Source organism: Corylus avellana, chromosome ca7, assembly GCF_901000735.1.
Source record: "Corylus avellana chromosome ca7, CavTom2PMs-1.0".
NCBI lineage: Eukaryota > Viridiplantae > Streptophyta > Magnoliopsida > Fagales > Betulaceae > Corylus > Corylus avellana.
Genome location: NC_081547.1, coordinates 10,235,355 through 10,292,141, shown reverse-complemented (window position 1 = coordinate 10,292,141; position 56,787 = coordinate 10,235,355). Strand labels below are relative to the sequence as shown.

Sequence of the window (56,787 nt, the reverse complement as noted above, 5' to 3'; positions counted from 1 at the left end):
AGAAGCTGAGTGCACGACTGATAACTTTCTGTCAAACTTTTGAATTGTCTTTTGTTTAAGGCAGAGCTGATAACACAATGCATGCAATAAAAACCAATTTCACAGTCTATGGGACAAGTGCCAAACAAAAGATCAGCACAAAGCAACCAGAAGCCAACAAAGCACACTAAACCAAATAAAACAATCACAATAGACAAGTTAAAACCATTTCAAGTTGAACTTAGTTTAGAAATTAGCAGTTCTAAGCAATCACCAACAAATTCCTCACATTTTACCACAACCCACCAAAGTCCCAAGTCCAAAAATATACTCCATAGTCCAACATCCTCAGCCCATAAATTACTTTACTTCATAAATGTGGACCAAGGTAAAATATCAAAATCCAAAAAACCCCTACAAACACAAGAATAACCAACCAATAGGCCAAGACACAACAAAAACCCCTACATACGCATGTCGGCCAAAAATATCATAATTCGAACTAAAGAGCGTAATACACAAAAACAACAACCCCTCAAGAGACTAAAACCCAACTTCCAAGCTCAGTTATTTTTATGTTAATTCACCACTTATCCCAAAAGCTTAAGCTTATAGGAAGAGGTAAATTTAATGATTTAATGAACACTTTAACCCTCCCCCTCGACTCAAGTATGGGAGCAAACTCTATTTTCCTAGGTGAGGCCAACACGTAGAATATTTAATTTAAATGAGGGGTGAATTGACGAATTTAAGGTTCCCTTTGGCTATGATACCATGTTAAATCAACATTTGTCCTAAAGGCTTAAACTTTTGGGATAAGTGGTTATTTAAGACAGTAAAACAACAAATTCCATTAACCAATACCCGGCAAAAAGCAGAAAACGAAATTGAACAGCCTAAACAAACAAAGTTAAAACCAATGTGAGCCAATAACACATTTAAACACTAAAGAAATCTAAAAATACAAAAGCTTAACCAAGTTGCAAGCGGAAAATCAGTGAATCAACAAAAACCCATTAACCAAAACAAAGCAGAAAAGCACAAAATCAAAACAAACAAAGCGAAAGCCAGTGTGAAGCCCCCACCTTGGTTGAGCAATTTCTGTGCGGTTTCGTTAGGATCCATGTCAGTTTCCTTTAGGGCCGCATAGATATCCGATTCAGAGTGATTGCCCACAATTTCCTTGATGGATTGGATGGTCCTGCGCACGCGCGCCGAGAGTATCTGAGTCTCACCGCCCTCGACAAGCGAGCCACCAGAGACCATCTCAAACTCTCACCGAAAAGAACCCCAAAGCCCGACAACAAAAATCCAAAAATATATGTATTTACGTACTATATATATGTATAGGCAGCAATCAAAACCCTAATGTCGTTGGGAGAGAAGCTAGGGTTAGGGTCTTGGCTGAAGTATCACAGAACGGCTTTGAAAGAGAAAAGAAAGAGAGAGAGGGGAGTTTCTTGGGAGCGAGGGTTTTGAAAACGTTTTCTTGAAGGACTATGGAGAAAAAATCCCTCGTGCGTAGTGGGCTGCTCATAATTTGCCCTCCGTTTTCCGCTTAATTGCGTGATTGGCCTTCCTCTTGTATTGGGGCCAGTCCTAATTTCTCTGTTGTAAGTGGGCGCTAAGCAAGTGATGAGTTGGGGGGGTTTTAATAGCAGGATTTGGAAGGGACACGTGGCGTGGGGCCCTACAATCCAATTTGAATTGTAAACCCCTCCTGGCTCCAACCTCTTTCTTTGAAAATTAAAATTAAAATTAATTGACATTATTACTCTATCATTTGCATCACCATCATCATTGCATAAACAATGTTCATAAAAATTGAGACTGGCTTACGTTTGCCAATGGCCCTGTTTGCCAATGGCCCTAGGCCGATACTATTTCAGGGTTAGCCTCAATCCTAAAGATAAAAAAAAAATTTCACCTTAACATCAATTTCAACATTTCTACTTTTTATACTACATTAATCTTTTTTTATTATTATTATTCAAATAAAAAAATCACTACAAAATAAATTTTTTTTTCCATATAAAATATATTTTTTCACTGAAACACCATCTAAAGGAATCGAAGGACTCCTCAAACACCATCTACCTAAGAAAAAGGCTCACCACCTAATGTTAAAATTGGGTAAAGTCCACATACCTCCTTAAACTACCACTCAATTGACAATGTCCTCCAAAATTTTAAATTATGACAATGTCCCTCCTAAACTATCAAACCATTTTTAATGTTTCCCCCAATGACAAAACTACCCTTAGTAAAATAAAAACAAAAATACTAAAACTTCTAGAAAAGAAAAAACTTATATAAAAAAAAAAAATCCAACCGGTGGCCAAATATAAATTTTTGAGAAAAAAAAAATCCTTTTTATAAGAAAAATTAAAATTTTAGATTTTTTTTTAATATAAAAATTGAAGATTTTCGTTTTTTTTTTAATTTATGTTTTATAATTTTTTTAAATAAAAATTTCGTTTAAAAAAATTTAAATTTTCGTTTCCTAAAACAAAATTTTTTAAAAAAATCATTTTTTAAATAAAAATTTATGTTTTTTAAAAAAAAATATTCGTTTAAAAAAAATTGTTTTTTTAATTAAAACTTTCGTTTTTTTTTTTTTTTTCAAATTTATATGAGTATTTTTGTCTTATTGAGAAATACATATGGGCATTTTTATCTTTTTACAAACCTTGTAGAGGATATTAACAATGTTTTAGTAGTTTGAGGGTACATTGTCAATTGAGTGGTAATTTGAGGAGGTATGTAAACTTTACTCTTCTTTTTTATTTTATGAGTAAAGACCAATTTTATTAAACTCAAAACAAAAATCATATATCAAACACACCAAAACATCGTGGTTTTGTATATTATTATTATTATTATTATATAATAGTAGGCAGTTAGTTTTTTCCTCTTTTTTATTTTCTTTTCTTTTCTTTTCTTTTTTTTTTTTTTTGAATTGAGATTCCATTATCAAAAGAAACCAGATCAAAGGTCAATGGATACAATATGATGAATACACTCAGGGACATTGTCCACCCAAACCCTATCCTCGCTTATCGTTAATCCATATTTCGCGAGAGTATGGGCTGCTATGTTTGCAATTCTATTAATATGACAAACCTACCATTCATGCATACCATTAAGGAGAGGTTTAGCATCATTTATCACGGATCCATACCTACTGCAGCAAATTGCTTCCTTCTTCAGTGCATTTACTACCTCCATGGAGTCTCCTTCCAAAATCAATGTCGAAAGCCCTATGCCTAATTCCACTGACTTACACGCTGCAATTGCTTTTGTTGTAGTAGGTTCCGTGATATTGGGTCTCGATGCTGCCATAGTAGCCACTACACCACCTGTATGATCACGTGCAATGCAACTGATCCCCATTCTCCTCCCCTCCCTGTCAATTGCGGTATCCCAGTTTAACTTGATGACTTTGGCTTGTGATTTACTCCATTTCGCACCCATCGAGACTGGTCGAGGGACTATGGTAGTCCTTCTCCCTTGCTCTGCTTTTATGAAATTATCTACCTGTGACTGAGCTGTATTCATAATGCTATCTGGTGATGAAAACTCTCCCCCAAACACCTTGCTATTGCGCCTTAACCATAAAAGCTTTGCCACAATAATCAATTTTTTCCAGCTCATCCACTTCCAGTTTCTCCACCAAACTAAGAAAAATATTCACAAAGCCAACCTCCATACTAGGACACTTCTGAACTTTATTACTGCACACAGCCCATACATCGCAAGCAGCTTCACAATTCCACAAGGCATGCTCCACTGTCTTCTCCTCCTAATTACAAATGGGGCAAAGAGGGTCCTCCGTTATTCCTTTCTTGTAGAGATTGAGCTTAGTTGGAAGGATATTGTTACAAGCCATAGAAACACCTTTGTGACATGAGGCATCCTTAGATTCCAAACCGTCTTCCATAGCTTGTTAACCGCCCCTCCGTTAATACTCCCAACTGATTTAAAGATACCTCCCACGCTGCTACCCAAATCAGAACCTTCCATATTCGCTCCCCTTTCCCCAGCTGTGTGATGCGAATCCCCTTCCTCATAATGAGCAACCGTTATATTTCCTTTCTCAAACAGATCCCCATTAATGCCAATATTTCTTTTCGCATTGGCCTGCATTGAATTCCCATGATTTCCGCTAATATTGTCGTCTGCCATTCCATGCCCCTGTCCCGATGGTGTGCCCTCCTTCGTTTGTCGGCGACCATGGAAATCCCCCCCAGCGCTGTTCCCCGAACAATGAGGAGCAAACTTGGTCTGGTGCCCATCTTCCTCCTAAGAACGATTCGGGAAAGACACTCTCAACCACGGACCATACTCTTTCTTCAGTTTTTCCCCCTGATCATTTGGATAGTGTCGTTTGGGACATCCCAACGCCTCATGACAGATGATACCGCAGTAAAAACAGAACCGTGGTATTTTTTCATATTGAAAAGCTACCCAACGAGTTCTGTCCTTTACTTTGAGCATTTTGCCGCTGAGAAGGGGCTTGTGCAGGTTCAGTTTGATTCGCACCAGGAGGAATTTTCCCCAGCCAACTCCTTCCTCGTCTGTGTCCACCTCCTCTACCTCTCCAATATGAGACCCCAATCTTTCACCTGTAGCTCTTCCCATACATGCCAATGGAAGGTTAAACATCCTTACCCAAAACGAAGCAAAATTGAATGTAGGGGTGGCAAAATGGGTACCTGACACGACCCGCGAGTACCCGTTACACAATTAGCCTATACCCAGATACGACCCGTTTAGCTAAACGGGTAATCGGGTTTGACACGATTATGATACGAAAATAGCCGGGCAACCCGACATGACCCGTTTTGCCCGTTTAAAATAACCGGGTCTAATCGGGTCGACACGACCCGATTACCCTAAACTATAAAATTAAAAAAATAAAATAAAATAAAATTCAAAATTGTAATAATAATACTAATACATCTATATAGTCAATGCAAAAAATTGAGTTCCAAGAGATTAAAGGCTTTAATAAATGATAAGAAAAAAAAAAAATTGGAAAGTGACCGTAATTGACAAATTCAAATTGTACTCCAAAAGAAATTACTAAACTCATAATTTCACCTAAACTTAAAAGTTAAAAGTTAAAACAAGTAAGTTTATTTATTAAAATAGTCCACTTATTATTTAGTATGTAATACAACCAAGGATAGCCAACTTTAAGCAAAAGCATGAATCTATATAACTATAGACATGGTAAATCTACAACTAAGTATGTAATACAGTAATAGTAGCTCAAAATGAGAATTAGTTTAAAACCTTTTTTATATGAGAATCAATCATTGATGTCTGACAATTCTTAACAAGAATTTATTATTCCTCAATTTATTATCAACTTCTCTATATTTCTTATTTTCTTTACATCCTTCTTCCTGTAAGAAACTTGAAATCTGGTATTAAGGAATAGCAATAAGCATTAAGACCGGAGACTGTGTTCATCCAGAATACTTGACAAGAGCCTACAAAAATATGTTACACCTTTAGGAAATTGGTTCAATTTTAGGAACGAGACATATTCAAATCTAAACCAATAGGCGAAATGGCCATAATAGCCAATTCTTGCCAAAAAATATAGGAAAAATATTGATTATTGAAGAGGTCCCTAAGATTTAACCTTTTTATCAAAACAATTCCTAATGTTTAAAATTAAACAAATCACTCTTTAAGACAGGATCTGCTATCAAATTGCTTCCTTCATACATCTATAGTCATCAATACCTCATAAAGCATAAAGTCTAAGTAAGGACAAAACTAAAATTTCTATTTGAAAATAATCAAAATATGAATGAGATTGAGGGGTAAAATAAAATGTGTCAACATTTCCATCATAGCAATAAAGAAAAAGATAATAAAAAAAAAAAAAAAAGCTAACAAAAACAAAATAATAAATAAATAAATAAGCAAAACTCAAAACTACATCAACATTAGATTCATAATTCCTTGCAAAATACAAATTAGGTTCCCATGGGCCAATGTCTATTATGCCACTCTACTTGAAGTCTTGAAAGATCCATGAAGGCATCCATGATTCACCCATATAATCAAAGTCCAAAGATATAAATTATAAAACACTACAAATATGATCAGTTTAAGAAATATTAATAGATTGTGCTCCAGATGAATCAGGAATGTCACAGGAAATTGTCAAAACATCATCTTCTTTGCCATCCAAGTCCAACTTCATTTGTGTGAGTTCTATATCAAAAAATAAGAAGAATTAGTATTATTTTATTATAGTGTAATAAAAAAATAATACACACACGTAAACGAAGAAATTAAATATGGAAATAACTAATATTACCTTCATCTCCATATAACCAATCTTTAGTGCAAACTAATGCCTCAGCAATATCAGGCTTGAGTGAGCTCCTATATCGATCAATCACATGTCCACCAATGCTAAAAGTGGATTCCGAAGCAACAGTAAAAACAGGAATATTCAAAACATCACGAGCCATAGCAGCTACTTCAGGATAGCAAAATTGATTTCCTTTCCAAAATGAAAGGATATCAAATGTATCATTCAAATCCACAGACCTAGGCTCCTTCAAATAAATGTCCAATTGATTCTTTTGAAAATTAATATCATCTCCAGCAAATGCTAAATAGTCCTACATGAAACAAAGAGAATATAAGCATAAATAATTGAGTATATATATATATACTAAGTTACTAACAAGATAAGAAATTAATGATATTATTCACCTTTTGCCAAAATAGTTTTGCTCTAGGTACTTGGGAGCGCCGAGCAGTTATGGAGCTTGAACTTGAAGTATTAGAAGAAGCACTATACTCTATAAAAAGGTTCTTAATTTTCTCACGAACATTCTCGAATTGTATAGAATCCATAACTCCATAGATCTTTGTATAGTAATAATTTACAAGATGAAGCTTGTAACGAGGATCTAATATAACTGCTATGGCCAACACTGCACTGAATTCTAACCAATATTTCTCAAATTTAGAGATCATTTGAGTTGCCATTAATCTTTTATGCTCATCTTCACTCACAAGGTCTTCCTTCAAGGATAAATAAATCATGGCAACTACGGGAGAGTATAAGTTGGCAGTAGGATACTTAGTACCAAAAAAAACACATGTAACTTCGTAAAAGTAAGCTAAGAAACTACTAATATCACCCATCTTTTCCCACTCAAATGCACTAGGACAATGCGGCTTATAGTTTGAATCAGTCATCGCCAAATAACTAAAAGCACTACGATAATGAATAGCACTCTCAAGCATAAGATAAGTAGAATTCCATTTAGTTGGCACATCTTGTTTTAACCCCTTATGACTATCCAATGACATTTGATTTACCGCATGAAGAAATTTTTGTTTTCGTCCTTGTGATCCCTTAACATACTTTACGCTATCTCGAACCTTTTCGATAGCATCATCAATTTCTTTTAATCCATCTTGCACAATCAAGTTAAGAATGTGGGCACAACAACGCATATGAAAGAACTCACCTTCACAAAGAAGGGCTTTCTTAATGTTCAGTGTTTGCCTTAAAAAGTCAACACAACAATCATTAGCAGAAGCATTGTCCAATGTTATAGTAAAAATCTTGTTCTCAATCCCCCACTCTTGTAGCAAATCATATATCTTTTCTTTCAAAGAAACACCATCATGTGGTAGGGGCATAAAAGAAAAGTTTAACACCCTTTTAGTTAATACCCAATCTTTGTTAATAAAATGTGCAGTAAGGCACATATATCCATCGGTTGTCAAAGACGTCCACATATCAAATGTTAAACAAATCCTCCCAGGACAAGCATGCAACACAGATTTAATCTTTTCTTTCTCCCTCATATGCATCTTAACCAAATCTTCCTTAGCAGTATTTCTAGATATAGAGGGTACATCACCACGCAAGTACTGATGTAATTGTCTTAAACCATCATATTCAACAAATGAAAATGGCAAATCATGCTTAATAATCAAAGCAACCAACAATTCTCTATATATTTTGGGATCAAATTTAGAGCCACTTACTGACAGAGATCCTACTTTCCCAGCTAAGAGCATCTGTCCAACATCACGAGTGTTTGCCTCCCCGCAAACTTGAATGTGCTTTCTCAAATTCCCAGTTCCATATGAACTCCGAGCCTTGTATTTATTACCACATGTCTTGCATTTTGCCCATACCTCCGGGTCATTTGGATCAGCATTAGGAACGACATCATAATATTGCCAAACAGTTGAGGTCCTCCTCCGCTTCTTTCCCTTTTTGTTACTCCCAGTCCCCACAGAAAACAGAGTCACCTTCTAGTGACGGTAATTCGACCACATCGTCATCAATGTCGAATGCATCTTCAACAACTTCTTCAATATTCATCTACACACATAAATTACATAATCATTAGTTAAACTGTTAAAGTATATGACTAATGACTATATGCTATATAACTATAAATTGAATATTTAAGAATAAATTAAAAGCTATATAGCTAAGTGAAATAAAATAATCCAACCCAAATCTTGCAATAAGCAACTATGTGATATTATACCTTAATTACAAAATAGAGTCTAGAATATATATCAAAAATTCAAACAATCAAAATCAGAGTCTAGAATATATATCAAATGGAGACTTTTTACTATTGCGTCTGTCTGCTACAAAGCACTCACGCCGCGGGCATTATCCAACTACACCCATTCTATTTTGTTGTCATTTTACTGTAGGTTAATCTAAATATCTTTTTTATTTTCCTCTCTCTCTCTCTCTTTATGAAGTTCCATTATACTTTTAATCCCCCAATTTTATTTTCAGTTTTAAGTTTTTAAAATCTTTATTTTTAATTTAAAAAAATCATTGCTTTGGCCATATTTGCCATAAATTGTTCAACAACGCAAATTCAATCAATGATTTAGCAAAATTATGTACACTAATATATAGTAAAAAAATGTAATTAAGCCATTAAGGTATAAACCGTATAATATCACATATTTGCCTGAAAGACAAATATACATCAAAAATTCAAACAATCAAATTCTAGAATATATATCAAAAATTCAAACAATCAAAATCAGAGTCTAGACTTACAAAAAAAAAAAAAAAAAATTCAGAGTCTAGAGATACAGAGTCAGAGACTAGAGAGAGTAAGAGACATACCGCCATACCAGAGACAGAGAGGTGCGGCTGACGGCGAGGAGACGTGGCTGACGGCGACGGTGACTCGGTGAGGACGGCGAGTCGGCGACGGTGAGGTCCGTGAGGATGCCTTGGCGGCTTGGCTCTTGCTAACGCCTAAGTTCCTAATGGCGAGGAGGCCCACGAGGAGGAGGGAGAGTGGAGGCCCGAGAGAGAGAGGGAGAATCGGGAGAGTGGCCGAGTGGGAGACAGTGACGGAGGGAGAGTGAGAGACCGAGTGAGAGGGAGTCAGGGACTAGAGGCAGAGGGTTAGGTTACAGAGAGTTTTTGTTCAAAAATCAAAATGGTAAAGTAACTGTAAAGTGTAAACGTGAGTGAGTCGTCTGACTCTCCTCACACGAGGCAGAAGCAAAAAAAAAAAAAAACCGGGTCTGGCGGGTCGACCCGCCAACCCGCCAGACACGAAATTTCCTGGTCTTAATCAGGTAGACCCGATTACGACCCGAACCCGATTAGCCCAAACCCAATACCTGTTTTTTCGTGTCGGGTTCGCGGGTCGTGTCAAAATTGCCGGCCCTAATTGAATGGTAGTTCAGAGGGAGGGGAATTCCCATCAAACTCCAAAACTGAGAACAAGCTCCCCTCGAAAGACCAAGGCCTTCCTTCCAAAACCCTCGAAACATCCCAAGAGTTTGCGAACTCAATGAGAAAAATATTTCTCCCCAACACCTTGAAGGTCATTGAACCAGTCGGCATCCATCTCCTTATCATCTTTGCTCTTAAGGTTTCCTTGCCGACACTTCGCTCCGCCATTAATCGCCCAACCAGGCAAGTTCGCCCCTTGTTCCCAAAATCCATGAGTTCCTCCTCAGGGACCTCATCAACAGCCCCCTCTTCTTCCGTCAAAGTAAAGTTTCCCCACAACGCAGTCAGATCTTTAACCATCATCTTCCGCGTTGATTCCACAATCTTTGAAAACCTTAGTAAAAAGACTAACCCCTCACAATCCCAGACGGAATCTGAGGAAAATATTGTCCTCCTCCTAGTTTCCGGCACAAACCTAGAGAGGAAGTAAGTAGGAAAAATAACTTATTCATAGGTTCAATTAATGTGTGTACAATTAATTAAGATCTAAGAGGACAGTATAAGTATATAACTAACATTGTATAGAGTATAGATTATGTTATTATTTATCGGTTTAATATCCAATGTCTAATTCATAAGTTAATAATAATAATAACAATAACAATAATCATATTCATAGGTTAAATTAATGTGTGTACAATTAATTATTAAGATCAAGGGTATAGTATAATTATATAACTAACATTGTATAGAGTATAGACAATGTTATTATTTATAGGTTTAATGTCCAATGTCCAATTAATTAGTCAATAATAATAATAATAATAATAATAATAATAATAATAATAATAATAATCATATTCATAGGTTCAATTAATGTGTGTACAATTAATTGATTAAGATCAAAGGTATAGTATAAGTATTAAGTATATAACTAAGTTAGTGTAGAGTATAGACTATGTTATTATTTTTAGGTTTAATGTCCAATGTCCAATTCATAAGTTAAAAATAATAATAATAATAATAATAATAACAATAACAATAATCATATTCATAGGTTAAATAAAACCCTAGCAGAGCTTAAGGAAGTGCCGCACAGCTAAGGGGGAGGGGGAGAAACCCTTTCTTTCCTCCTCTCTTTCCTTGATCTGTTCTCCCTCCCTTCCCCATTTTCCTTCCCCCCCTCTCTTCCCCGATCTGTGTTTCTTTTCTTTTTTGCGTTCGTTTTTGGATTTTGCTTCCTTTTCCATGTTGTTGTTCTCTGTTTGCTTGTTTATTTTTTCTTGCTAGATGTTTGTTTGGCCACACTTTGTGGGTGCCACTCATGGGGGATTCACTCAAACTTCCCCCCAATTTCTTTGAGTGCGCCGCCGACTCCTCCGTGCCAGCTTTGCCGTTTACTGTCTTCTACTGGGTCTTTTCACGCGTCCCCACCGCGATGTGCTTCCAACGCCATCTACGCATCGGTTTCCGGCAAGCACGCGATCGACTTTTCTTCCGGCTGCTGTCATCCGCCTAGTATGCTCATATTTTTAAATTTTTAGTTGTATTGCTTTGATTTTCCCTGTATTTTTCTTGTTGCTTGTCATAAGGTCATGTCCTCTTTCTTGATCTCCTCGCTTGTTATTTTGGTCCAGACCCTTGGGGTTGTAGATGTGAACGATATCCTGGCTTTCAGGTTCAGGAGGATGTGTGTCGGCATGGGGTCATTTTGATCCAGGGTCGAGGAATAAGAGCTACCTATGCATTAGTTTGTGTCTGCCTAGCGCAGATCTGTTATTCCAACTGAAGATTAGTTATAGGTTAGCGGATGTTTGGCGTCTTTGATGTGTAATCTTTTAATTACGACTTTGATCTTTTAGCTTCGGTTAGGATCTTTCAGAACGTTATGTTATGTGATTGTAAGAGTTTTAATGCTCTTGATTCTTCTATTAATGAGATAAGAATGATTTTCCTTCAAATATATATATATATATATATATATATGTATATATATATATATATATAGGTTAAATTAATGTGTGTACAATTAATTAATTAAGATCAAGGGTATAGTATAATTATATAACTAACATTGTATAGAGTATAGACTATGTTATTATTTATAAGCTTAATGTCCAATGTCCAATTAATTAGTCAATAATAATAATAATAATAATCATATTAATGTGTGTACATAGGTTCAATTAAGATCATGGGTATATTATAATAATAATAATCATATGAATAATAATCAATTAATCATAATAATAATAATAATAATAATAATAATCTCAACTCTCAAGAATCTCAACCGTTTAGTAAATTAGTATTAATAATAATAATAGTAATTAATTAATTATTATTAAAAGAATAATAATTACTACTATATATTATTATATAATAAGAATATATAATAATTATTATCATATTCATAATAATAACTATGTAGTACTACACTACTATACACACACGGTTTCTTTAGTACTTTAGTTAATTACACAGCTAAGATTTAATTGATACAAATTTGTATTTAATTTTAACGGTTTAGATAATTTATTGGATAACTAAAGAGGCGAGCTCACCTAAAATTACCCATACTAGATTATTCTGATAATTTGAATTTTTGAAATTTTAGACATTTAATCATAGCCGTCCGATTTAATTTGATTTAATCTGAGCCGTTGGATTTAGTATATGGAATACAGCTGTAATCCATTACGACGGTGAGAGTTATATGGCGTTGCACATGACACTATGAGCCCACTAATCTAACGTCTTTGATTGAATGATAAAATAAAGATTAAAATAAATGGTCAAGATTATTTATTGGATAACGTATGGAACCGGTTTCACCAACACACACACGCGGACGATACACTTAGTCTCAGAAATCTACCCCACGCACGCACTGTCTACGAGTCTGACAACGCGTCAAGACTCTTGGTTTGCACGCAATGGGCGACAGCCGTCCAATTTTTTTTGGTTTCATGTCAGTCGTTGGATGCATGTAGTGGACGTCAGCTGTTGACCATTTTCTCGCTTAGGATTTATTTGGTGCATCCAAATTTTCGTAAGCTTCCCCTGGTTGAGATGATCGAACGACTTAAAACCCCCCATCGCACTCGGAGGAATTCATCAACGGCTGTAAGCTCACACGATCGCACTATCATCGAGACAGATAGTGTAACAGTCGTCTCGGTATGACCACAAGCTATCTCAGCCCTCCAAATTTATTGATGAAATATTGGCCGTTGGATGAGTTTAATGGAAGCCAGCTGTAATCAATTAAGTCGCGTGGCAGTTATATGGTGTATCGCAAACTCCATAAACATGTCATGAGTGACTCGATCTAACGACTAAAATTAAATCTTGATAATATTTATAGAATCGACGGACTCTATTAAATAAGCACACCAGATTCAATTACAAACGGCCGCATGTGAATAATGTTTTGGTAAACTAAAGGTTTCGACACGTGGCACGCCCAAATCGATGTAACTAATTCTCTCTCCAAATCCAGTCGTTCATTTATTAAATTTTTTTATATTTTCGCAAATCTAACGGCTGGGATTCTGGGATTGAAACCAAACATTTGTAAATTGTAAACCAAACCAGAAACCACTAACCAGTAACCAGTCAAAGTTCAAAGTTCAAACCATCACCCTCGTCACTCTCACTGACTCACCCTCGTCATTCTCTATCTCTCTCTTCATTCCAGTCTTTCCAGTTACCACTACGGCAATACTAGAGAGTTGTTTGACGAACTGGTTTGAGGGCTAGATTACTAGGGTGATGGCGAGAGAGAGATGATCCATTGAATGCAACCTGCTGTAAGCATTCAATGCATCTCCCATCATCGTTGGGGAGTTGAATGCACGCATTCAATCCTTCTCAACCCCCTCCCAACAACCCGTTCCTTTCAGATTCTCAATCAAGTCGTTGATGGATCATCTGATATTGATCTAATGGCGTTCTAAGTAGTCGTACTAGTTTTGTGAGAGAAACTCTCTTCAGATATCGCGTGACTCGAACCAGAAGAGGATACTAATTTTTCTCCTATACCGTCCAATCTCGCCGCCAAATCTCCATTTTTTTGTGTTCTTTCAATTTTTTATTTCTGTAAGTCTGTTCATTCTACTGTTTGGTGACATTTTGGTTGTTGGCATGTTGTGAGTTGTCTTCTAGCAGGTTATCTTCTCCAAGCCCTAGCTCATACTGACAGCAGAGACAAACATGATGGCTCTTGATCTAACTGTGACAGAAATCGCAATTGAGTATTGGGCTTTCTGTCATCATAGGTTTATTTTTTAATTCATTCCCAACCCCCCACACCATGCGCTTTTATACCGGAATATGAACCTATGATGTATGCAGGTCACTCTGGTTGTTCAGTTGAATAAGTTTGAACTTGTTTGCTCTGTCTTCTTGCTAACAAGAGAAAAAGTTCTGACTTCTGAGAATCTGAAAAGCCTCTCTTAGTCTCTTCTACATTTAAGTAATGTTTTTCTCCTAAACCCTAGTTCCTAACTATTTCAATTTTGGCAAGTCTTTTTTATTTATTCCATTTATTATGTTTTGGCTGTTTGAAAATTTGGTAAACTAATGTTTCTAATTTCTTAATTTTAGGGAGGAAGGTCTATCGAATTTGCAAGCTACAATCCCAATTGGCTTTAGGAAATTGCTTGAGCCTTGAGGTTTTTAAAAAAACTTGCTATGTTAAATTGTTATGTTACTATTTTACTAATGTTAGAACTATGAATTATTTTTTTGTTTAGTGTTAGAACTATGATCTATACTCTGTTTAGGGTTAGAACGTGAATTGCTCTGTTAAATTGTGATGTTAATACTTAATATATTACTATTTTACTAATGTTAGAACTATGAATTATTTTTTTGTTTAGTGTTAGAAATATGAATTATTTTTCTGTTTAGTGTTAGAACTATAATCTATATTCTGTTTAGGGTTAGAACATGAATTGCTCTGTTAAATTGTGATGTTAATACTTAATATATTACTATTTTACTAATGTTAGAACTATGAATTATTTTTCTGTTTAGGGTTAGCACTATGATCTATATTCTGTTTAGTGATCAATTTCTCTGTTAATCTATGATTCTCATTCTCTGATTCTCTGTTAAACATAGAACTCATGATTCTCTGTTTAGGGTTAGAACTATGATCTATATGAATTATTTTGCTATCTATCTATGATTCTCATTCTCTGTTAAACTTAGAACTCATGATTCTCTACCTCTTTGTGCTATGTTTATCTAATTATCTATGATTCTATTACAACAATTATTTATGTTAGTTAAAAATTTGCCATGTTTGAAATTTGAAAATAGAAAGCTAGAAGTTTCTCATCAATTAAATTTTTTAATTAACAGTTATGGAGATTACGAGTAAGTATATGGAATTGGAAGGTATTGAAGTTGATGTACATGATGATACACTTATTGTGATCCCTACACCTGGATCTGTTGAGTCTGGTAGCACTGAAAATAACCCAAACCAACATGTTAACACTGTTTGTCCTGCTGTTGGTGGGGATGGGGCTGGTGATGGGGCTGGGTCTAGGGATGGGGGCCAAGAGGCTGGGGATGGGGATGGAAGTGGCCTGAGTGAGAATGGACAATATCAAAAGAAGGAAAGGCAAAAGACTTACAAAGTCTGGAATGACTTTGTTTCAGTTACAATAGGGGGTTAAAAAATCACAATGCAATTGGTGTAAGAGACTGTTTGTTGTTGGAAAATCTAGTACTACTTCAACCCTAAATAGGCATTTGACTTCATGTGTTAGATATGTGGAGTTTAGTAGTGCTAAAAAGCAAAATACTTTGTCATTTGAGCCTAACAATGACCATGATGGTGTGGGAAGTTTGGCAACTTTTAGTTACAAGGAGAGTAGGGTTAGGGAACTTGCTGCCCATATGGTGCTACTTCACGAGTACCCTTTTAATATGATGGAGCATGAACTTTTTAATAAGTTCATGAGGTCCTGCACACTCCACTGGAAAAAAATAAGTTGTGCAACTATTTGGAATGACTGCATTACCACTTACCAAAATGAAAAAAGGAAGCTAAGAACACTTTTAAAATTGGTTAACAAGGTGAACATCACCACCGATATGTGGACCTCTTGTCAAAGAATGTCATATATAGTGGTGACTTGCTACTTTGTGGATTCAACTTGGTGCCTCCAAAAAAGAATTTTAAATTTTTGCAATGTACCTCCTCCACATTCTGGTGTTGTGATTGCTGATGCATTAAGGAATTGTTTTTCTGATTGGGGAATTGAGGATAAAATTCATACCATTACTGTTGATAATGCTTCAGCTAATGCTTCTGCAATTAGAATTATAAAAGACGACTTTTAGTTGAAGAATGCTTTGCTGGTTGGGGGTAGGTTGTTTCATGTTAGGTGTTGTGCACACATTACAAACTTGTTGGTGCAATCGGGGCTTGCTGAAATTAGGAGTATCATAGATGATGTTAGGCAGGGCATAAAATATATTGTGGCTTCTGAAAGTATGTTGAATGTCTTTAGTGAGATTGCAAAGAGATTGCATTTACCTTGTAAGAAGCTGATTTTAGATGTCCCCACACGTTGGAACAGCACCTATTTGATGTTGGACACTGCAATTAAGTTTCAAGAAGTGTTCCCTAGGTACCATAGAGTTGAGTAAGCATTTCAGTGAGTTGTAACTCCAGAACAATGGAAAATGGTGGATAATGTGAACCAGGTTTTGTCAGTTTTCAATGATGTAACCAATGTTGTATATGGTAGTGAGTACCCTACTGCAAATCTGTATTTACCTGAGGTTTGGAGGATGAAAGAAGTTTTAATGATCAAGTGTGATGATAGGAATGAGTACATGAGGTCAATGGCAATTAGGATGATTGACAAATTTGATAAGTATTGGGGTGATAGCAATTTGTTGATGTCCATAGCTGCTGTCTTTGATCCTAGATACAAGATGAAGTTGATAAATTTCTATTTCCCTATCATTTATCCTTTGACCGAAGCTTCTAATCACATTAACGATGTGTTGGCAGTTATGAAAGAGTTATTTGAGTCGTATGTTTTTGCCCATACGGCTTGTATATTACAAGAAACTGCCCAAGTAAATGTTCCTTCTTGTTCTTCCTCAAGTGCAATTGTTAGAGATGTGGTGCCCAAAATTTCCAAAGGTCAATCAAGGTTTGCTGACCATATAAAAAGTAGTGACATCATCCGGCCCATTAAAACAGATTTGGATGTTTATCTTGAAGATGATGTCTACATTTGTGGTAAGAATGAGAATGGAGTACATATGGAAACAGATTTTGATGCTTTGGCGTGGTGGAGATGCAATGCCTTGAAGTATCACATCTTGTCTAGAATGGCAAAGGATATCTTGGCTGTTCCCATAAGTACAGTTGCTTCTGAATCCTCATTCAGTGCTGGTGGTAGGGTTATTGAACCCCATAGAGCATCATTATTCCCTGACATTGTTCAGATGCTCTTATGTGGTTCAAATTGGGTGAGAGAACTTCATGGCATCAAGAGAAAATCGGCTGGTTAAGTAAGTTTTGTTTATAATTTATGTATTTAGACTATTTAGAGTTTTACTAAATTTTATTTATGTATAAACTGGCCATATTAAATTTGTTTTTGTAGAAATTGGTTGAAGTGGAGTTGCCTACAACTACAACTACAACTACTTGAATGTGATGTGATGCAGAATTTCAGACAGGGAGTGTATTACTATTACAATCTATTTCAGTCATTTCCTTGTTTAAGTCTGTAATTTGAATACTTCATTTTTGGATTCAGTCTCTCTTTGCTTATTAAGTCTATATTTTGAATTTGATAACTATGTTTTATTTTGAAATGTTTGGATTCAGTCTCCCTTTGCTTATTAAGTCTGTATTTTGATAATTATGTTTTATTTTGAAATGTTTAAGTGCTATATTGTACTTTTGTTGGAAACTCTCTTGATCATTTGAGCTTGTTGAGGTAATATCTTTCTTCCTTGTTCATTTAATTGTTTTCATTTTGCAGCAAAAATTTGATTATTTGAAAATTTGATTATTTGAACCTCCCTTGACTCGTTTATTGAAGGTCAAAGACTTTTTGTGTCTTTGACTAACTAAATGCAAGGGAGTAAAAATTTGCTAACAATATTTTTGGTTTGTTTGGGTTTGCAGTACATATTCATTCCTTGAGTCCTTGTCTCTGCTTTTAAGAAACTTCATTAAAAGCAGCCACATATTTTCATATGCTAGTTACTAGTTTGGTATTTTTAGGTTGTTGCATTTTATATACCTGAAAATCTCTAAAAAATATGCTTATAAATATCATATTTATTTCTTTATGCTACTGATTTTAGATTAGTTGGGATACATAGCATACACTGGTTTATGCAATTATGCAATTATGCTTATGCTTCTGTGGTTGCTATCTGTTGAGATTAGTTGTGATACACTGGTTTATGCTACTGCTTCTGCTATATGTTTGTGGCTTGTGACTCAATTTCTAATTTGTTTTATGTTGCTGCTATCTGTTGAGATTACTTGTTTCTTTTTTCTTGCCAACTGTTATTCTTTATACTTATAGGTTGTATATAATTAGTAGCTTTGGTTCATTAACATGATTCTATTACTTTGAGTTTTGCACATTTGACTATTTGAGTACATAAGCTATTATTCCATTATTATACCATCTATTGCTTTCATGTACAATGTACATCACACTTCACTTTTCAGTTCTCTGCATGTTTTACTAAGTACTATAATTTGATGTACATGTTGATCTTTGTTATGTGTGGGTTTAGGCTGTTTGGCTATAGAAAGTCCTTACCAATTTTGTTTTATTTCTAAAGCACCATAATTATGTTGCAAGAGAGTTACAAACGCCAATCGGGCCAAACGGCTAACACCTTTTTTTTTTACATGGATTGCAGTGTGGCTGTGGGTCACGGTCAGGCTGGTCAGTGTCAATTGGCAGGTGGAATTCATTACACATATATTGTTTCCTGATATCCTCATTTTGTAATGTTTAATTTTATGTGCATTTACTCATCTGATTTTTGAATACTTGCTAATTACTCAATCTTAAGTGATAAAACTCCCTTGAAATCTTGCAAGGGAGTTAAAAACATTTAACACATTTCTTTTCTTCATTGAATGCAGTGTGGACAGTGGATTGGTGTGGATAGTTGGTGGCCATGATGAAGAGTAGTCTCTTTAGATGAATTTTGGCTTTTGGTCATTTGACTCATTTCAGTCATTTATAATTTCTTCAATTTGATTTGTAATTCTTTTATTTGTAAATTAATTTGTTTTCTTCAATTTGAAGTTGCTTGATTTGTAAGTCCCTAATATAATTGTCTAAGCATGTAATTTTAGGTGTTTATAATTTCTGCTATAATACTATTGTAATTTGTAAGTTATATTTGTCATGAATTTTACATTGGTAATATTTGTCCGGAATATAACTTGTTCTAGTGAATCTTACCTGATTTGTAATTGGCATTTGGAATGAACTATTAAACTTGAAACATTGTTGAACTAAAATGTGTTGGAAATTTGAAATACTATTCTTGCATATCAATGTTAACGAGCCTTAAACGGGCCCGTTTAAGGCTCGAAAGGCTTTCTAGGCCGAGCTCGAGCTCGATGTCACTCTTTTGTAACTTATGTCTCTAACTCGAGCTCGAGCCGAGTCGAGCTAATCGAGGGCTCGACTCAGCTCGAATATTTCCTTTAGCGATCCCGAGTGTGTCAAATTCGTTAACGAGTCGGTCTTGAGCTAGGGGTTTCAAGCTCGGCTCGAGCTCGAGATCGGCTCGTTTCTATGTCTGTTTAAATGAGCCGGTCCGAGTTAGCCAAAGCTCGGATCAGCTCAGCTTATTTACAGGCCTAAGTAAAAATTTCCCTCCCCTTCATCCGCCCAGTCATTATTTTTCCAGCTAGGGTTAGCATGATACCTGCAACTTTCCTTATTGAGCATATCGTCATACTCTTGCTCGCCACCTGGATTATTTTCCTCCGGTCTGCTTACCTTCCCGTTCGCCTTTCGTCCCTTTGCCGAAAATCTTCTTCTAGGTGCCTCGGCACAAAGCCAAGTACCCCATTCTTTCTCCTTGTTGTCTAAATTGAGGTGCATGTGCGGCCTTTCAGGACATCCTTGTCTTCCATGCACAATCCTCCCCTAGTGAAAATAGAACATAGGCAACTTCTCATACTTAGAACTTACCCAGTGTGACTTTCCTCCTAAATTCAAAGCCCTCCCACATTCCAAGGGCTTTGTAAGGTCAATGGAGACTCGAATCCGTAAACACCTCCCCCATCCCACTCCATCACCAGCAACATCTACTTCTTGGAGTTCCCCCAAAGACATCCCAATTTTTGTCCCTACTCCTTTCGTCATACAAATAAGTGGCATATCATGCACCTGTATCCATACTGGTGAAAAACTGAAATCCATCCGAGATGGTGGAATTCCTCCATTGAATTCGTTCAGTGCAAGAATTTGTTGATCAAACGTCCATGGTCTCCCTGCCAACACTCTTCTCTTATCCTCAGCCTCCGTGAATTCAAACAACCACATATTATCCTATACTTCTTTGAAAATAACCCGTCCCACCGTACTCCATAGTCTAGAGAGAACAGTCTTAAAAGCCTCCCTGTTTGCTCCTTTCTCCCCCCAAAGCTTCCCTACTAGACATTAATCTCATTGCTCTTTGATTTCGGCCACTTTTCCTTCAGTTACATAAATACCGATCTTCTCCCCCTCTATCAAAGATATCTTAGCACAAAGGTACTCCATTTCCGTTGCCATCCCTTACAATCCAGCCATCCTTTCCCGTAAACTAGAAGGAGACTGCTCCCTCAACTCACCGTTAACCCATAGGGAAACCCTAGAGAGAGACCCTAGAAAGAAAACCTAGAGAGAGGACGTAGGCAGTTAGTAGTTATTGGTTAGTGATTATTAGGCGATTAATAATCACCCGCTTGTACACCCCTATTGGACATAACCGTTTTTGCGTTTATGTTGGTTTTTATACGTTTCGGGTAGAATTGGACAAATACAATTATGTTAGAATATTCTGTTTGGGTCTATATTTTTCGGCCCAAACGGGTAGAATAACGAGAATCAGAATATTAAAATTGGCTATAACTCTTAGATATTGGATTTAAGACTATCCAACTATCATCATCTTTCTTACAATCCACGTCTACCTATTTCCATTACACAATCATCTTAAATATAAATAAAAATCGAAAAGTCCTCTACATTGGATACCCGTCTACTTCCCAATTTTGAGAAGAAGCTGCTTATCTTGCATACATATATATATATAAACTAGATAAACAAAGGAAAGAGGTAGGAAATAACGTCATACAACTGGAACTGAATTTTTTTTTTTTTTTTTTTTTTTCAAGTCGTATTTGCAAGGCGATTGATTGAATAGATAGGATAGGAATATGATTTCAAGAGAGCCTTAAGAGAATAGAATGTTAAAAATAAAAATAAAAATAAAAGTTGGAAGAAAATCCAAATACCAAACATAGTCTTCTCTCTTGTTTTCTCTCTGAGATCATCTAGGGGTGAGGGTTCAATCTTCTCTTTTTGAAAGTGGAGGGTGGAGGAGTTTTTGGGATAGGGCATATAGTTATTGTTGGGAGTAGAAATGGATTTGGTTTTGAAAAATTTATGTAGTAAGATTTCTCTGTCAGATGGTGAAAAGTGTGGGATTTCAATTGCAGATGGTGAAACTGCTTGTGTTCGGGAGATTGGGGGGAAGGTGTTTGATTGGTAGAATTGGTCCAGAAAAACAATCAATCGTGAAGCTTTCAAATCTGCTCTTTCTGGATTATGGTGATTGGCGGGATCGGTTGTGTTTAAAGAGGTGCAAGATAATACTTGGCTTTTTGAGTTTACGATGGAGGTTGATAAGGTAAGAGTGATGGAAGGGAGGACTTGGTCTTTCGATAGGCAGATCCTTGTAGTAAAGGAGTTCGATGGCAATTGCCCACCATCCAAAATGGAGTTTACAAAATCACCATTCGGGATACAAGTTCACAACTTGCCACTTCTCTGCATGAATCGACGGGTGGGAAAGAAGATTGGTGATTCGTTGGGTATGCTGGAAGATATAGATGTGGCTGGGGATGGAGCAGGTTAGGGGCGATGCCTTCGTATCAAAGTCTCGATTGATTTGACTAGGCCATTAGAACGGGGTCAAACTTTGAATGTTTGTGAAAAATCCTTTTGGGTGATTTTTAAATATGAGAAGTTACCTTTGTTTTGTTTTTGATGTGGCTGTGTGATCCATGGAATAAACGGTTGTTCTATTAGGTCACAAAAAAAGATGAGTGAGGGGGATGAAGGGAAAGACTGGGGAGTGTGGTTAAGGGCGAAAGTTCCGAAGAAACGGGGCCAATTCCAGCCAGGCAGCGGGGGAGGGTCATCTTTCTCGGAGGACCAGGCGACGGAGGTTGGGAGCCAAAGTCCAGTGCGGCAAAACCAGATTTTCAATTCCGGATTTCATGGGATAACTTCTCATTCAAAACAACCCATTAAACTAGCAAGTAGTAGAGAATCTGGTATGTGGCAAAGTGGGGGAGATGATGGTGGAATTCAAAATTCAAATTCTGATTTGGCTATAGTGGTAGGTGGTAAGAAAACTGTTGTTATGGAGGGACAAAAACGGAAGAAAAAAGGAGTCGTTAGTGGAGGATTAATAGGGGTTGGTATTGTGGGGAGTCGTTCAAATGGATTTGTTTTTAGAGATGAGGTTAGTGGATTAGATATAGTCATGCCAGGTGGCGATTTGTTTAAAAGTAATGTGGTTTTACATAATACAATGGAGGGTCAAGATGGTTTAATGCCTTTGACACATGAGATGACTATGGAGGGTCCAAGTGGTTCTGCAAGTATGGATGTTGAATTGAACTCACATGGTTTGGACCTGGATGATGACAATTTTTTGCATGCTAGTGAGGTGGTCTCTTTGACACATGAGGTTAATATGGGTAAGACAGGTGTTGAGGGGGCTTCTATTGGTAGCCGTAACATTAAGTAGTGGAAGAGAATAGCTCGTAAGTCTTTGGGGGCAGTGTTAGTCCCATCCAGACGAGTGTTTTGGGTAGCAAAAGGAATGAAGAATCTATAAGGGAGAAAATACTGACAATGGGGAAGAAGAGGAAGGAGAAAAATGATGGGAAACATATGGTTTCAGATACCAAGATTTGGCGGACGCTGAGGTTCAACCCTGCCAAATCCAATGAATATTTTAAGCTGGAACTGTTATGGGCTTTGGAACCTCTGAACAATCAGGAACCTTTGCCGGATGGTTAAGGAGAAGAAGCCTAGTTTAGTTTTCTTAATGAAAACAAAATTACAAGTACATATAATGAAGGTGTTAAAAGCAAAAATTGGGTATGGCACTATGTTTACGGTAGACAGTGTCGGTCGAAGTGGAGGTTTCGCTTTGTTATGGAGCAACTGTCACGCCCCCGATTAAGGTGAATAGGGGAAACGCGAACTTAAAAGAAATTCACAACAATTAAAGAACAATTATCAGAGATCATTAAGCCAAGAAAAAAAATAGGAAGTCAAAAGTTATAGAGACATGAAAGACATTATGTAAAAAAATCTATCTAAACAAAATATATATAATCTCTATAAACCTATAGAACTAATATTCCAATAATAAGAGTCAAACTCCTTAGATAACCACCCAAACAAGAATCCTAAAATACCCATAATAAGTAAATACTAACCTATCCTAAATCTCTTTCAAGAAAATAAAATAAAAATAAAATAATAATAGAGAAGGGGACTTACCACTACTATGCTAGAATGGGAGTTTCTAGAAGAGAAACTGAAAATACCTGCTACTAAGGTCGTGAGGGGAGGAGAAGACCTTGGGTATATATATAGTGGAGGCAGAAGAGCTGAGAGAGATATAAAATAAAAAATAAATTAAGCTTATTGACATGTGTAAAAAAGGCTATGGAAGGAAGCATGCAAGAGGACACATGCTCCTTACGTGGAGGCTTGCATGAAAACACATGGCACTTCCAAAAAGGGGTAGGACACGTTGATGGCTTGGAGGCTGCGCCTCTTTTCTTTTTTCTTTTTTCTTTTTTTTTTTAATTATAATTATTATTATTATTAAACAATAAATCTAAAAGCTCCCAAATATTTAATAGGCTAACAACCCCTCTAATATTCTCCTAGCTAAAAGAGTCCTCATATATATATATATAAACAAAATGCTTTATAATTTTATTTTAATCTATAAAATTTATAACATGTCACAGCAACGATGTGTCGATGGACATTCAAAATTTTAGTAGAAGGCATATTAATGCAGTGGTTCGTTCTGAAGTAAATGGGTAGCCATGGAAGTTTATGGGTTTCTATGGGAACCCGAAAGTGGATAAACGGAAGGAATCATGGGATGTTCTTTGTCATCTAAGGTCATTCACTCCTATGCCTGGATGTGTATCGGTGATTTCAATGAAATTTTAGAGGCAAATAAAAAGTTTGGAGCATGTAGAAAATCTTGGAGACGGATGGAGGGATTTAGAACTACGTTGGATTTTTGTTATCTGCAAGACTTGGGTTTTGTAGGTCCTAGGTTTACGTGGTGTAATTTGAGGGAGGATGGAGATATTATAAGGGAAAGGCTGGATCAAGTTTTGGTATCGGTGGAATGGCGTGACTTGTACCCGGTTGTCAAGCTGGAGTTTTAGCTACAAGGAATTCAGATCATGCTCCAATAGTGATACACTTTCAAAAGACGCGGGGTGGGCAGAGAAAAAAATTCCAACATTTCAGATATGTGTCCAGTTGGGGAAAGAAAGAACAAGCACGGGTTATCATACGTCAAATGTGGAAAAAGAAAGTTCCTGCAGAGGGGGTCAAGAGGGTTGTAAAATGGAATTTGGAGAGTAGTAGAAGAAGTTTAATATGCTGGAATAAGGAGAATAATAGCCCTACGAAATTGTCAATTATTCAGAAAACCAAAGATATCAAGACGTTGCAAGAAGTTGATGGTTTGCTGAATTTGGAGTCCATTCAAAGCCTTCAAATTGAGCTAATTAAGCTCACTTGTGCAGAAGCGTTAAGCTCATTGCTCCATAGAGCTAATTATGTAAGGGGATTTAAAAGGAGTTCCAACATCGGTAAGAGGACCAAAAATAAACCACTTATTTTTTTACTGACGACAACCTTCTATTCTATAAGGCAAATAGGGAGGAATGGAATTGTTTGTCATGAATTTTGGAGATGTATGAGAGGGCCTCAGGGCAGAGGCTCAATAAAGATAAGACAACAATTTTCTTCAGCAAAAATACGAAGTAGCAGGCTCGGGATTTTACTTTTCAAATGACAGGGATTCCGGCTTCACAGCTTTTTGACACATATCTGGGTTTGCCTACTTTAGTGGGGAGGTCTCGTATCAGTGAATTTCAGTCTATTATTGTAAGAGTCAAAAGGAGAATTAATGATTGGAAGACACAATTTCTTTCTCAGGCAGAAAAGAAATACTCATAAAGACGATTTTACAGGCTATCCCTACTTATAGTATGAGTATCTTTCTTTTACCTAAAGATTTGTGTAGGGAATTAAATTCACTCATGCAAAATTTCTAGTGGGGTCACAAGGAGAATGATAAGAATATTCACTGGATGAGTTGGGAGAAGATCGGAACTGCAAAATCCCAAGGTGGTATGGGATTTCGGGATCTTCTTTGCTTCAATAAAGCTTTGTTAGCAAAGCAATGTTGGAAACTTATTCAATCTTCGGAGAGCTTGGCATGCAGAATTATAAAAGCTAAATATTATCCACCAGGTTCTTTGTTGGGGTCAAAAATTGGAAGTCGTCCTTGTTTTGCTTGGTGTAGTCTCTTAGAAGCAAAGGACCTTCTTAAAGAGGGGATGATATAGCGGATTGGGGATGGGGGTACTGCTCATGTATGGGGTGATAAATGATTGCCAAAGCCTTCGTCATATGAAGTTCAATCTCCTTGTATTCGGTTGGATAGGAGAGCAAAAGTTCAAAAGCTTATGGATAAGGACACAGGGAGTTGGTATACAAGTCTTATACGTGATATTTTTAAGGCCAATGAAGCAGAACTTATTTGTAATCTTCCTCTTAGCAGATATTGTCAAGCTGATAAATTGATCTAGAGAGCAATCAAAAATGGCATATTCACGGTGAGGAGTGCATATTATTTGGAAAAGAAGAGGGTTGATTCTTTGCGTGGGGAGGGATCATCTTCATCAAGTTGTTCTCTAGTTTGGAAAACAATTTGGGATTTACAAGTCCATGATGCTGTTAAGGTCTTTTTGTAGAGGGCGTGTGCTAATATTCTCCCGGCGAAGGAAAATTTATTGAGGCGTGGGGTAGTTAAAGAGGGTCAGTATATTTTCTGCCAACAGGAAATGGAAACTGTTTTCCACATTATTTGGGAGTGTCCTTCTTCAATGGATGTCTTGGGGGTATGTGCTATAAGACTTCAAAAAATTCCTGTTCAGAATCATTCGTTGCTGGATGTATTGGATAGTGTGATTGAACGGTGTAGTAGGGAGGAGCTTAATTTATTTGCTGTTATTGCTAAGAAGATCTGGGCTCGGCGTAATCAAGTAGTACATGGGGTGATTGTGTTCATCCTAACAGTATTGTCCAAGAGGCGGGAAATTTTCTTCATTCTCTTCAAACAGTTATGGGATGGGATGCATCTGCAAGTGAGGCAGCAGAACAGGCACCAATTTTTTTGGCTAGATGGAAGAATCCTCCATTTGGGAGATATAAGGTGAATTGGGATGTATCAGTTGACTCCCACCCACCGAAAAAAATTTGGGGTGTGGGGCAATTGTTCGTGATCACAGGGAGTGTATTATTGCGGCACAGTGCAAAAGGTTGGATGCTTTTCAAGAACAATTTATTGAGGAAGCAATGGCATCCTTGGTTGCTGTGGACTTTAGCAGGGACTTGGGATTGCCAAATATTATTCTTGAGGGAGATTCTCATCAGGTAGTCCAAGCTTTTCGTGAATTTGAACAAAATTTTAGTCCCTATAGATAGATTGTGGATGATGCTCGAGCTGTTCTAAGTATGCATCGGAGCTAGATGATTTCTCTTGTTAAAAGAGAAACAAACTCAGGGGCTCATCATTTAGCAAAATTTGCTCTCTCATGTTCTTCTGAGCAAATATGGATGGAGGATATACCCAAATGTATTTATGATTCTGTAATATTAGAACAATCTGCTCTGGCTGCTTAGAGCTTTATGCTCTTGGCTATTTTTTTTATTTCGAGGAATGAAATCATTTGTTTCAAAATAAAAAATAAAAAAATAATAATAAAAATAGAATAGAATGTCAACACCAGGCCATTAGGCCAATTAAGCCCAACTGACTGGGCCTTGATTTTCCTATTGTCGTGTTTCAAAAACTTGTAACAGCTTTAATTAGCATTATCCTAATATTTTCCATTGTTTTCCTTCCCTGCAATTGATAATAGAATGGAAACCATATATATAATTCTGGGTCTGCTTACCCTGTGTTTGTTTGCTGAGAAATCAAAGGGAAACGAAAGGAAATCAATTATTCAGAGTAGTGTTCTTATCTCTATATAGTTTCCCATTTCACCAGACGCTAACAAACTCAAGCAAGCCAAATACTACTTTTCCTCGGACCTTGATTAAATGACACATTGTTGGAGAGGTAGATGACACAGAGTATATCACTATAGGTTAAATTTTATTGTCGTAATTAAACATTTCCCACCATCTTCATAACCCAAGAACAGAAAGAAAGAAAAAATCACAATTAACAAATACATATCATCATCTAACCAAAAGAGGTATCTGGGACAAAGTTGCAATAGAAAAGATTTGCTGATGACTAGAAACTCTATTTGTTAAAAGAGGCTCAAAGACTTGCCATGTCACAAGTACTGTTCTTGTATCCTAGCCCGGTTCTCTTCCCACCACAATCTCGCGTGCATTTCTCCAAACTTTTCTCGGCTGCATAAAAAGAATATATTTAAAGTGGACTGAAATGCCAGAACAGAGCTGTTGGTCTTCTTAACTAGATACTTTTTCTATAAAAGTAAACCTTTCACTTGAGTTGCAATAAACTACAATAAAGGCTACCAGCAGGTTTCAAGACCACCCACCACAATCATGGTACCAATGAAGGAAATATGCTAGGAAGCACAAGATAAGCAGTTCAAAATTCTTTTTATTCTCTACAATATAGAAACTAACTTACCTGAACCGGACACGTCTAAGCTCCCGAGCACCACCTGGCACAGCTCTGATTGTGATGTAGACTCCTGGTTCGTCCTGTTCAACCCATTCGGATTCCACATCACTGGCATTGCTCACAGAAAGCTCTCCAGAGCGATCTGCCTCCCTTGATGAACTAGTCCTAACAGAACCGTCTACAGAGGATGTCTCTGTTTTCGCTCCACTGATGCTGGAAAGTTTAGGTGTTGGAGATAGACCAGCTGTGTCATAGTAATGACGGGATTGCATGGGGTGGTGGTCGAGTGAATCCGATGAAGAGTAGCCCATTCCCACTGGGCGTTGGAAGTGGCGGGGTAAGCGCTCTTTACTCAAGGGAGGAGTCATAGGGCTGTCCCTGGCAGATTCAATCCTAGAGCTCTGAAAGAGAACGAAAAGTGTTTCAATCACCAAGAAATACAAATCATTCTGGCTCTTTTCACTGAATTGGAAAGGTTCAACCCAAAGAAAAAGAAGTAAGGATATAAAATTATTCTCTCTGATATTTTAAGTAAGGTGGAGGCTGCAATCCATGTTGGAATGAAGTCATCACCACAGTTGATGGTGTGACGTTGAACAACATAACTGCATGAAATCCTAAAATGTTTAGAGAGGCTAATAATAACCTCAACACAGAATTTAAATAGGTTGATTTTAAAATACTAAGGATAATAAAATCAATTAATTCCAAACATGGTCAACACAAGTCCAAGTTGGTATGGAAATGTCTTTATACATGCCACAATTGTAGTCTGTGTCAACCATTCGCACAACAGTAGCATAAAAAGTGGAAAAAACAATTTACCATTATTTTCCTTAAATTTCCGATTCCATAATTATTGCATGCTACATTGGTTGAGAATTTACCTCATCTTCAGATCTAGGTGGGGTTGGAAGTGGGACTGCCTGTTGATTGAACCTCTGAACATTGTACAATTCCATGACCTTCTCATAGTTCTCTGCCCACCACCTTTGAGCTTGCCATTTATTAAACATTTCACGGCTGATCAAATTAACAAAATGCTAATCAGCATTAATAGAAATCGCCCTTAGAAGAATGCTTGAAAATGAAATGAGCAGATTTTCAACATATTAAAACTTCAAGCTCTTTGAAATGATTAACAACAACAGGGAAACAAGTACACAGTTGCTAGTTCAATTGATTTGGCCATGGTTCAAGGAAAGCTAGCTCAAAATTATTGCCAAAGCCTACTAACAAGATAATCATGAGGTAAGAGTGAGAACACCATTAACCATACCATGAATAGATGATCCAACCACAAGCTATTTCCCAACTGAACAAACATGGATAAATTACATTTGCCAATTTCTGGCCCACCCTCCTCAGCTTTCTTAAGAAATAAAAAAAAAAATATATATATATATATATATATATAGAGTAAGCTCTCTTAAACAAATATGGTCAACTCACAATTTGAGGGTTTGGGCATGGGTGGTACAGTTAAACCTGCACAAGACCAGTACACAGGTTGGGCGCCCTTATTTAAAAATATTATAATCTTGCATTATCTTATACAATCAGTGGTGTACTCGACTAAGATGCATGTACTAAACAATAGTTTGGTTATAGTTATCCTAGATTCCTAGCAAACAAATAAAGTAACTATATTGATCCAAAAAAATTCAATAAAACCAATCAAAATCTAGTGTGTACGGTCTTAAGATGAGACAGAAAATAATGGCATGCCTTCAATAAAGGCAAAAATTGCTGGACAGGGCTGTGAAAATAAGGATAACAGGCTTGATTTGTTTGAAGGCAGAACTTACAAGATATAAAGAAGGGATTATGATCACTTGAGCCAAGTAATTGAAGAAAACAATAGATCGATACCAAATTTCCTTTTTCCTTTCCAAATTTCCTTTTTCCTTTCTGTTATACTATGATAAACACTGTCCTAATAAAATAGTATTGATACTACCATTCTTTAAGTTGGTTGGTTCTGGGTTCAGCGTACAAGGGATTCATATAAAACTGGGTAACAGACAATATGTTAATGCTTTCAAATAATATTTAGCAAGAAGAATGCAATTTGTGCAAGTTCAGCCCAGACTTGTTACAGTATCATGATGATTCATAGTATGTATTCCACAAGGCAGAGGCCTAACCACCATTTACCCACTAGAGCTAAACTAGCAAAGCACAATAGAGGGGAGGTAAAATTATTAAAACCTTCACTCTATGAAATGAAAATCTAATAACCTATGCCCAAGTGGATCATGCCGCCATTCATTATATTTATCAACCAAAAACCATAAAGCCAAAACCCATTATAGGCTTACTGCCCTTGACTGCTTTAAATCAAGAGCCCCTTTGTTGCTTCAAGTTCTGAATCTGTAACCTAATTGAGCTCTATATTTCCCCAGCAGACAAATGAGTAAACAATTCTCGTGAAGGACAAAGACAAGGTCAGTTGTCCATCAAGAAAACACTAAAAGGAAACCATGCCAGTGTAATTCAAATTTCTTCCCAATCTAGTCTAACTATCCAAGGTTCAACAGTTACGGAACAAAGTAACTTGCCCCATTTCTAACTATAACAAACAGGGACGAATTAATTTGCCCCAGGGACAAAACTAGGATGTTTATCTAGGGGGCTGGTGTTAATTTTAATATATAATATAAAAAAAATGTATTTTCTAACAATTAAAAAAAGAAAAAGAAGACAACATTAATTACACTAATTGAACTCGACACTCCTAAATGTGCTAAACCTATCAGCAATTTTCTTCTCAAATTAGACATCCAAATAATCTCCAAGAAAGTCATCTTCTATTTTATTTCAAAGTCTTATCTTGAAAATCTTCATAGTTGCAAAGCTCGCTCAGTAATTACCGTCAAAACCAAAAGAGTCAAGACTAGATGAATCAATCTATGAACCAGATAATAGTTTCCACTTTCCAGTTTTCATCAATGCTTCACATAAATCATAAATTGTGGACAAGTTTTGTAAATCTGGATGACGAGGCACATCAGGCTCATAGTGTTGCAATTGAATTTTTTCTTGTTCAGTAAAATCACGAGGATAAAATTTCTCTACGAGACTGCATAGGTTATCAATTTTGAATAACTTGTAAGCATTTCTAGCCATACAAAAATAAATCTTTGTATCATTGTTGATACAAAAATAAAAAAATGGTTTCATTATTTTTGTATGCCCGCCTTATTTCATCTAGCCACATTTATTTATTTTGTCAAAATATTTTTTTCTTGGGAAGGGGGGTGGCCCCCCTACCCCACCCTAGCCCACCCTAGTGTTGTCCGTGATAACAAAAGCGATTATCCATGCCATTATACATGTAATCCATTCCTATGACCCCCCTCCCCCCAAACCCAAAACCCCATGAAGCAGAACAAGAAATTGAGAAGATAAACCGCAGGAAGAGAAAAGAAGCAAAGAAGAAAAGTAAGATAAGAAGAAGAAGCAACCGGAGAGAGAGGAAATTAGGAGGAAGACGACAAAATAGTCAATCAACTGTTTGTTCATTCAAAGCTAATTATCACAGTAAAAATTTATGCTTAAATAGCCTAGGGATTAATTCCTAACCCTAAACCTAGTGATACTTGGACTTACAGCCCACTAAAACAACATAAAGACCAACTAAATTAACATAACCCAAAGTCTTAAAAATAAAATAACATAACACTGAAAAATAAATAACATAAGAATAAAATCTGACATAACCAAAAGTGTCAAAAGTAAAATCTCTAGCTCTCAAGGCTGGTTGTCCTCTGATATCAAGGTCCAAACACGTGTAATCACTGGTCTGTATCTGGTGTCCCATCATCCCAATTTCTACTATTATGAATTTTTTGAGAAGAAAAAAAAAGGTGAAATTTTTCTATTTGTCAATCACTAGCTATCATCATATAAACCCTTACAATGTCACCTAAAAATCCCATAATTTTGGAGAGAAAGTAAAATTTAAGCTTATTCTGAGTTTCCCCCATTTATTCAGAAAGAATGGCCGAGCGGATAAGATAGCACAGCACAGTTCACACAATATTTGGTCCATAGAAGAGCAATGCTAGTTGACAGGCAAAGTTGGCTTACATGTAGAATGCAACAAATCTCTTATGAGATGTTAACCAATGCTGTGGATGGTCACTTTCATCAGATTATGAAATGTTTGCTTGCAATTGCATATGATAAAGAATTTTAGCTATCAGCACCCAAATGTGCAATAGACATTTCTTTGCTCTTTATCCTATGCATCTTCATTTAACTGTGTTCAGAAAGGCTCCATAGATTACAGCCTTGAGCAGCATCCTATCTAATTACACCATGCCTAAACAAAGATTAATACTTTAAGCAATGATATATCCCTAGTTAAAAATCCTAGTTTCAACCACTAATTTTAATCAAATAATCTCTTGGTCAGACATGTTTATGTATTTGGTTTTATTGTAGGGATAGGAAATAATGAACATTATTTTACCCCTATATGACATGACATAATTCAATGAAAATGAAACAAAGTTGTAAGTCCTACCACGTGAGTTATAATACAAACAAATGTGACAAAGTAATGTGTCAAAGCAAAAGTTCCATCAAAATGCTAAAATCCAACCGCTAAGGACAATGTCACAAAGGTTCAACCATAATTACCACTGTCACACCACAAGTATTGGATCATACTCAATAAATCAGAATCTTGAATATCATATCAAAACTACTGAAAGTACCTGAATCGAATCCTCTTAAGATCATTCCCTCCCTGAGGCAATGAAACAAAAGTGATGAGCACACCCGGCTCCACTTGTGCCACCCATTCCTTTGGTTCATCTTCCTCCATGAACACAATCGACTCAGTACGCCCACTAACTGAAGCAGGTGTACCTTCTCCACTTGAAAGCCCTTTGAGCCTTGCCTCCATTTCTTTCCCCCACATCCTCGGCGTGGAGTTTGAGCTCCCTGTTCTGCGATATGCACAGTGGAACCTCGCTGAGACTGAGCCAGCATCAGAGTCAGCATAGTTCCGGTTCTTGTTATCACTCGATGATCCTGAACAGGGCTTGCAATTCTTGTAAGCTCCTGAAGCCTTCAGTGCTATGTCCTTGATCTGAAAACAGAACTAATCCTTCAACATCCTTTGACACCAAGCCCTCCTCTTTTTTCTCATAAATGAAGGAAAAGAGAAGAAATAAGAGAAAAATATATATGGGTTTTGATTTTCCTATTTTACGGTTTCCAAAGCTTTAAAAACTAAGCCAAATTATACAGCTGTAGCAGCTTTAGCGTAATTCTATTCATTTTCCACTGCTACTTCCCAGAAACTAAGAATGGAACAGAAACCGTACGCACTTCTCGGGTACTGAGAAATCTAAGGATAATGAAAGAAAACAAATTCTGGGTCTGTTATCCTCTGTTTGTTTGCCGAGAAATTGAAGTAAAACGAAAGAAAATCCACTCTGGGTCTTCTTGTTCTTTTCTCATTTTACCAAATACTGACAAACACACATAAGCCAAACAGTATAAATTGGATTAGAACAGTAAATTATTTTGCCTTATTAGCTTCTACACAAGAAAAAAACAATTCAGAACTCGGGTTCCCATAATTTTAACACATTTTCTCGAAATCCAAACAGGAACTAGTATTTCCAATGGTACCTGAGCAGTGAGAGTTTTAACGGCTTGCTTGGTCCTCGGGGTCCCAACAGCTTCGTCTTCGTCCTGCTGCGGTAGAGATCCATTGCCGTTGAGCTGCTTCGAGCACGCTATACATGTGAGCATCCTCGGAACTCCCACTCAAGCTTCAGATCAGAAGGGTTTGTTCAACTTGAACGATCTAGTTCTGGGTCCGAGCGACTAGTCTCAAAGGTGTTTGAATCAATGTCTCAGAGAGTTTTTTCAGCTCGTGAATTCGTATCATAACCTGAAAAAAAAATTTAAAAAAATGAGAAAATTAACACCGAAACTTAGTGAATTATACAAACAATTAATTCAAACAAAAAACAGTAACAAAACCTTTTGGCTCTAGTTCTTACATTGAGAAAACGAGGCTTGATTTCGTCATGAGCTGTCTCTCAACAGTTACAATACGAGAGAGAAAGAGAGCGAGAGAGAGAGAGAGAGAGGTCTGAAGGTGACCGTTAATGGACGAATCATTATGAGGGCATGTTTTCAGGCGATTTGTGAGGGTCTTTGGGATCAAAATACTTCAAATAGTATTCAATTTCTTTCCCCTTTTTTTCAAATATAATAGCAATAAATAAATTACAAGATTCACTGTGAATGCGCCAGTTAGAATGAGTAAGCGACACTCTCTCACTTTCTCTCCCCGTCTTTCTTTATGGCCAAAGCCATAGAGATTCGGGCTACTGGGGCAAGCAACTTGGCTGTGACGTGTGTATATATATATATATATATATATATATAGGCTAATAAATTTGGGCGTGATCTCGTGGGGCTGGGCGCACAAGCCGCTATGTGGTGCGCGCGCGGAACGCTTTTTGCCTTTTTCGGGGCGCGCGCCGCCAAAGCCACAAAGCGCCACCCTATGCGTCCGCCAGGAGAGGCCACGGGGCATTGGCGCCGCTTTTGGTGTGCGGCAGCTTGCATTATCAACCAAGATTAGAATAAGTTTTTAACTTTTCAACCTTTTCAAAAATTTCTTAATTGTCGTGTCTAAACTTGTTGTCAAGTCCCACTTTTTAATCACCAAAATGATTGTTTTGAATGCTTCCTAGTCATGCAGGCCTTGGCCTTGGCCCCCCAAAAAATATGTTAACATAATCCTCAAGAGTGACAAAGGTTGGGTCAACTTGAGTACTTTGCTATAACTTGGCTCAAATTTTTATAAAAAGCTTTGGGGAAAACTTTGCTTTCCACCTAAGCATAGGCGTTTTGCAATTAAGTTTAAAACTTTGCTTATTACCGGGATGATTCGGTGGTCTCAGCAGCATTTTTACTGCATTTGGATAATGTAAGGGCACAGGTTCAACACTCAAAAATAGGAATCTTCATGTATGTTTGTATTATTTTTTTTTGGGTCTCATCGATGTCTTGGTGGGGGCGGTCGGTTAAGCTATGGCTCAACTAGAGGTGCGCTTGCGATTTCTGTCGTTTAGGTCCCTCCTGAGCGGCCCTCCACGAGTTTGTGCTACTATAGTCACATCCGGGTAGAATAACTACAATTAGTCTCTCCTTCCAACATTTTTTGAATAGGAAAAAAAAAAATTAATGTGGATGTGTCATGTTCTAGTCTTTTTATTTATTATTATTATTAAAATATATAAAAAGCTTCCATTTTTTTAATAAAATAAAATTATAGTGTGACAGGTAATGCTAAAAGAAAGACGTATGTTCTCATTGTGTCATTTTAATAGTGATTTATCACAAATTAAATGTTGATTTTAAAAGTTACATCAATTTTAAAAAAATATAAAAAAGACATGGAGATGTCATTTACCGTTACTCATAGTGTGAGCTCCATAATTTTCACCCCTTTTTTCTCTCAAAAATTGGACCATTTTGAACATTTTGACCAAAAAAATTGAAGTTAAACATTACAACTTTTTAAATTTTGAAGTTATGATCGCGCAACAAAACACCTATGATTTGGAGGTAAACGAAGTTTTCCCAAAATTCTAAGAATTTGTCATTTACTTGTTCTTTTATTAAGAACTTTGTATATTGCATGCCTAAGAGCACTAACAACAGAGTTTCTAAAATTCATTCCCTTCCTTATGTTTAGAAAAAAATCATTAAAAAACATCAATATCAGAAGTCCTAAATATAACTAACATCAAAGGGCATTTACAGTGTTTTCCAATGCATTAGGAAAAAACTAATTATAAAAAATGCCAAATGCATTATTAAATTATAAAAAACTAATTATCTCTCATCTCTCATTCACATGTCCCAACAATTCTCTCTTATCTCTTATTGGTTGTAATGATAAAAAAAAAAAAATAGTATTTAATTCATTCAAAGAAGTATTTTTTTTATTAAAAATTAAAAAGTAATTTTATTTCCTAAATTTAAAAAAAAAAAATAGTTAAAAAGCTGGTGCAAGTAATCGGATTTGAAAAGGTTAATCGGATGATATATAAGTTTCATATTTTATTAGGTAAAAGCATAAAAAGAGATGCCACTATCCTTTTTTGTTTCTTTTTCTTTTTCTTTTTCTTTTCCTTTTTTAAGTAGAGATGACAATGACAGTTCGATGTTACTAAAATTTAACAATAGAAGTGGAAAATTTGTTTTGTTTTTAAGAGATAGAATTAGCAAATTCAATTATTAAAATAATATTAGTTTAAGTTTTTTAAATAAATGATCATTTAATGTAAAATTAAAATAAAACTCTTAATTTTGACCCTTACTAGTTACTCCCATAGGTTACCCCAATTTTCAATTAAAATATTTTTACATGTTGCTTGATTCTACGTACATCAGGAGATTGTTAACAATATTAATTAAATAATTAAATTTATCGCATTCTCTTTATTACTTATTTTTTATTTTCAATTAAAATAATTCACACGTTATATGAACCCACAAGTAGAAAAGAGTATTAAAATATTAATCTAAAGTTTAAAAACTAAGAGCATTCTTATCCGGCTACTTATAGTAAAAAAATCTTTGCTTCAAAGAACCAAAGTGGTAAAATGCTTGTTTTTTTATTCTCTATTCAGCTCCCTATTATGTGGAAAATTTTGGGGAATATAAACAATGCTATGCACTAGTAAAAAGCATTATTCAATCCCCAAATTATTAAAATAATAAAAAAAAAATCGAACTTTCTCTCTCCTCCCTTTTTTTTGTGTTAATTTCTTATTATCTTTCTTTGCCTTGTATGCTCTACTCAAACCCACAAAATTACCGCACTATTCACTCTTCTCCCTCCTTTATATATATATATATATATATATATATCTTTTTTCTGTTTCTTTTAATTATGTTACCAAAGATATACGAATGGCTTATAGATTAATAATGGTGAGGAGTACAAATAATTTTAAAAAATATGAAATGTTGGATAGAAATCCTTAAAAATAACATTTAAATGAAAAATAGTGAAAGCAGATCCTTAGTATAGGAAGCTGAATATATTATAGATGCTTTAAAAAATATAATTTTTTAACTAAAATATAAAATAAATTTAAAAAGCCTGATGAACTTACAATTGGTTTTTAAGCAGTTTATATATATATATATATATATATATATATATATATATATTGGACAGCTACTTTAACATGGAATTAGATCATTTTCAATTTATTTGAATTTCACACTTTTCTGCATAAGAACAATGGCACCTTTTTCATTGGTGACGGTGACAAAGGCAGAACCACCCTTTGGCTTGGGGGCTATCATGAATTAGGATCCTCTCCATTTCAAATGAATCGAATATTCAGTTAGTTATAGTTTAAGAGTATTATTTTCCCCTAAAAAAGTGAAAAAAAACAAAAATATCTCTTCCACTATAACTAACTGAATATTATCCAGTTGATTTGAAATTGAGAGAATCCTGTTCCCCAAGCCATAGGGTGGTCCCCAATTTTATTTTATTTTTTTAAAAAAATATACCTTTAAAATTAACTTTTGCCCCCAAACAAAATGTTCTAGTTTCATCCCTTGGCGGTGATTAAATAGTCTCAAGAAAATTTGTATGTGGTTAGATACGCACTAGAAAGCAAGTTTGATATTTTGATTAATATTAATCATCTTGAGTTCCATTGATATTCTGGTCAGTTTGAATCAGGTTGTGATTCAATTGGTTTTAGGAAGCGCATATAGTTCTTCACCGTCTAGGCCATTTCTGAGCAATTTTCAACGGATAAGTGTTACACTTACCCACTACCATGATTACGCTAATGTAAAATAGTTGGTTGCCCTCTTTTACCTTTTTAACTAGAAAATAATAATAATAATAATAATAATAATAATTTATTATTATATAATAAATTATTATTATTATTATTATTATTAATTATTATACCTATTATTATTATTATTATTATTATTATTATTATTATTATTGTACCTTTAAGAGAGGTATTACTATACAATTCTTGTCCCCTACCTAGTTCTTAGCTAAAAAAGATAAAGGGGCCCCATCAAAAGGATCTAGATCAAGGTGATTACTTTTCTGAATTATAACATACCTGCCTATTTTCTCATCTTAATTATTTGTCGGTGGTGAAAAGTGGACTTATAATCCCATCAGTAAGAAAGCAATGCAAAAATGATATCAAAGTCGTTTGAAAATGGTGAAAGATACTTGGTGTGCAAGCATGCAAAACCTACCCACAATAGGCCTCAGGTTACTCTGTACATTAATTTTATACTCCGACGAGTGGTGTTCGATTTCATATTCGACATATTCTATTTTATTATGTTTCCTTATTCGATTTATTACTCTTTTATGGTTTTTTGTTCACCGCTCTCTTATGTTCTCTATTTATAGAAACTATTGTTTGTAATATTGTTCTATATAATTCAATATACAAGATGTAGTTTATTACGTCTTTTTGCTTCCGCTCTCTCGTCTTCTCTCTTTCTTCAATATATTTAACAAATTTGGTGACTAGGGGCGAACCCAAAATTTATAGTATGGGAGGACAAACTTACGTAAGCACATAAATATATATTAACTATTTATGTGTGTTTGTAATCATAAATGATAAATCCATTTAACTTGCGATGCTGAAACAAATATTATGAACCCAAATGACTACAAAATAATCAAAGTTGTCCCCAAAGCTAAAGGTAAAGGTAAATGTAAATGTTAAATTCATGTTTATGAACCCAAAGTTGTCCCACTGGATTTGCATGAAGTAACTTATTAAATTTGTAATGTAGGCCTGCAAGTTTACTGGTTACATAGGCATGAAAGGCTGCAAGTGCCAGAGAGAGAGAGAGAGAGAGAGAGAGAGAGGATGAGAGAACAAATTAACACACAAAAAGAGGAGCAAACATTTTAAGGGGACAAACACTTAAATTTAGGGGGACTTTTCTCATTATTTCTCATTGAAAGCCCTTAATAACAAGGGCTTAAAAAACTTTTGGGGGGACAAATAGTCTGGCCGTAGGTCTACCTTTGGTGGTGACTATTTATCCTTTAAAATCGACTTGTAAGAAAATAGTGTGACAATATCCAATAACTTATATACACAAGAATAAAATTAAACTTAACTCTGAAGAGAAACTAAGATCAAAACACTTTCACATTACTTATCTAAATCAATAGCAATTCGCTAGGCAGTTGATCTTTAAAAGTCTAAATTTATGATGATAAATAAAGAAATTTAAAAAATAAAAAATAAAAAAATAAAAAAGGAGGTGTCTAGGTTAGCTGATTTGTACAGGGAAAGCATTGTCAGGCAGGAAAAACAAAAACCTTGGCTTTGATTAGGCCACATGGAGTAAGCAGCAGTGCTGGGAAGTTATGATCCGGTAGGCCCAGCCCCACAGCGCCTGTTTCCCTGCACCCCAACTAAGCTTATTTCTGGTGATTAGTGTATATCTGTTCACCAAAAAGGGAGAAAAGAGTTCCTTATTATTGGGCCCAGTGTACTCTCCCTCCAACTCCTGATCTCCAAGTATTTACTTTAATATATATATATATATATATATATATATATATAGTCCCTAAATTTTTATCTGATTTAAATTTAACTATTGAATCTTCAATTTAAAAAATAAGGTCATTAAGTTTTGGTCAAGTTTTAAATTGGTTTCTTTATTACTTTAATGGTTTTTTACATGCTACATGTATCTCATTTGACATGTCGGTGTCTATCTCAACGTCAAAATGAATGATTTTCCATCTAAGGCTACAAATTTAAAAGATTAGAATGACAAAGAAGACTTTTATTAATTTGTTTTTTGTTTTTTGTTTTCTATAGATGACTTAGCGTTTAATGATACAACATTAATAATTTAATATCATATGCTGATATGAATGCTAATGTGTGACATATAACAAACTATTCATTTTGACAGAAAAAGTGATAGAGAAGCTTATTTAAAATCGGGGTAAAACTTAAGAACCACATTTTGAAATTCGAAACCCAAGAACTAAATTCAAATAAGATAAAAACATACGAGCTAAATATAATTTTCCAAAATAATAATAATAAAAAAAAACACTCCAAATATTTTATACCGATTGAAAGGGAAAAAAAAAGTTTTGGTCTTCATTTCTTAATAGTAGTGATTTGCTCAAAACCTGGAAGCAAGTGGTTAATTTGTGGACAAAGTTTTCCTCTAAATTGAGTTGAAAAACTTCCTTTAACCCAGTTTATAAAAATTATATGTCTATTTTTTTAAGGACAAAGTTTTCTTCAAACTGTGTTAGAATAATTTCTTTCAACCTAATCTATAAATGTGACATATGTCCTATGAACATGTGAGATGCACATGTTTTTTTAATAGTAAGGACAAAGTCTGAATAAATTTTATTAAAAACTCATGGGCATCTCATATGTTATTAAAAAAAGGAAAATTATATAAACTCCTTAGGTCAACGCGCTTTTATTAAAAACTCCTTAGGTATTTTTTTTTTCGGAAATTGATTCCCTGAGTCAATCGAAACTATAATAAACTCCCTACCGTCAAAAAATTTTAACAGTCATTAGTATTACTCAAAACTCTCCGTTTTACCTCATTAAAATATTAATTTAATTTAAAAAATTAAATCTTTAAAAAAAATATAAAAAAAAAAATGGAGGGGTGGCTTGAAGCACCCCATGGGTGTAGCAGGCCACCCCAAACCACCTGGGGGTAGCCGCAAGCCACCCTAGGGGTGGGCAAACCACCCCTAGGGTCGCTTACGGCCACCCCATAGGGGTTGGGGTGCCACCCCTGGCCACCCTTCAATTTTTTATTTTTTTATTTTTTAGATTTAATTTTTTAAATTAAATTAATAAAAAATTAATATTTTAATCAGATAAAACAGGGAGTTTTGAGTGGACTAACAGAAGTTAACAAAAATTGACGATATGGAGTTTTCTAGTAGTTTCGAGTGACCCAATGACTAAATTTTCGAAAAAAAATATCCAGAGAGTTTTTAATAAAAGTGCGTTGATCTAAGGAGTTTACATATAATTTCCCTTAAAAAAAATGACAAATGTCAATTTTATAGACTAGGTTGAAGGAAATTCACTTTGTCATTTTTTTAATCACATATGAGATGCACATGAGTTTTTAATATTGTTTAGGGTAAAATCTATATATCCCCTCAAACTACCACCTAATTGACAATGTCCCCCCAAACTTTTAATTGTGACGATGTCCTCCCCAAACTACCAAAACATTGTCAATGTCCCCACTAATGCTAGCAAAAAAATAAAAATGCCCATATATATTTCTCAATAAGACAAAATACCCTTATAAATTAAAAATAAATAAAAAATAAATTTTTAAATTAAAAATGAAAATTTTAATTTTAAAATAATGTTTTTTTTTTAAAAAAAAAAAAGAATTTTTTTAAAAACGATTTTTTTTAAACGGAAATTTTTATTTAAAAGAAACATTTTTTTTTTTAAAAAAAAAAAAAAATTGTTTTAAAATTTTTATTTTCTTAAACGAAAATCATGAATTTTTTTAAAACATTAATTTTTATTTTAAAAAGTTATAAAACAAAAAAACAAAAATTTTCATTTTTTAATCTTAAATTTGCCACCCTTTGGATTTATATATATTTTTTTTAGTATTAGGTTTTTTTCTAGAAGTTATAGTATTTATTTTTATTTTTATTTTACTAAGGGTAGTTTCGTCATTGGAGAGAACATTGACAATTTTTGGTAGTTTGGGGGACATTGTCGCAATTAAAAGTTTAGATGGACATTGTCTATTGGATGGTAGTTTAAGGAGAATATATGGATTTTTCTCTATTATTTATTTCGACTTTGTCAATGCTATTAAAAAAACATGTGCATCTCTTATATGTTTAAATTACACATATCATTTTTATAGATTGAATTTGAGAAAGTTTCTCCAACTTAGTTTAGAGGATAACTCTATCCTTAATTTGTCACTTGGCTAAGAAATAGCCAAATTTTGTTTTGACCATGAGCATTTATACTTGAGTAATTAAAGGTTATTTTGGCTGCAGGTCCATAAGCAAATTTAGAGGAAAAAACGTTCACATTCGACTAGCTACTTTAATAATTTTTTTTAAAAAAATGGAAAGTTTCTAATAAATATTTGAGTCAACGCGTGAAAACAAAAAGCTGCATTAACTTTTTTTTTTACTTTTTAGTTTTATTTTTACTTCTCGAATCAATCGAAAAGATGTCATAAGTCATTCCGTTACATTTTCTTCAAAATGTCTAACGCTCGTCATCAATCTCAAAACTCACTGTTTTGACACGTTTGCTTTTTTTTTCATATCATTTTAAAATATTAAATTTTTATTAATTTAAATTTAAAATTAAATCTAAAACATTAAAAAAAATAAAAATAAAAATAAAAATAAAAATAAAAAAATTGAAGGGCTGGCTGGGGTGGCCACCCCATCGTGGGTTTGGGGCTGGGGGTGGCAACCCCACCGCTGGCCACCCTTTAATTAATTAATTAATTTTTTTTTATAGATTTAATTGTAAAATTAAATTAATAAAAATTAATATGTTAAAGTGAGTTGGAAAAAAAGCTGACGTGACAAATCAGTGAGTTTTGAGATTGAACATTTTGAAGAAAATGTAACGGATGACTTATGACATCTTTTCAATTGACTCAAAACATGGAGTAAAAATTCAAAACATAAAAAGTTAAAAGAGTTTTTTGTTTTCACGCATCGACTCTAGGATTTATTAGAAACTTTCCAAAAAAAAAACCAAACAGGCAAACACACACCAAATGTTAAAAAAAAAAAAAAATCATCTATCATTCTCTTTCTTCTCAATATAAAAAAAATGAATAAATACTGAAGAAATAAAAGTAGAAAGTTTTTAAAAAATGAATAGTTCAAATAGAAAAAGAGTTAAAAAAAAAAGTTGATTTAAAAAAAAAAAAAAAAAAAAAAGAAATGAAAAGAAATTTTTGTAAGCCGAGTGTGAATGCACAAAGTAAAAAGCCAATCTTCCCCTCCTTTTGGTAAAGCCAAAAAGAACAGAGAGTCCCCTATATATGAAGAAAGAAAAAGGAAAATAAACAGACTGCTACGACTCTATACTATACCATTCCTTTTAAATAATTTGTTCTTACCTAACAAAAAAGACAAGGTTTTGAGATTATATGGTAACATTTATGCAAAGAGATTATAGGCCATTTAGTACGAGGAATTGGTGATTTCAAATTTCAATTATTCTAAGCCCTAGACATTCGTAGGCTAGTAGCAGAGAGTCTGCCAAAAATGTATTTTTGTTTTCTCACGTTTTGAGGGAACAAAAATATCCCTCAAATATAATTAACTGGATATTTTTTGGTTCATTTAGGATCATAATTCATGAAATTAAGTCCTACTCTTACTCTAAACAATTGAACTTTAGAGTCTGTTTGGGCTCGCAATTTTAAAAAACACGATTTTAAAATAATGATTTTAAATGTGTGATTTGAAAATATAACTTTTTTAAAACGCAGTTGAGCGTTTGACAAAATCACAGTTTATTATTTAAAATTGTGTGTTTTCCAAAAAGTATCACATTGCATGCGATTTGAAAACATATTTTTTATGTTTTTAAATCGTAATTTTTTAAAAACACAATCTTAAAACAATATATATTTTGCGATTTGGTTTAAAATGGCAATGTCAAACATCCTTAGCTTACTTTAAAATGGGTTGCTGATTGAGGAGAAAGAGGGGATTATTTGACACCTATCTGGGTGTGTCTAACTTCAATTTCTATGGCAAAAAGCTAGTAAAACTGGTGCAGGGATATAATTAAATTTGTAACGCTATTGATAAGCAAAATAAACAACATGTTTTTTAACACAGTAGAATTTATATAGTAAAGCTTATAATCCATACCTATAAAAAGAAAATGACGTTAATTTAATCCATACCATGTTGACTGATTGATGTGAGGACTATAGAAATTGACTGATTGATTTGGTCCTTATTGCAAGGAGCATAATTTTTATAAGGTCCTTGTACAAATCAAGACATTTGTGCATTCCAATGAGGACTTAACAAATTAGCGTGGAACAGCTTAAACAAAATAAACAAAAATACTAGATTTTAGTTTCATATTTCTAATAGTGATTAAAAGTAAAAGACCTATTTTTCACTTTTCCTATTCATCTACCCAAACTTGTCGCCGCCACCTCTGCTGGTCAGCTCAGACGACTCCGGCCACGACGTCGGACAACCACGACACCGCCACGATGCTCCTCCACGCCGGTAATCTCTCTCTATCATCGAGGGCAAAGCATATTGGCAAAAAAACAAAAAAAAAAACTGTGCTTTAAGATTTGATCTATAATAAAGGCTAGAGCAAGATCATGGAATGACATTCATCTTGCGGGTCATGGATTAAGATCGGATCCACTATTGAAGTATGAATTTGTGTTGAATGAGAAAGAGGTCTATTAGGAGTACAAAATCCTTGACACTTCTTACCTTTAAAAGATCGGGATTAAGTGGATTGGTTTCAGAGAGAGAGTACTAGCATGGAGGAGTGTTGTGGCTGGCGGCAAGTTTGGGTAGATGAATAGAAAAAGTGAGAAATAAACTTTTTAGGTTTTTCACTTTTAAGTTTTAACCCATATGAAAAATATGAAAATAAAATATAGAGTTTTTGTTTAAGGTATTTCACGCTAATTTATTAAGTCTGCACAAAAGTCTTAACTTGTACCAAGCCCTTATAGTCATAGAAATTATTCTATGACGTGAAAGATGCCATGTGAATATGAATTGATGGATACTTGGAAATATACTTCTACGTGGAATCTTGCTACTAAATCCCAAAGTTTTTTCTTCGCATATTGCACGAGACACAAATACTTACCAACGTTGAAGCAAACATCGTCGTTCGTACAGGTAGAAACCGATCACTATCACGCAAGCAACAGGGGTACCCTTTAATTTCTATGACCCCTTATGATGCTCCCCGCGGAAATTCAATTCAAAGACTTAAATGTAAGAAAATGGGTTTGTTACAAAAAAATAAATAAATAAATAAAATTGTAAGAAAATGGGCTTGGATCTAAGGTTCGCAAAACGGGTTGACGGGTCAACCGGTTTACGACCCGTACTGATCCGCCCCGATTAGCATCTACCCAGGCACGACCCGTTTAACTAAACGGATTTAAATCTCCAATCCGAACACGACATGACAAAATTAGCAGGTTAACATGTCAACCCAAAGAGAAAATCAGAGCAAGAGAGAGGGATCAGAGAAAGAGTGAGATATCAAACAAAATCAGATCTTGGTCCTTACCTCCCTGAAATGCAAAGATTCGAGAAGATGTATCGGATACCCATTCCATACTCCATAGAGGTCGACCTTGAAGCAAGTCGACGGAGTGAGAGGGAGAGGGAGAAAGAGACGCTAGCTGGGAGAGGGATGTGGCGGCGGCGTGAGAGAGAGAGTGAGAGGCGAGGCTGGCAAATGGCGGCGCTGTGAGAGAGGGAGGCGATCGGCAGTGGAGAGACAGACAGACAGACAGAGAGGCGAGGTTGGCAAGCGGCGGCAATGCAAGAGAGGGAGGCGAGCGGCAGTGACGCGAGAGAGGGAGGTGAGCGGCAGCGACGCGAGAGAGGGAGGCGAGCTGCGGTGGAGAGAGAGAGAGAGAGAGAGAGGCGTCTGAGAGTGAGAGGGAGAAAGAAAGCAAGGTACACATTAGTTTAGGGTTTTTTAATTTTATTTTATTTTTTAACGGGTTTGGCGGGTCACTTGCTTAACCCGCTAGGTTGACCCGCCAAACCTTAAAACTAACCGGGCCATAAACAGGTGACCCGATTATGACCCAAACCCGTTTAGGTCAAACCCAAAATTTGTTAACTTCGTGTCGGGTTCGTGGATTATGTCAAAAATTATCAACCCTATTGGATCACAAGGTTGACGTGAAGGATTTAGCACAAAGCTATTTCATAACTTGTTTGGAAAGTATTTCATCTTTTTAAATGCAAAAATAAAGCTACCACACCAAATATTTTTCAAACAACAAAACACTAAGCAAGGTATTTTGAAGGCCATATTTGTTTCAGCGTAAAATAATTTTTGAAAAATATTTCCCTTATTTTTTGGTCTTTGGTGAGACAAAAAAATAATAGTCAACGAAAAATATTTTCGGTTTGACCGAAAAAGGCTTATTTAATGTTCATAAAATGGTTTTTATTTTTTAAAACCATAAACCATTTTTCGAATTTGAACTTCTTATTCTCAAATTAATGAACCTAGTTGGAACGTCGTTAGGACCATGTCAAGACTTCACCAAGCCATCATTGTGATTCCGCTGGGACCTGATCGAGACCACTTCGGGACCAACCTGGCCACTATCGGGACATTACCCAGACATTGCCAACACTCCGCTGAGACTTGGTCAGGGATCCCGCAAGAACCCAATTGAGACTCACCGAGAACTGGCCGGGCCATAGCCCGAATTTCACAGAGACACCGTCGGGACTCGATTGAGACATGATTAGTTAGGACCTCATTGGGACCTCACTGATACATTATCGTAATTTAAGTTTAATATGAGTAAATGAAAATATAAATATATATTTGTGATTTTATGTAAGTGCCAAATACCAAAAATTGTTTTATGCTAAAAATATTTTCTAATGAAAATATTTTTCGTCGAAACAAACGGAACCTAAAATAGTACCAATGAAGGGTGTTGTGAGGTTCAGGAAAATGGCAAGTTGAGCCCTAGCTTCATCAGATCGTTCGAGATTTTCGAGAAAGTGGTGCTAGTAAACTTCATGAGGCGTGATCTCCAGCTGATTGAGCTATCCCTTGAGAACAATAATAGTAATTGTTTAGCCTTGACAATAGTGACAATTTTAGCAATAATCGTATTGACGCCTTCATCAATATTATTGATGACATGTTCAAAATAATAATATTGACGGGTTCAATGGTAATGGAAATGACAAGTCTAGCAAACTAATAATAATAGTAATGGTCCCCAAGGGGTAACTCAATCGGCTGGAGATTACACCTTATGAAACGGAGGTCACTAATTCGAATCCTCATTTCTCATTTTTTGTAGATATGTCAAAATAATAATAATAATAATAATAATAATAATAATAGTAATGGTGAGCTCAATAGTAATAATAATGGCATGTTTAGCAATAGTAATAATGGTGACAATGACATGTTCATCAATAATAACAATGATGTGTTTTATTAGTAAGGATAATAACAACTTTATCAATAATAATAAGGGAAATTATATATAAAATACTTAGGTCAACGCGCTTTTATTAAAAACTCACTGAGTATTTTTTTTTTTTGAAATTTAGTCCCTGGGTAACTCGAAACTACTAGAAAACTCCCTACCGTTAATTTTTGTTAACTGTCGTTTGTCCACTCAAAACTCCCCGTTTTATCTGATTAAAATATTTATTTTTTTATTAATTTAATTTAAAAAATTATATCTAAAAAAAAAAAATTGAAGGGTGGCCAGGGGTGGCAAATTAATAAAAAATTAATATTTTAATTAAATAAAACGGGAAGTTTTGAGTGGACTAACGGCAGTTAACAAAAATTGACGGTAGGGAGTTTCTAGTAGTTTCGAGTTACCCAGGGACTAAATTTCAAAAAAAAAAAATACCCAGTGAGTTTTTAATAAAAGCGCGTTGATCTAAGGATTTTATATGTGATTTCCCTAATAATAATGATAACTTTATTAATAGAAATAGTGACAACTTTATCGGTAATAAATACTAAGAACATAATCAACAACAATGGCTATAAGTACCAATAACAATACCCTTTCTCCCCCTTTTAATTAGAAAATAATAATAATAATAAATACCAATAACAATTGTAATGTTAAAAATAGAAAAAAAATAATTGCAACATTAATATTAATACAAAATAAACAATGAACTTCAAGGCGTTACTTTAAGAAGACGGATTGAATGAACATTGTTAAAAGCTTAAGCCGATAGGAAGATGTAAATTTAATCACTTAACCATTAGTTTAACACTCCCTCTCACGTGTGAACTCAAATTCCCTTTTAATAGGTGATGTCCAACACGTGGAATATTTAATTTAAATGGGGGGTGAATTGAAAAAGTCAAGATTCAATCCCAGAACCTTTGGCTCTGATACCATGTTAAATCACCAGTTATCCCAAAAGCTTAAGATGATAGAAAGAAGTAAATTTAATCAGTCCCAGGTTTAATTGGCTGTGGCCCACCGTCTCCCATTGTTACACGTGTTGGTTTGGATGTCCTCCCGCATTGGCTGTGGCCTACCGTCACCCATTGTGGCACGTGTTGGCTTGGATGTCCTTCTGCTACACGTGAGGGAGCATGTTGAAAGTCCCACATTGCTTGGGTATTAAGGAGATGGACAATTTATAAGGTGAGAGAAAACCTTAACTCTTGAGCTAGCATTTGGGGTTGAGATAGGCTCAAGACCACCCAACACTTGTATCAGAGCCCAAGTTTACCGACACGTCTTGGCCCAACAGTCCACAGGAAAAACGGGTTGTCGTTGCTCCGACCTAGGGCCCGATATGTGAGGGGGAGATTGTTGGGGTTATCTCACATCGGTTGTGGAAGGGGTTGGTGGTCTGTTTATAAGCGTGAGAGAAAGCATCACCTCTTGAGCTAGCTTTTGAGTTGAGTTAGGCCCAAGACCAATTTCAAATAAACATGAACGGATTGAATGAGTAGCACTGTTTACGCCGGAACATAAATGGTGCTACTCATAGCCTAGCTAAATTAGCTACAAAAATTGTCATAGATTGTGTATGGAGAAATGAAATACCCGATTGTATTTGTGATATTGTTCAAGCGGAGCAAATTGCCTCAGCTTGTTTTTGATATATATGAGAAGTGAACTATTTCTAAAAAAAAATAAAAAAATACTGTCTTTAAAAAATTGAGAAAGTAATCACACAAGAATAACAACATAGATGTACAAAATGCCAAATTTTTTGTCATTAAACGGTTTATACTTTTTCAATTTATGTGAATGTAAATAAACAACAATAGTACTTCCATAATTGCAAATCATTCCACTCACACAAAAGTAGAAAAACATAGAAAATCGAAGTTTCTGAAATGCATCAATGAGGAGAAAATTAGAATGGCCCGTGAACTACAAAAGTTAAAATATGAAGAGCCTAACTTGTAGGCTTAAAAAAAGGATATGAAAACTCTCGCACAAGTCTCTACAACTCGGTTTTTTATTTATTTTATTTCATTACAAAGGTGGGTCATTGCCACTCTTAATCCTAAGAGAAGAAAAAAAATGAGAATTGTCGGGAATGTTTCTAAACACCGAGTGAGAAGCGCCCTATTTAACAACTGAGTGTGCTTGAAAATTGGCACATCTAAAAACCTTTGAAGTTGTCCAAAAGAAAAACGAGGAGAGCTAGAAGTGACAATCTTTGATGATAAGAGCACGCAATCAATCGGTGAAGATATGACCTTGATTGAAAGCCAAAATGGTGAGAAGGGAATCACCTTCAATCAAGACAGAGTAGCAACCATGAGAGAGGGCAAGCTGGATACCAAGAAGAGCAGTAGAAGCTTTAACAAGCGAGGGATCTGAGTGGGATAGCCTTAGAGTGCGAGCTGCTTTGCAACTCATTTTTAAAAGAGAGGGATTTGGGTTTGGATGGGAGAAGGGATTTGACATTTAACGTTTTCTTTCATTTGAGATGCCGTTAACTAGCTACTTGATGATGTGGCAATTTGTAAACCTTAGATATTCTTAAGCCAATGACAACCGTAAATGAGCTCGTCTCTTTTCTTCTTAAAATAATGCTATAAGTTTTTTTTTTGTGTCATTTTAAATTGACATGCCTTTTAAAATTATTATTAAATTTGTAATATATCATAATTAAAATTTAGTTCAATAACAATTTTAAAAATTACACTTTTTTTTTTTTTAAATAAGAAAAATAAAAAGAAGACTAGTAGCATTGTTCATTCATTACCTTATCTACCAAGTATACTAGTAGTAGAGATGCGGTGATCCTCCATAAATTCCCAACAAACACGGGTCATCCATATTCCTTCCTATAAACCGGCCCCGCCCATCCCATTTCCACGCTGGAATGATCCCTCCAATCCCAACCATAAGCATTATCTCGAAACGGGACCCACCAAACTTCCATTCACACTCGCCAACTAACTAATCAACGGCTACCAAATTGCCAACACTGCCCATTGAGCTTCTGTTTGTTTCTCTGGAAAACTCCTCCAAAAGCGAAAGTATTCTCTCTGTGGTTTATTACGATTCCATTTATCTCCAAGAATAACTACTTTCTTTAAAGCTTATCGTAGCGCTTTCTTGTATCGTCAGTTACCTCTAGCCTATTGCTCTGTTTCTCTTTATAGAAAAAAATTTCCAGTTTAGGAATAATCAATAAACTTCTTTTTTTTTTTTTAGATCCGGAAAAGCAATTTCCTCGTTTTACTCTGTAATTTGCTTTTGGAAATAGAAATTGTTTGAAAATTTTCACTCTCAATAATTAGCTATCCAATTGGCCTATAGGAAAAACTGAAAGTTTCCCCGTAAAACAGAGTAAACCAAGTACTTCACTAACTTCAGATTCAAAAAGCTGAAGTCAATCACTGCAATGCCTCTCACTCGGCGAAGAAACCCCGCCGAAACCGACAAGAATTCGGGTCCCGATTCCGATAACCGAAACGAAAAATCCGAAGAAGAAGGAGAAGCGGAAAACGATAACAGGAAGCACAAGAACAAGAAGAAGAAGAGTGCCGTAGCGAAGGCCAAGCAGGTCGAGGCGAAGAGGAACAAGTGGTCGTGCGTGGACAGCTGCTGTTGGTTGATCGGCTGCATTTGCACGATTTGGTGGGTGTTGCTATTTCTGTACAAGGTCATGCCGTCCTCGTTCCCGCAGTACGTGACGGAGGCGATAACGGGGCCGCTGCCGGACCCGCCGGGCGTGAAGCTGAGGAAAGAGGGGCTGCGGGTTAAGCATCCGGTGGTGTTCGTTCCTGGGATCGTCACCGGCGGGCTCGAGTTGTGGGAGGGGCACCAGTGCGCCGACGGACTTTTCCGGAAGCGCCTCTGGGGCGGTACGTTCGGCGAAGTGTATAAAAGGTACATTTCTGGGTCAAGTAAAATTTGTGAGGTTTTTTTTTTTTTTTTTTGAGACAAATGTGGATGAGTTTTTAATTATTTTTGTGTCGTGGTGTTATTTTGGATGTATTTATTAAAAAATTATTCAATAATTCAGGAGCCGTACTCCATTTTATTCTCAAGTGGTTGATTAAGTATTAAGATTATATATGGAAGTCAACTGGTTTACATCTTTGGCAGTGAGTGACTAATTGCTGTTAGTACAAGTGGTTGGGCGTTAAGAGACTTTCCCTCTGGCAAAGAGATATGTTTTTTTGTATTTTAGTGTTTTATTTTTATTTTTTGTAGATTTTCATTGAGTGGGCATGTTCTATTTACCATTAATTAAAAATGACAAGAAACGTCAATGGTAGAAGAAACATGCCAACTCGGCGGAAATGTAAGCGAAATGAACGCTAGAATGCAAAAAGAAATGTGTGAAATTGCTTTGATAATGGATAGTGTAGGAGGTTGTGATTGTTTATGCTTATTTTCTTCCATTCATTCTTTATTTAGTAGATTATTGCTAGAGTTGAGACTCGAATTCGGTTTGGTTTCCTTTTGGGAGCCAGTGAATCAAAACAACTGGTTGATTTTTACTGCTTAGAAGAAAAAAAATGGTTGATTATTGGCAATTTGCCTGGTTTGGTAGTGTTGTCTAGGACTGGTGGTTGATGTCTTTGTTAATTAACCACCCATAAGACATTGGAAGATTGCCGGCTGAGATGCTTTTACTTCAATTAACTATTAAAAAGGCAAAAAGAACACTTTGTTTTATGTTTATAAAAATCACCCTCTCAACACATTAACAAACATACATAACTTTTTCTCACCAACTTCGATTGAGAGCTTGTTTCTCGATTAGATTATATTGGAAAAATTTTGTGCCCATGTGAGTACTTGGGGATGCTTAAAACTGAAATCATGTAGAACATTAATATCACTTCCTATGTAGGCATGATTTATTTGGGTGAAATTCACAATGTTGTAAGTTTGTTTCTGAGAATTTAGAACAAAAAGTAAACTAAAATCTCAGATTGTTTAATAGTCTTCCAGAGGCAAACTTGTTTAGATTGGAGTGGGTTGGATTAGAACACTTCCAGCTTTAGTTACTTTTAGAATGAAAATGGGACTACGGAAGTATGGGCCCTGCTAGCTCCCACCAGATATCATTGCCTGATTTCTTCAGAGTTTGTTTTGCATTCAACTTCTGAACTTCCATGAGTTTTTTTAAGTAATTGGCCAATGAATTCCCATTGTTCTTTTGGACATTTTTCAGACCTTTATGCTGGGTAGAGCATATGTGTCTGGATAATGAAACTGGAATGGATCCTCCTGGTATAAGGGTCCGAGCAGTAGCTGGACTTGTGGCTGCTGATTATTTTGCTCCAGGCTATTTTGTATGGGCAGTTCTAATTGCTAACTTGGCTAGCATCGGTTATGAGGAGAAAAACATGTATATGGCTTCATATGATTGGAGAATCTCATTTCAGAATACTGAGGTATTGTTGCGACTTCTCTCCTAATACATTACTGTGGAATTTCGTTGATTATGCGCCTCTGTTTTTTTTTTTTTTTTTTTTTTTTTTTCTTGTTTTCTGAGCTTGCACCTCTGTTTTCATTTGAATATTCTATGCACTGATTTTGTCATTTTGTTAAACTCAATTTATCAGGTACGGGATCAAACATTAAGCCAGATAAAAAGTAAGATAGAGCTGATGGTTGCTACAAGTGGTGGCAAAAAGGCAGTTATAGTTCCTCATTCAATGGGTGTATTGTATTTTCTGCATTTTATGAAGTGGGTTGAGGCACCAGCTCCAATGGGCGGAGGGGGAGGACCAGATTGGTGTTCTAAGCATATAAAGGCGGTGATGAATATCGGTGGACCATTTTTGGGTGTTCCAAAAGCTGTTGCAGGACTTTTCTCTGCTGAAGCCAAGGATGTTGCAGTTGCCAGGTTTTTTATTAGTTTTTATGCTTAATAGTGAATAATAACGTGGAAATGACTTTTGCTTGTTGATTTGAATTTAGGTTGATGGTGTTATAGTTTGAATAGTGGGTGGGGAATTTGTATGCCTGATGTAAATCAATTTGCTTGCTTAGAGCATTCCTAATAAACTAGCCAAACTTAGCTCAATTATAGTTAAAAAAATTCGACTAACCACTTTTCAAAAACACCATTCAACTCTCTCAATCTTTATATACTTCATTTAAATATTCTTTCTCTCTTATAGTAGGTATATTCTTATGAGAATTCATTCCTTTTCTCTTGGTAATTATTTTTCAAGTATATCAATGATGGTGGATCTACTGGGATTACTTTTCCAATTTATTTATTTATTGGTTACTTCTCATTTATTTCCTTTTTGTTTTTAATTTAAAAATAAAAATTTATCTCCCTATATCTTAAAAAATGCAGGGCTATTGCACCAGGTTTCTTGGATAATGATCTATTTCGGCTCCAAACGTTGCAATATGTGATGAAGATGAGCCGCACGTGGGATTCAACCATGTCAATGATACCCAAAGGTGGGGACACCATATGGGGTGATCTTGATTGGTCACCAGAGGAAGGTTGTGTTCCTAGCATGAGAAGGCGAAGACAAAATGTGACAGAAAATCTGGCTTCACAATCAAGAAATGTTAAATATGGGAGGATTATATCATTTGGTAAAGAAGTGGCAGAAGCAGAGTCGTCTGATATTGAGAGGACTGACTTTCGGGTAAGGATACGTATTCCCAAAATTCATTTTCTAGATGTAGACATACTGCAGGTTTTAAAACCTGAATTTTGAAAATCTCAAAAGAGTCTCCGCTAAGGGGCCTCAAAATTGATAATAAGTGATGAGATATTGAGCTAGAAGGTACTACTAAATTAGGATGGAGAAGAAGTTTATGGAGCTAATGGTTTTCGTCTGCATGTACATATGGATCCGTGTCTGTCTTTGTTTTCAAACCACAAGTTTTTGAAGCCGACCCGTACTTCTTTGTGCCCTAATATTGAAGTTTCTAGCTTGTTTTATTCTTTACTAGGGAAATAGAAAAGGAGGTAAGGTTTTCTCTTCCTTTTTCATTTGGTTTGCAAATGAGGAGAGGAAGGAAAGGAAACCTAGGAAAATGTTATTCATATATGCATATACATATATATATATTAACACACCGTTGGTTAAATAATATAGTGGAGTGATAATTATCAACTGAGGTATTACTGAAGTTGATAATCAGAGTGAAGAGGAGCTCATTGAAAGTGGGGCTAGCATCTTTAAAGTTTTACTAAGGTTCACCAAAATTTTCACTTTGAAATAAGTGAGATTGTAAAGAGTTGGGGCAAAGAGAGGACAAAGTGTACTTTGGCTTTGTTTCGCCGCATTGCACAAAGGAAAAATATTTTTGGATTGGTTTGGTAAAGTTTTGAGAAGTTTATCGAAAGTTTATGGCAGCAACTGCGATGCTGTCAGTCGTTCATGATAATTATTTTTTTGAGAAGTATTTTGTTTTCTTAAAAAAAAGTTTTGTGGTTTGTTTTGAAAAGTGTGTTAATAGTGGGGACTACATTTGAAAAATCCATTTGGTTAACTTATAATTAAAAAGAGTTTTTAGCATTTGAGAAGCGAAAAGAGCTTGTGAGAAGTTTGGCAAACAAACCCTTTCTCTTCCTTTCTATATGTTATTTTCTCTAACCAAAAGTAAATTGTGGATTCTTATCTTTACTTTGCACAGAAATACAATGTCTTCTGGTCATATGGTTTGCTCAACGTTGATCAGCTTTTTAAGCGACAATTGTTTGTTTCAATTATTTCATTCCAAATCTTTACATTTGATGTTCTTAGTTATTTGTTAACGTGCAGGGTGCCATTAAGGGTCGTAATGTTGCAAATTCTACCTGTCGTGATGTGTGGACTGAATACCATGACATGGGAATTGAGGGTGTCAGAGCTGTTGCAGAACATAAAGTTTACACTGCTAGTTCAGTTTTAGATCTGTTTAATTTTGTTGCTCCAAAAATGATGGCACGTGGCAGTGCTCATTTTTCTTATGGAATTGCTGACAATTTGGATGACCCAAAATACAACCATTATAAATACTGGTCAAATCCCTTGGAGACAAGGTGAGAGTCTTTGTATACTTATGTTTTGAATTTTTCTTATCATTTTTGTGTGAATTGACCTTCTTGGTAACAATTTCAGAATATACATTTCTGATTATAATGTTGCGCATCTTCTCCATAAGTGAAATATTTAATTGAAATAGGAGGTGAATTATGAAGGCAATGTTCGAACTTAAAATCTTTGCTTCGATACTATATCAAATCATTAATTGTCCAAAAAGTTTAAACTGATAAAAATGGTTAATTTAATAGTTTAGTTAATTTTCTAATACACTCTCTTTGTATGACGGCTTTTATCTGCTTAAGCTTTTGTGATCAATAGTAATTTAATATGGTACCAGAGCAAAGATAATGAGTTCGACCATTCACTTATAATTTACCTCTCATTTCAATTAAACGTTTTACGTGTTGGACTTCACTTATTGAAGGAGAGTTTGAACCCACATGAGGGAGAGTGTTAGAATATTAATTAATTGATGAAATTAACAGTTTCCTATTAGAGTAATTTTTTGAAGTAGTCATACAATTGTGATAGTACTATTCATACTTTGGAGTCTATTGTCCCCTGGCTGATCACCCTATTACTTTGTTTGGTCAATGTTGTGGGTTCTGCAGACTGCCAAATGCTCCTGACATGGAAATCTTTTCAATGTATGGAGTTGGAATACCAACAGAAAGAGGCTATGTGTACAAGCAATCTACTTCTGCTGAATGCTACATTCCATTTCAGATTGATCCTACAGCCGACAGTGAAGATGAAGATGGCTGTCTGAAGGATGGAGTCTACACTGTCGAGGGGGATGAGACTGTGCCTGTTTTAAGTGCAGGCTTCATGTGTGCAAAAGGATGGCGTGGGAAAACAAGATTTAATCCTTCAGGAATCCGAACATACAACAGGGAATATGATCATTCTCCTCCAGCCAGTCTGCTAGAGGGCCGTGGCACCCAAAGTGGTGCTCATGTTGATATAATGGGGAATTTTGCTTTAATCGAAGATATTCTTAGGGTGGCAGCTGGGGCTACAGGGGAAGACTTGGGAGGTGATCAGGTTTACACAGACATCTTCAAATGGTCTGAGAAGATAAATGTACAGTTGTGATATCATCTCATGTGTACTATTATTATTATCTGTTTTTTGATGATTATTTGAGAAGGCAAAAAAAGGTTACTCAAAAGCATTCAGACTTATATATAATTTTTACTAAATAGTCTTTCCTATTCTGTGACCACTTGAGCATTATATCTTGTTATGATATCTGCAATCCCAATTGAATGACAACTAGATATGTCCCAAATTGATCACTCCACCCGCTCTATGAGTGCGAAAGTACGATTTTAAATCAAATCGTAAAAAATATTTTGTTTGGAATTGTGTTTTTAAAAGATTACGATTTGAAAAAAAAAAAAAAAAATGTTTTCATATTGCAAGCGAGGGTTGCAATTCTTAAAAACATACGTTTTAAAGTTTAAATTCTAATTTTAAAGTCTAAATTGCGATTTTATCAAATGTTAAAATGTG

General features: G+C 35.4%; 2 protein-coding genes across 2 annotated transcripts; one reads left to right on the top strand and one right to left on the bottom strand.

The window, feature by feature from the left end:
• Positions 1–27,270: 27,270 nt before the first annotated feature.
• On the bottom strand, positions 27,271–34,315 carry LOC132186704 (protein Brevis radix-like 2). The gene is made up of 6 exons (XM_059600721.1): positions 33,979–34,315; positions 33,602–33,866; positions 32,677–33,053; positions 28,840–28,975; positions 27,959–28,353; positions 27,271–27,711 (listed from the first exon to the last, which is right to left on the bottom strand). Exons 2-6 carry the CDS (start codon positions 33,722–33,724, stop codon positions 27,633–27,635), a joined length of 1,110 nt encoding a protein of 369 aa, XP_059456704.1. The 5' UTR covers positions 33,725–33,866; positions 33,979–34,315; the 3' UTR covers positions 27,271–27,632.
• Positions 34,316–50,242: 15,927 nt separating this feature from the next.
• On the top strand, positions 50,243–56,453 carry LOC132187250 (phospholipid:diacylglycerol acyltransferase 1-like). The gene is made up of 6 exons (XM_059601496.1): positions 50,243–51,142; positions 52,440–52,662; positions 52,834–53,117; positions 53,580–53,883; positions 55,009–55,268; positions 55,884–56,453. The coding sequence occupies exons 1-6, from the start codon at positions 50,655–50,657 to the stop codon at positions 56,365–56,367; spliced, it is 2,043 nt and encodes a 680-aa protein (XP_059457479.1). The 5' UTR covers positions 50,243–50,654; the 3' UTR covers positions 56,368–56,453.
• The last annotated feature ends 334 nt before the right edge of the window (positions 56,454–56,787 follow it).

Excerpts from the sequence above, each read along its gene's own strand:
- LOC132186704 (XM_059600721.1), bottom strand. The coding sequence starts at position 33,724 with ATGCTCACATGTATAGCGTGCTCGAAGCAGCTCAACGGCAATGGATCT. Across the intron at positions 28,976-32,676 it reads CTTAAGAGGATTCGATTCAG|CCGTGAAATGTTTAATAAAT; the intron begins GTACTTTCAGTA and ends TAATTTGATCAG. Across the intron at positions 28,354-28,839 it reads CACCTAGATCTGAAGATGAG|AGCTCTAGGATTGAATCTGC; the intron begins GTAAATTCTCAA and ends GTTCTCTTTCAG.
- LOC132187250 (XM_059601496.1), top strand. The coding sequence starts at position 50,655 with ATGCCTCTCACTCGGCGAAGAAACCCCGCCGAAACCGACAAGAATTCG. Across the intron at positions 51,143-52,439 it reads TTCGGCGAAGTGTATAAAAG|ACCTTTATGCTGGGTAGAGC; the intron begins GTACATTTCTGG and ends GACATTTTTCAG. Across the intron at positions 53,884-55,008 it reads TTGAGAGGACTGACTTTCGG|GGTGCCATTAAGGGTCGTAA; the intron begins GTAAGGATACGT and ends GTTAACGTGCAG.